General features: G+C 40.0%; 2 protein-coding genes across 2 annotated transcripts; one reads left to right on the forward strand and one right to left on the reverse strand.

Moving 5' to 3' along the window:
* Positions 1-24,967: 24,967 nt before the first annotated feature.
* Positions 24,968-47,042, reverse strand: LOC125254014. Its single transcript, XM_048168365.1, has 2 exons — positions 46,716-47,042; positions 24,968-29,141 (listed from the first exon to the last, which is right to left on the reverse strand). Exons 1-2 carry the CDS (start codon positions 46,747-46,749, stop codon positions 27,658-27,660), a joined length of 1,518 nt encoding a protein of 505 aa, XP_048024322.1. The 5' UTR covers positions 46,750-47,042; the 3' UTR covers positions 24,968-27,657.
* A 602-nt stretch (positions 47,043-47,644) lies between these two features.
* On the forward strand, positions 47,645-56,379 carry LOC125254693 (predicted GPI-anchored protein 58). Its single transcript, XM_048169430.1, has 3 exons — positions 47,645-49,038; positions 49,122-49,255; positions 56,007-56,379. The coding sequence occupies exon 1, from the start codon at positions 48,196-48,198 to the stop codon at positions 48,820-48,822; it is 627 nt and encodes a 208-aa protein (XP_048025387.1). The 5' UTR covers positions 47,645-48,195; the 3' UTR covers positions 48,823-49,038; positions 49,122-49,255; positions 56,007-56,379.
* The last annotated feature ends 15,710 nt before the right edge of the window (positions 56,380-72,089 follow it).

The following is a 72,089-nucleotide window of genomic DNA, read 5'->3' on the forward strand; positions in this document are numbered from 1 at the left end:
GGTGAAGGACCACCACCTTCAACTCAACCTTGCAAAAACAGAACTGCTTGTGGTCGGTGCCAACCCAACACTTCGTCATAACCTTTCAATTCAACTTGGGTCATCAACCATTACTCCTTCCAGGACGGCTAGGAACCTTGGAGTGGTGATGGATGATTGTTTAAGCTTCACAGATCATGTTGCGACAACGGCCCGGTCCTGCAGATTTGCCTTGTACAACATCAGGAAGATTAGACCATTAGAGCATTCCACACAAATTCTTGTCTAAGCTCTTGTTCTATCCAGACTGGACTACTGTAATGCTCTCTTGACTGGCCTTCCAGCATGCACTGTCAAGCCTCTACAACTGATCCAGAATGCTGCAGCAAGAACCGAAGAAGCGCATGTCACTCTTCTCTTCATCCGTCTGCATTGTCTGCCAGTAGCTGCTTGCATCCAATTCAAGGCTCTGATGATTGCCTACAGAACGACCGCTGGCTCTGCACCGCTATATATTAACTCACTCCTTCAGACTTATGCACCCTCTAGAACCTTGCATTCTGCAAGTGAACGGCACCTTGTGGTGCCATCACAAAGGGCCACAAAATTGCTCTCACGGACCTTCTCCGGGTCTGTTCCTGGCTGGTGGAATGACCTGCCACGTTCTATCCGAGCAGCTGAATCTTTAGCCATTTTCAAAAAAATCAGCACTTGACCCAGTAATAGTAGCACTTACCTTGATTTCTATTTTCCTTCCATCTACTTGTGTATTATTAAAAAAACAAAAAAACAACAACAACAAAAAAAAAAAAAATTCTTGCTACGAGCACTTTACTGTCATAATTGTGACTTCACTCAGCACTTATGTACTGTTGTTCTCATGTTGATTTGATTCTACTATTCTCATTTGTAAGTCACTTTGGATAAAAGCGTCTGCTAAATGACTAAATGTAAATGTAAATGTAGTGGTGCTTGCCAAAGGCAAAGCATCACTGTTGTTATTCTAAATACTTATTAATGGCGCTTTCCAAAGGCGAAGCATCATTATTGTAATGCTGCATACTTATTATTATTCTTCTTTCGGACAAAACTTCGGCGAGTAACTCATCCCGCAGCTTTTGTCATAGACCCACGAATGAGCTGTCAAATCGTGCTGATTATTGAGGAATGGTGTGCTATGACTTTTATAAGTAATTGGGTGTACGATGTTCGCCCGGCGGGCAAAAAAGTAGTCGAAAAAATCCCATTGACTTTGCATTGCGACAAACTTTGACGAGTCATAGCTCCTAACGAGAATTTCGTAGAAACATGTGGGTTACCACGTTTGAAGAGGCTGGCAGGCTCTGTCAGACCATACCTCAAAATGGGGTGTAAGTTGTACCCCTGGAGCACAAGAGCTGCCCAAATTTCCCCATAGACATACTATGGTGAAGCCGTGCCCATGAAACAGTGTGTTTTTCCTACTATGGGAAATTACATAGGGATTTTGTATTGAACGTAACTCTGGATCACAATGTCATATGGTGCGTTCAAGTCCTCCTGGGAAGTTCGAATTTACAAGGTGGGAAGTCGTGTGTATGACGGTAGGTGCGTTCAAGTCACTTTCGTCGGAGTATGATGGCGGTGTGCCTTCTCTAAATTAATTACACAAAATAATAACACTTCTGCTTCTAGAAAATGTAGAGCGAAGAATGTGCATTAGATGTATGTTGCTTTTTTATGTTTTTTAATTAATTTATGAAGCCATTGTAAACTTTATTGTTACTTATTACATATTTATATTGTGATGCTATGGTATTTTTTGCTGGTAATCAGCTTACTTCGTTGTAAATAGAAAAGCCTGACAATGTCACTGCTAAATACCTGTAAGTATTGTGGTATTTCACTATGTTTCTGACTGACACGCCCCCCAACTCGTACAGATCGGAGCTTAAAGAAAATTACGAGCTTCCCACTGGTATTTACGACATTGTGGTGGCGTTCATGTCGGTTCTGCTCGTAAATACGATCTTTCCGACATGACTTGAATGCACCAATAGAGACAAGGGGGTGGGCTCATTTTACTCAGATGGCCAATCAGTCTCTCAGGATCATTGTGAAGCTATCAAGCCATGCCCTAGCAACCATGTAAAGCACCATAGCAACAAGAAAAAGATCAAATGAATATATTTGGATAGAAGTGTCATAGAAACATGAGGGTGGGCTCATTTGACTCGGGGTAGCAAACGGCTAATCACAAATCACCTTCAAGACTTCATAGCCACGCCCTAGCAACCATTTAGAGCACCCTAGCAACCCAAAGCATAGAGGGATATCTTCAAATCTGAATATAATAGAGGCAGGGGGGTTGGTTTTTCATTCATAATGGCAAGCAGCCTTTGGAGTATCATCATTGGCAGCTGCCAAGCCACTCCCTAGCAACCAAACAGAGTACCCTAGCAACCGTTTTGCAAGACCTATATCTCTGCATCAGAACATCGTAGAGACATGGCAATTGGCTTATATTGGCAAGCAACCTTTGGTGTATCATCACTGGCAGATGCCAAGCTACTCCCTAGCAACCAAACAAAATACCCTAGCTGCTACAGCTGACTGTAAATCTGACTGAAGTGGGCTGCCTGAACTAACATGGTGATTGATTTATACTGACTCAAATATGATGAAATTTGGAAGTATTTTTTTTGTTTGTTTGTTTTTTCAAGTATGCGGATCAGAAAAAATGTTTTACATTCCTTCATTAATGAATAGCTACACACAAACAATTGTGTAATGTAGTACTAAAATTATAGTAACTGCTTATAACTAACAAGAAACTGTGAATTGCGACTAAGTAATAGCGCTCAGTTTAATGAAGTACTTCACAATTATCTATTTCTTTACTATTTTCTATAACCTCCCAGAGGACTACCAAGAACTACTATATGCAGGGTTATAATTAAAGTTAATAATGCACAATGAATAATTAATTACAAAGTAAAGATCATGGTAAACATACCAGTAATGACTTAAATATTACCAAATTAATTACCAATTATTTGTATCAGTATTCTAAAGTGAAAACCATGATAGCTCCCTAATAATGACTAAAATCACTGGAAGCATTTGAGGGTTTTTAAAGGTTTTGGATAGTAATTCCTACTGAAGGATGTAGCAACGTTTGAATCATTACAATCCAAAACCTCACAATAACCTCAGTTCCTTGCATGTTACCATGATCTTCACTTCAGAATAAATTATACAGCATGCATTGTTCACATTAATTATGAACCTGTATACAGCAGTTCTTAGTAGTTCTCTAAGAGGTATGAAAAATAGTAGTTAATTAATGATTAGCTAATAGTAAAGTACTTCATTTAACTGAGCACTATTACTTACTAATTCATTAATCGGAGTGTCTTGTTAGTTATTAATAATTATCATAATGAGTAATTATTAATTACAGTCAGAATTTTTTTCAGAAAATCCTATGAGCAGATTGCATGTTATTGGCCGGGAAATTTTGTTGTGTATCGTGAGACAAAGTTTGTGCCTCATGCCAAATGTATGAGAGTAAAAAAAAAAAAAAAATATGCAAATTATGCAAAACAGGTATCTTTGAATTCCACTGAACTTGCGCTAAATAGGTGTCTCTGAATACATTGTGGAAAAAATGCAGGTCTGTAAAAAATGTTGTTAAGAAAAATGTAATTTGACACGCACGCAGGCACAACACACACACACACACACACACACACACACACACACACACACACACACTTGTATATGTGGTTTAATTCCATAGGCGTAATGTTTTTTTAACTGTACAAACTGTATATATCCCCCTACACTACCCCTACCCCTAAACCTACCCATCACAGAAAACATTCAACATTTTTTTAATGTTAAACCCCCCCCCCCCCCCTGCCCCCCCCCCTGCCCCCCCCCTCCCCTCCCCCACAAACTACGCCCCTGGCTAAACCGAAACTCGACACGCAAAACTGATGCAGGTAACCGTTTCTATATTAGATAATGAAACTTGTCTTGTCTTGTGGCTTGATTTGCATAATGTATGGAGGCATCAGATAGGAGTGTATTTTCTTCACAGTACCATTAAAAATAGAACAGTGCATTTTGCAGTTATGTGACATACCTCAGTGAATGAGACGTGGAAAATGCTTTAAAAAGAGTCTACACTCGTCACATCAGAAAAGCATATAGAAGAAGTTATAGTTTACAGGCAAATTCCATCATTAAAAGTCATTTAAACTAAGTTTACACACTAGGAATACATACATGCACTTGACATACATGACAGGTACATTTTGGCACAGTCATATTTCGAGAATAACTGTACATACCATCTCTAAGCATGTTTGTGGGTGCGTGTATGTGTATTTGTGGTGTGTGTTGGAATTTGGCTGGTCTCTCTGGGCCCACAAAAGGGGGGTGATCCTTTTGAAGTCTCCAGAGCTAGGAAGTGGAGTTTTCCATTTAATTTCTGACAGAGTAACAAAAGTGCCAAAGTGTCTGTTTTTCTGGCCCGGCCGGTGCCGGTCCGTGATTTACAAACACAGTTCAGCAGGCTAAAAGCATTCTGAAAATTCAAAGCTGGTTGACCATTGACAGATCTATCCAGACGCTACACAATTACAGGACTGACAACTGTATTCTGCTGCTGTGTGAACATGACCTATGACATTTTGATCCAGAGTTATGTTCAATACAAAATCCCTATATAATTTACCATAGTAGGAAAAACACAGTCACTTCCTGGTTCATGGGCACGGCTTCACCATAGTAGGTATATGGAGCAACCTTGGGCAGGTCTTGTGCCCCAGGGGTACAACTTACACCACATTTTTAAGTATGGTCTGACAGAGCCTGCCAGCCTCTTCAAACGTGGTAACCCACATGTTTCTACGAAATTCTTGTTAGGAGCTATGACTCGTCAAAGTTTGTCTCAAAGTTAAGTCTATGGGATTTTTCGGACGTAAAGATGAAAGGCATCATGGTAGACGCTGGAGCGACATCTCACATTGTAAGTGATAAAGCTTTGACAGGTCATTTCAACCTAAGACTCATTCAGTGGAACATTGTAGCTATGAAGATGTACAAAAGTTACAAGGTGTAGTCAGAGGCATGGAGATAAGAGGAAGCACAGTCAAACAAAATTATGTGAATTAGTTATGTGAAGTGTGTACACAGGGAAAATTCCCTCAGACAAGAAACGGAGCCAGACAGAAAGGCAAAGAAACCCATAGAGCTAATTCACACTGATTTGGCCGGCCCCATGCAAACACAGAGCAAAGAAGGACACAGATATTTATTATTATGCAGGTATTATTAATGGTGCTTGCCTCTGGCAAAGCATCAATATGGTTCTCCTGCATATTTATTAATGGTGCTTGCCAAAGGCGAAGCATCATTATTGTTATCTTGCATACTTATTATTATTCTTCTGGACAAAATTTCGGTGCGTAACTCGTCCCGCAGCTTTTCTCCTAGACCCATGAATGAGGCATTAAATCGTGTGGATTATTGAGGAATGATGTGCTATGACTTTTGTCAGCGATTGGGTGTACGATGTTCGCCCCACGGGCAAAAAATCGCCCGAAAAATCCCATACACTTAACATTGTGACGAACTTTGACGAGTCATAGCTCCTAACGAGGACTTCATAGAAACGTGGATTACCACGATTTGAAGAGGCTGGCAGGCTCTGTAAAACCATACCTCAAAATGGGGTGTAAGTTTTACCCCTGGGGCTGGTTGCACCAGTTTTGCGTAAGTTACAACGTAGCCTAGTTTTGACGTAAATGGGCACAAAGTTACAACTTACGCACTACTAAATATTTTTGTGTTGCACCATTAAACTTTGTTGAAGCGTAACTCTACGTATACACTAAATATTTACGGAAGCCTCCTATCAGGAGTAACGGTTGGAATAAAATAGCAGACTGACTGAACTGCATCAATAAGCTCTTGTTTTATATGACAGACTTCATTATTTACACACATGATGCTGCTGACATTTACACTCTCTTACATTTTAAGAAAGAGAACATTATGTGAAAAGATTACTTTGTTAGCCACTCTTCAATATAAACTCGTTAAACAGCGCGCCGCTGTGTGCATCTGTCCCATCACTCCGTGCTGTGCATGTCAAATAAAATCAGTCATAATCATTAAGTCATTTATGTTTTGTTTTTTTTGTTTTTTTGTATCAATGTTTATTTATTGATCCTTATTAATTTTGTTTCAAATACAGTTTCTGATTTACATATAAAAACATTTATGATTAAGTAGTAGGCTATAATATTTAATGGAAACTTATTTTTACTGTCCGCTACTTGAGGCAAAATAAGTCAGAATGAAGGATAAACTGAAATTCATGGAATTTCAACAACTTCTGCTCATGTATTCGAAGGATCACTGAGGGTAAACGTCATATTATGCGACTACGCATTACTTTACGGAGACCTCACAAGCTATTAGCTACGTTCTGCCTTAAAAACAAATGGTGCAACCGAATAAAGTTCAGAGTTAGTTACAAACTAGCTAGTAGTTACTAAGCCACTAGTGTGGACTTTACGTTCCAATTTAAGAAAGAACTTACGAATGGCTGGTGCAACCCTACCCTGGGGCGCAAGAGCTGCCCAAATTTGCCCCATAGACATACTATGGTGAAACCGTGCCCATGAACCAGGAAGTACTGTGTTTTTCCTACTATGGAAAATTACATAGGGATTTTGTATTGAACATAACTCTGGATCACAATGATATAGAGACAAGGGGGTGGGCTCATTTCACTCAGGCAAACCAATCAGTCTCTCAGGATCATTGTGAAGCTATCAAGCCATGCCCTAGCAACCATATAGAGAACCATAGCAACAAGTTCCACAGACTTCCATTGAAAAAATCAAAGGAATATCTTTGGATAGAAGTGTCATAGAAACATGAGGGTGGGCTCATTTGACTCGGGGCAGCAAACGGCCAATCACGAATCACCTTAAACACTTCACAGCCACGCCCTAGCAACCATTTAGAGCACCCTAGCAACCCAAAGCATAGAGGGATATCTTCAAATCTGAATATCATAGAGACATGGGGGTTGGTTTATATCATTCATACTGGCAAGCAGGCTTTGGAGTAGCATCATTGGCAGCTGCCAAGCCACTCTCTAGCAAACAAACAGAGTACCCTAGAAACTGTTTTGCAAGACCTATCGCTGCGTCCCTATTCACCTACTTATACTACGTCCTAAAAGTATGTACTGTTTTTGTAAAGAAAAAGTACATACTTTTGAGTGTGTAGCAGAAGAGTATGCAAGCTTTGGAACATACTACCTCACCATAACTGCGTCTTTAACGGACGTTCTGTCACTTAGCTATGCAACCTGTAACTGTTTAAACTGCCCTGTCAATCATCTTGTCACAATTAAAATCCTCCACATTAAATTTATTTTCCTACTGTTTCGGAGAGAAATGTAGTCGCACGTTTATCTGCCAGTCATGGGTCTTTCATGCAGAGAACTCTCCTCATCTTTGCATAATGATGTATTCTGAGAATCGGAGCTGATCTTCTGTCAGAGAACATCTCCAAGACGCTTCACACCGTATGACTAGTAAGTCAAACCTCAAATCACAGTCTGTGTTCTGCCCACTTAATTGATAGAAATGTGAGTGTAGTACAGTCTATAGAAACTGTGTCTATTCCCTGAATAGTGAGGTTTAACAATAAAAATAAAGGATCTAGAAAAAATCTGATCTTGATCAAACCAGAAATTCGCAAATTTACTGAAAAAAAAACAATTTCTAAAGCTAGGGCTACTAAACATTAGATCACTGAAATTATAAATATTATAAATGAAATGATTACAGATAATAATCTTGATGTAATTTGCCTTACTGAAACATGGCTTAAACCAACTGATTATTTCGGTCTTAATGAGTCTTGTCCACCTGGCTACTGTTATAAAAATAAATGCCGTCCGATTGGCCGTGGCGGTGGTGTAGCAACAATCTATAGAGATATTCTTAATGTTACTCAGAAAACAAACTACAGATTTAATTAATTTGAAATTCTTATGCTAAATGTTACACTCTCAGATATAAGTAAAAAGTCGCTACTATCTCTTGCTTTATCTACCGCTTATAGACCTCCAGGGCCTTATGCTGATTTCCTAAAAGAGTTTTCAGACTTTCTCTCAGACCTATTGGTCAACGTCGATAAAGCACTGATTGTTGGAGATTTTAACATTCATGTAGACAATACAAATGATGCGTTAGGGGCTGCGTTTACAAATTTACTAAACTCATTTGGCGTCAAACAAAACGTCACTGGACCCACTCACCGTTTTAATCATACACTAGATTTAATTATATAACATGGAATCAATCCAACCGATACAGAAAAAAGTGATGATGTCACTGATCACTACCTTGTAACTTGCGTACTGCATACTGATGATAGTTTGTCAAATTGCGCCGCGATATCGACTAGGCAGAACAATTCTCCCGACAACTATAGATAAATTCACAAATAAACTGCCTGATCTGTCTCAGCTGTTCATTGTACCTAAACACACAAATGATCTTGAGAAAATGACTAGCAGTATGTGCACCATTTTCACTAGTACATTAGATACTGTTGCACCGATGATATTTAAAAAGTTTAGAGAGAAAAATACTGTACCATGATACAACAGTATTACTCGCGCTATCAAAAGAGAAACTCAAAAATCTAGAACGCAAATGGAGACAACCTCGTTTAGAGGTCTTCAGAATCGCGTGGAAAGACAGCTCGCCCCGTTATAGAATGACTCTAAAAGCAGCCAGGGCTGAGCATCTCTGCAAACTTATAGAAAATAACCAAAACAATCCAAGGTTCTTGTTTAGTACAGTGGCTAGATTAACAAATAAACAGACATCACCAGAACAAAACATTTCATTACAATTTAGTAGTGATGACTTTATGAATTTCTTTACTGAGAAAATCGAAAGTATCAGAAATACAATTGTAAATGTACAACCTTTAACAGAGTTTTATGATTCAGCCTCAATTATCACCCCTCAAGAACAGTTGCAGTGCTTTACAACTATAGGACAGGAAGAGCTAAATAAACTTATCACTGCGTCTAAACCAACAACATGTTTATTAGATCCAATACCCACTAAACTACTGAAAGAATTGTTATCTGTAGCAGAAGAGCCTCTTCTCAATATTATCAACTCGTCTTTATCTCTAGGTCACGTCCCAAGACCGTTCAAGCTAGCAGTTATTAAGCCTCTCATTAAGAAACCACAATTAGATCCAAATGTATTAGCAAATTACAGACCCATTTCAAATCTTCCATTTATGTCTAAAATACTAGAAAAAGTGGTGTCGGCCCAATTGTGCTCCTTCTTGCAAAAAAATGCTATCTATGAAAAATTTCAGTCAGGATTCAGATCTCATCATAGCACAGAAACTGCGCTCGTTAAAATTACAAACGACTTACTTCTAGCTTCTGACCAAGGCTGTATCTCAATACAGTGTTACTTGATCTCAGTGCTGCGTTCGACACTATAGATCATAAAATACTCCTAGATCGACTACAATATTACACTGGTATTCAGGGCCAGGCATTAAGGTGGTTTAGGTCGTACCTATCAGACCGTCACAATTTTGTTTATATAAATGGGGAAAAATCTAAGATCACGATAGTAAACTATGGAGTGCCACAAGGATCTGTGTTAGGCCCTCTGCTATTTTCAATATACATGCTGCCACTCGGCAATATTATAAGAAAACATGGAATTAGTTTCCACTGCTATGCCGATGATACTCCGTTATATATTTCAACACAACCAGATGAAATCTCTAAATTATCCAATCTGACAGAGTGTGTTAAAGAAGTAAAACATTGGATGACTAGTAATTTTCTTCTATTAAATTCAGATAAGACTGAAGTATTACTTATTGGGCCAAAAACCTGTACACAAAATCTCTCAGACTACAATCTGCATTTAGAAGGATGTACTGTTACTCCATCATCGACAGTTAAAGACCTGGGTGTTATATTAGACAGCAACATATCCTTTGAAAATCATATTTTATATGTTACAAAAACAGCCTTCTTCCACCTCAGAAACATTGCTAAGATACGAAATATGTTATCTATTTCTGATGCAGAAAAGTTAGTTCATGCTTTCATGACGTCTAGACTAGATTACTGTAACACTTTATTAGCTGGTTGTACTGCTTCCTCAATAAACAAGCTACAATTAGTACAAATTCAGCTGCTAGAGTTCTTACCAGGTCAAGAAAATATGATCATATATCACCAATTTTATCATCTCTACACTGGTTACCCATTAAGTTCCGTATCGATTATAAAGTATCGCTAATGACCTATAAGGCTCTAAATGGTTTAGCTCCTGTGTACTTAACCGATCTTCTACTGTCCTACAATCCTTCACGCTCTTTACGATCACAAAACTCTGGACTTCTGGTTGTACCTAGGATATCTAAGTCCACTAAAGGAGGGAGAGCGTTTTCACATTTGGCTCCAAAACTCTGGAATAGCCTTCGTGATAATGTTAGGGGCTCAGACTCACTCATCCAGTTTAAATCTAGATTAAAGACGCATCTCTTTAGCCAAGCATTCACATAATGCATCTCATATCAGATCAATTTCACATGACTATATTTGCTTAATGTTATGAACAGCAGGTACGCTAATTATTCTCCATTTTCTTTTCTGTTTTACCTTGGGACACCCGTCCCGAGCTTCCTAAAGGATATCAGCTTCAGTTTGGATCCAGCCTCTTAAGAAGACCTCAGATGACCAACACCTATGAAGAGACGGCGCCAACTCCTGCGAGGACTTCAGAAGACGCAATCATCTGGATCAACATGCACATTGCCCATTTTCTATATATCCTAATTATTATGTAATTCATTTTCCAGGAGCTCATTGCTTCTATGTTCAGTTAAACTGCTAACAGTGATTGTAAATTAATTGCCTAAATTATTACATTATTTGCTAACTGCATTCTTTAAATTGTGATGTTGACATGCATTCTCTGTAAAGCTGCTTTGAAATATGTATCGTGAAAAGCGCTATACAAATAAATGTGAATTGAATTGAATTCACAATGCTGTTGCAGATGAAATATAATGTGGATAACATTTAATAAATATCATTTCGTCAGGTTGGATACTGATTATTAATCATTCAAGCCCCTTTATCTTAACCACTCTGCTTAACCGTCGGTCTCGCACATCGGTCATGTTTGTAGTTTTTTAACACTTTTTATACGTATTTGTAGTTCTAATCTATTCCTCGTCCACAGCGCAGTGTGTTATGGGCAATATTAGCCGTTAGAAGTGTGCACGGATCTGCACTTCAAATTCTAACCAGAAAAAGTACACCATCCAGGTATCTTTGGAATACTCATTTCAACATACTACGATTTGGGAAATACTAATTCTTTTTTCGAATACTATTTAGGATGGATAGTATGCGAATTGGGACGCAGCATATATCTCTGCATCAGAACATCGTAGAGACATGGGGGTTGGCTTATATTGTCAAGCAGCCTTTGGAGTATCATCATTGGCAGCTGGCAAGCCACTCCCTAGCAACCAAACAGAGTACCCTAGCAACCGTTTTGAAAGACCTATATCTCTACATCAGAGCATCGTAGAGACATGGGGGTTGGCTTTTTTGACTTATGTTAGCAAACTGAACTTGCAACATGTTACACATGCTAGAAGTGAACAGCTACATGATAATACTGAACAGCTACATGATAATACTGATTAGCTAAGTGGTAAAGTGGGCTGAGAACATGTAGGGCTGTCGCGGTTAAGAAATTTCCCTTGCGGTTATTATGGGTGGCTCAATAGCGCGATAGGAGGTACTACCGCCGTTTTTTTTTTTTTTTTTAAAACAAACCTAATTTTACGGCATACAAAGCTCTATTGTTGAGTTATTATGTGTCATTGTTGCTTTTTAACTGACAGAGACACATTTTAAAACATTTTGTTTTATTGTTAAATCCAAAACAGCAACAAGAACTTGCCTTTTCCCATTTAAAAAATAAAAAATAAAAGAAACCAAAGAACTCTAAAGTATCACATGAAAACAAGCAATAAGAAAATGCCTTTTCCAATTTGAAAAACGAAAGAAATCTAAAGTATCACATTAAAACAATGTGTAGGCCTATGTGAAAATACAGAGAATAAACGAAACATTACTTAAGTGTTAACTAATGTGATTTAGACCTCGGTTATCATGTCCTTGTTTCGCGCTAGGAAAACCATCATATTAACCTTATGTGGTTTCAGGGAGGATCGGATGGGGGTAACAATATTCCCAGCGGCACTGAAAACTCTTTCCGACGGTGTGCTCGTTGCACAAATACACATGTATTTGCGCACGACTTTGGACAGCAGTGGAAATCTAGACTGATTATCGCGCCACCAGGACAGTGGATTCACGTTGGAGTCGATGCACTCTTCTTGCAGATAGCGCATGAGCTCGTTATCTGCTCGCGCTCTCTTGGGTATGGGCGCTGACGCGGAGGTTGCCCGTGACTTCAGTAGGTCTCCAAGAGTCTTTTTCTTTACTGGTGGTGGCACCATCATTTGCCCTTCTTCTCCAACCACTGACGCACTGGTCTCCTCGTCCTCCACTCCCATCATCTCTTCAATGAGTGCGGATTTTGTCTCAGTGTCATTTATATGATCGCCCTTATAGCGAGGATCTAAACAACAGGCCTTTTCCAAAAGTTTTTGTAAGGCAGCTGGTTCGTACTTCCCCTGTAGAACACTACACATTTTGTGCTTTATGTTTGATGTTAAGGTGGTATCCTCGTTTGATGGTTTAAGAATATCTTCAGTGAGGAGTTTCAGGACAGGTTTCACTGAAGATACTGTAACGTAGCTCTCGCCAGACAGCAGATCCGTAAACTCAGCCGCGGGTTTAAGCGCTGCATTCACAGACTCAAGGACAGCGATGTCCTGCCAGCTTGGATTTGTCACGGAAAGAATGATGGATGCAATAGCAAGTTAATCTCTTTTATTAAGAGCTTCACACACAGATGGTCAGTCACAGATAACACAACGAACACAGCAGGAGAGTGGTGACGCAGGGACCTCGATGGGCGATGAGAGTCCAGATGAATGGTGACTGGTGAAGTGCGTCCGTGAAACAGTGCCGTGTAATCCGTGGGTGAAATCCAGAGAACAATCCAAACGAGGAAACAGGAAACAACGATGAGAACTCCAGTCCAAGGAACAAACAACACGAGCAAACACGAGACAACAACACCAGGACTCCAAACAACGATCTGACAAACATGAGACAAAAGACAAGGCGTTATATAGGCAGGTGTAATTGCAAACAGCTGCCGCTGATCAGATAATCAGCGGCGACGCCCACACGAACAATCAGGTGACACACTACAGAACACACAGACACCAGAATGAGACAGCGGATTCATGAACCGTGACAGTACCCTCCCTCCTAGGAACGCCTCACGGCGTTCCCAGAGCTCCTTACCTGTCGATTGTAATCATCGATGAGGGAGTGATCCAGGATGTCCCTGGCAGGAACCCAACTTCTCTCCTCCGGACCGTAACCTTCCCAGTCCACCAAGTACTGGAATCCGCGTCCCCTCCGCCTAGAGTTCAGAATGCGATTGACCGAATAAGTAGGTTCCCCATCTACGAGTCGCGGCGGTGGAGGAACCGGAGTAGGCGGATTAAGATGAGAGTGAAAAACGGGTTTAATTTTGGAAACATGAAAGGCGGGATGAATGCTCCTGTACGCTGGAGGTAATTTGAGTCGGACTGCCACCGGACTAATGATTTTGGTGACAGGGAACGGGCCGATGAATTTAGGAGCTAATTTATTGGCAACGGAGCGGAGCGGAATGTTCTTAGTAGAAAGCCACACTTTTTGACCAACGACGTATACGGGAGGCTTCGACCGGTGGCGATCAGTATTAGCCTTGGTGCGCGCCCTCACCTGCAGCAGAGTCTCACGGGCTCTGCTCCAAGTGCGGTGGCACCTCTGGACAAAGGCGTGAGCGGAGGGGACCGCGACTTCAGATTCCAGACTGGGAAACACAGGTGGCTGGTAACCTATACTACATTCAAACGGAGAGAGGCCCGTAGAAGACACTGGTAATGAATTATGTGCGTACTCAATCATAGAGAGTTGTTGGCTCCAGGAGGAAGGATTCTTGGACGCCAAACATCACAACATTCGCTCCAAATCCTGGTTGGCTCTCTCGGTCTGCCCATTGGTCTGGGGATGGAACCCAGAGGAAAGACTGACAGTCGCCCCCAGCAGTCTACAAAACTCTTGCCAAAATTTGGACACAAATTGGGGACCCCTGTCGGACACCACATCTATCGGGAGGCCATGTAACCGAAAAATGTGGTCTACGACGGTAACCGCTGTCTCCTTAGCAGAGGGTAATTTGGTTAAGGGAACAAAATGAGTCGCCTTCGAGAACCGGTCCACCACGGTCAAAACGACCGTGTACCCCTGGGAGGGTGGGAGGGCGGTAACGAAATCTAGCGCAACGTGGGACCAAGGTCTCGAAGAGACAGACAGCGGTTGGAGTAACCCATCTGGAGGTCGATTGGAAGTCTTACCAGTGCAAACCGAGCAAGCCAAAACAAAACTGCGAATGTCACGAGCCATAGCTGGCCACCAGAACCGTTGCTTAACCAAAAACCTGGTCCGATTAACCCCTGGATGACAAGCCACGTTGGAACAATGACCCCATTTGATAACGCAGGACCTTAACTTCTCCGGCACAAACAAACGGTTCGGTGGGCATCCGGGCGGAGGCGTTACCCCTTCTAAAGCCGCGCTCACACTAGACTTTGAACGTGCTAAATTTTTTCGGACGCCGCTGCGAATATGGGCGGGAGCAGGATATGACATCACGCGCCAAGGTTTCCCCTCAGTTATTATCACAACATGGATTCCAATGTGCTTGTACTGTGTCTTTTGCGACGGCGTCGAAAGCGTTTAGAAAGGAAAAGGTTGTGGGTTTATCCTATTCTGCGGACTCGTAATGAGCGGGGAGAGTTCCATTCATTAATTCAGGAGCTTCGGCTGGATGAGGATCGCCACCAGGAGTACTTTCGACTCTGTCCCGCCGATTTTGATCGGTTGCTGCTTATGGTCGCTCCGTTGATTGAGAGGCAGGACACCACACTGCGTCAGGCAATAGGTCCCGCAGAACGCCTGGCGATCTGTTTACGGTGAGTACATTAACATCAAAATATTATGTTATGATGTCTGCAAATGCAATAATAATAATAATAATAATAAATTACCCACTTTGATAGAAACTAGTTTGGGGCTAGATTAATTTACCAGGCCACCTGCTTTTCACCATTTATCAAATATTTAATACAATTATGTATAGTATTGTGAAGTTTATGATGAAACATACAAAGTTATGGGATATTCATTTTAAATAACAATATTATTCATAAAATATTCATTAAAAATAATCTTCAATTTCAGGTTTTTGGCAACTGGTGACTCTTACCACACTATTTCCAAAAGCTTCAGGGTGGGAAAATCCACTGTAGTTGGAATAGTGCCATCTGTGGCCACAGCCATTTGGGAGAGTTTGGTAGGAGAGTATATGCCAGTGCCTCAGGAATCCGATTGGAGGGCGATTGCTGAGGGATTTTCCAGTAAATGGTCTTTTCCACACTGCCTGGGTGCCATTGATGGAAAGCACATCACTATCAAAGCTCCTGTTGATTCTGGGTCCCTTTATTATAACTACAAGGGACAATTCTCTATTGTTCTTCTGGCAGTGGTAGATGCCAATTACCTCTTCAGAGTAGTAGACATCGGTGCCTTTGGCAAGAGTAGCGATGGTGGTACGTTGTCTGTGTCTGCTTTTGGAAGAGCTCTGAGAGACGGAACACTGAATCTCCCAGATGATGAGCCTCTCCCTAATGCTGAACACCTTGGTAAGGTACCATTTGTGTTTGTTGGAGATGAAGCATTTCCCCTCCGAAAACATCTTCTGCGTCCTTACCCAGGAAGAGCAATCCCTGCTGACCAGAGGATCTTCAACTTCCGTCTGTCACATGCAAGGAGGATTGTAGAGAATGCATTTGGCATCATGGCAGCTCAGTTTCGTGTGTACCACAGAGTGATGGAGTTGAGCCCATGTAATGCAGAAAAGATTGTGCAAGCAACCACCATTCTCTACAATTTTATTAGATGGGGTCATCAGAATTCTCCTTCCACCACTGGTTCTGCTGACCCAGGTACTGCACTGAATGCAGCTGGACGGATGGGAAGCAACACTGCGTCGCGGGAGGCCCTAGCTGTGAGGGAGAAATATAGGGAATACTTCAACTCCCCGTGTGGTGAAGTTCCTTGGCAGTATAACCAGATTTGAGGAAGTCTGGCTCAGCATAAAAAGGCTCTTTTCAGAGCCACCTAAATATCAAAGAGTCAATTTTTCCCATATTAATGCCCATGTTAAATTTTTGATAGAATTCAAGTTATGTCTTGGGTACATGGATGCAAAATGTATATTATCCTGCTTGTTTACAGTGAAAAAAAAATCCTGGTGTTTACCGCAGATGTTACTCATGATGGATATTACCAGCTGTGTCCAACAACCAAGACATCAAGAACATCTCCACTACAATGGTATGTCTCCAAAAAGACTGTCAAACCATTTGAACTGTATTGTCAGTGATGCTAAAGCTTAGTGATAGTTTTAAGAAAATGTTAAGGTACTAAACGAACACGACAACGTAATGAATTAGGAAAATGTTTTTATTGTTCTTATCAAATGTATTGCCTACCAAAAACAACAATTCCTACATAACAGCAGGAGAAGAGAGCAACTTATTAGAAACTGTTTTTGATAACATATCTTTGAAAGAATATTTTTTTTAGTATTAATTATGACAGTATTTACTTTGGAGTAAACTACTCCTTAATTGCACTTAAAAACAACTTAATGCACTCAAAACGCATGAGAACTTCTAAGAAATAAGTAATGGGTCACCCAAAAATGAAAGTATACTGAAATTAAACTTGCCCTCAGGCCATCCAAGATGAGTTTCTTTCTTCATTGGAACAGATTTGGAGAAATTAAGCATCACATCACTTTCTAAGCAATGGAGAGAATGAGAGTCCAAACAGCTGATAAAAACATTAGTTATCTACAAGTCAGCTGCTTGAAGAGGAGCAAGTTTTTTTCATTGCTGAGCAAGTTATGTGACGTATAATTTTTCCAAATCTGTTCAGATGAAGAAACAAACTCATCTTGGATGGCCTGAGGGAGAGTTAAATTGCAGTAGATTTTCATTTTTGAGTGACCCATTACTTTAAAGATCATGTTCATGAACTGATATTGTACTCAGCCTCGTGTATCAACTGCAGTATCTTTATTTGTAGTGAACTCCTGGTTTCCCTGGGTAGACGGGAAAGAGCTGGGTGAATGCAGCTGAGGAAGCTGCTTACATCATCCTCTTTTTTCTTTTCTCTCACAATGGACAATATTTCACTTTCAAATTCATCCATGGCATCTGATTTTCTTTTTTTCTTTTTAGATGCAGTGGTCCCCTGGCTGCTGGGGACCTGGGTGCTGGGGACCTGGGCGCTGGTGCCAGATATAGGGACCTGGGTGCTGGGGACCTGGGCGCTGGTGCCAGATATAGGGACCTGGGCGCTGTGGACCTGGACGCTGGTGCCAGATATAGGGACCTGGGCGCTGTGGATCTGGGCGCTGGGGACAGATATGGGGACCTGGACGCTGGGGACCTGAGTGCTTATGATGGGAACCTGGGACTCAGGGACCTGTCAAGTCAAATTTATATGTCTACTTTTCATAGTACACTTTTGTGAAAGCAGCTTTAAAAAATGTCATCCTGTGTCTTGGGCAAACACCTGAGATCTTAAATATAATAAAATATTAAATGAAAGTACATGGTAGTCCAAGTCTATTTTCATACAGAATTGCTATATTCTGATGTCTACCTGACTGCTGGTTCTTGGAGTCTGGCTGCTGGGGACCTGACTGCTGATGCTGAGGATCTGACTGGTGGGAAACCTGGAAATTTCATTTTAGAAAAATGATTTCCAGTCTTGGAAAAGTAAAAGGTTTTTTTTTTTTTTTTTTTTTTTTTTTTTATAGAAATTATCTTTTTTTTTTTATTGTAATACATGTATATTTTTTCATAAGTCACAATAGGGAACTATTCTGCAATTGTTCCTGCACCTGTTTGCTTGTGCCTGCATTTTCTGATGATTCCTGTCTGATGGTCAGTTGGTCTTTTGGAAGTATTTGTGGATAATTCCCTATTGTGTATCTTTCTGCCACAAATACTTCAAGAAAACGCATCACATCAAAAAACATCCATCTTCTTCTCTGCCCTCCTTCACTGCCACTTCTCTTACTCTCTCTTTCTATCCTTCTCTCTCTCATGTAGGTGTCTCTGAGCCCACGCCATTTTTTCTTGCAAGTTTCAACTGAAAAATAAAAGAATATTGCCAAGTTCATGCAGCAGAGTTTGCTTTTGGAAGTTGACACACATTCAGTCAAAACAAAAATTAGTCATTTTTTCCATATTTTTACTTGTGCGTGCAGGACATTATAGTTCATTTATGTAAGTGAGGATAGCAAAATAAACTATTTATATAAACTATTTAAACTATAAACCAAAATAAAATATTATACCCAAAAATCTTGAAATCAGAAATTCTGACATTTTGATCTGACCAGGTTTTACTTGTGTTATCTGAATTAAGTTTTTTATTCTGACACAGTTTAACTTTGAGATCTTGACATATTTTACATATATATGTCATATTTTTTACCATTTTAAACTATAGTGAATATTAATGAATGAAATGTTCAAGGTGTATATACACACACACACACACACACACACACACAAATAAATAAAAAATGATAAAAATGTGTCCGCATTCAAATGTACCATCTATTCCTGTTTCCATGGACACCGCGAACCATGCAGCTTCTTTTTTAATTTGATTTTTATAATCTTTCAATGATGTATTATACAAGATAGGATGCTGCCCTACGGCTAAAATTAGCGCTTCCTCCATTTTTGAATTTCTGTACAGAGAGGTCATGCAGTGACGTATCGATCTTCTACTGGTCGCGCGTCTTCACGTGATGCGAATTCGCAGGTCAGAGTTCACCAAACTTGAACTTTGGAACGCAACGAAATGCGAATTTTTTCACACGAGCTTGCGTTTCCGGTCTGACGCATTCGCATGCGTTTGAATGGAAGTCAATGGAACGAAAAGTGCAGTGTGACCGCCCCTTAAGGCCGACAGGACCTTCGATTCAACCTCCCATGTAAGAGTGGAGACCACTAATGTCTCGGGAAGAATACACTCGGGAGTAGACGGGCGTTAGGAAGGATCAAAAATGCGAGATAAAGAAACAGGCTTGATGTTTTTGGAGCCCGGGCGGTACGATAGAGAAAAATCAAAACGTCCAAAAAAAAGTGCCCACCAAGCCTGCCTGGAGTTAAGTCTTTTAGCCGATCGAATATATTCAAGGTTCTTATGATCTGTCCATACGATAAAGGGTACCCCCGAACCCTCCAACCAATGACACCACTCTTCCAACGCTAATTTGACTGCCAACAACTCTCTATTACCAATGTCATAGTTGCGTTCGGCTGGAGATAAACGATGGGAAAAATACGCGCAAGGATGCATCTTATCGTCCGTGGGAGAACGCTGGGATAGTACTGCGCCTACCCCCACCTCTGACGCGTCGACCTCCACCACGAACTGATGCAAAGGATCAGGGGCAATGAGAATGGGAGCCGAAACGAAGCGGCTCTTCAGTTTGGCAAATGCAGCTTCCGCTGCATCTGACCACCTGAAGGTCGTTCTGGGGGAGGTCAAGGCGGTCAGAGGTGCGGCTAGTTGGCTGAAATTGCGAATAAAACGCCGGTAAAAATTGGCGAATCCCAGAAACCTCTGTAGGGCCTTACGGGAATCTGGACTTGGCCAATCCACCACAGCCTTAACCTTGTCAGGATCCATGCGAACTCCCTCAGATGAGACGATGTACCCTAGAAAAGAAACAGACTGTGCATGAAACTCACATTTCTCCGCCTTGACAAAAAGCCCATTCTCTAACAGACGCTGAAGCACTCGTCTGACGTGTTGAACATGTTCCTGGAGAGACGAGGAAAATATCAATATGTCATCCAGGTAGACATAAATGAACTGATCGACCATGTCTCTCAACACATCATTGACGAGTGCCTGGAAGACCGCTGGACTGTTGGAAAGCCTGAAGGGCATGACCAAGTATTCAAAGTGTCCTCTGGGGGTGTTAAACGCGGTCTTCCATTCATCCCCCTCCCTGATGGGAACCAAATGATAAGCGTTCCTTAAGTCCAATTTAGTGAAAACGGATGCTCCCTGCAACCTCTCGAAGGCTGAAGACATCAACGGCAAAGGATAAGTATTCTTTACCGTGATGTTGTTCAGCCCTCGGTAATCAATGCAAGGTCGCAGAGACCCATCCTTCTTCCCCACAAAAAAGAACCCCGCCCCCGCTGAAGAAGAGGAAGGGCGGATGAATTTCACTGCCAGAGAATCAGAAATATATTTCTCCATGGCCTCCCTCTCGGGAGCAGACAGAGAGTATAATTTGCCTTTAGGCGGAGACTTACCGGGTACTAAATCTATGGCACAGTCATAGGGACGATGCGGAGGGAGAGAAGCAGCCCGGGACTTACTGAACACTTCCCTCAGGTCTTGATACTCTGTGGGCACGTTAGACAAATCCACCGCCTCCTCCTGTAGCACAGAAACAGACACAGTGGGACAAGCAGACAACAGACAAGACCTGTGACAAAGAGTGCTCCACTTGGTGATGGTGTGCTGCTGCCAGGTTGTGTTTGGTGAGTCAGGGGTGTCCGAGAACAATGGGTGCCAGCGGTGAGTCCATGAGCAGAAACTGAGTGTCCTCGTTGTGATTGCCAGAAGTGACGAGAGTGACGAAATCCGTGGAGTGAGAGATGTCAGGGAGTCGCTGGCCATTGAGTGCGTCGACGGTGATCCGGTGGTTGAGTGGGATGATGGGTAAGTTGTTATGACGAGCAAACTTGGTGTCCATGAAATTCCCCTCAGCCCCGGAGTCGATCAGTGCCTGGCAGGTGATGTTGTGAGTGGCCCATCTCAGTCTTACCGGCAGGAGAGTGGATGGTGAGGACTTCTCGGCGGAGATCCCACCCGATAGTAGCCTCTGATTTACTACCGGGCTTGGTCTTTTACTGGACACGATCTGAGGAAATGACCCGACACTCCACAGTATAAACATAGGCCCTGGGATCTCCGCCTTTCTCTCTCTTCCCGGGAAAGCCAAGCTCTCCCTACCTGCATGGGTTCTGGATCGGATGAAGGGCCAACCGTGTCCACAGAACTGGCCAACCGGCCCTCCGCTCCTTGTGACTTCGTGCTGGGAAGCTCCAAACGCTCCAGTCGTTGAAGCCGAGCGTCAACTCGTAAGGCGAGGTCGATGAGTCCATTGAGTGACTGAGGAAGATCCAGGACGTAAATCTCTTTATGGACACGGTCGGCCAACCCATGCAGGAACACATCCCACTGCGCCTCCTCGTTCCAACGGCACTCCGCCGCCAGAGTGCGGAACTCTATTGAGTATTCGGCGACCGTGCGGTTTCCTTGCTTGAGTTTGGTGAGCAGTCGAGCGGCGTCCTTGCCTGCTACCGCACGGTCGAATACTCTCTTCATCTCGGCGGCGAGCGCCTGGAACGAGGCGCAGCATGGATCCTGATTCTCCCACATCGATGATTACAATCGACAGGTAAGGAGCTCTGGGAACGCCGTGAGGCGTTCCTAGGAGGGAGGGTACTGTCACGGTTCATGAATCTGCTGTCTCATTCTGGTGTCTGTGTGTTCTGTAGTGTGTCACCTGATTGTTTGTGTGGGCGTCGCCGTGGGAGCGCGGAGTTGTTGAAGCTGCTGGGAGAGCTCGGACACCTGCGTCACCAGCGTTCGAACCGCGCGTTCGGTGGAAGATATACTTTCCTGCTGCTGGTCCATAGCTGGTCAGATCATTCTGTCACGGAAAGAATGACGGATGCAATAGCAAGTTAATCTCTTTTATTAAGAGCTTCACACACAGATGGTCAGTCACAGATAACACAACGAACACAGCAGGAGAGTGGTGACGCAGGGACCTCGATGGGCGATGAGAGTCCAGATGAATGGTGACTGGTGAAGTGCGTCCATGAAACAGTGCCGTGTAATCCGTGGGTGAAATCCAGAGAACAATCCAAACGAGGAAACAGGAAACAACGACGAGAACTCCAGTCCAAGGAACAAACAACACGAGCAAACACGAGCAAACACGAGACAACAACACCAGGACTCCAAACAACGATCTGACAAACATGAGACGAAAGACAAGGCGTTATATAGGCAGGTGTAATTGCAAACAGCTGCCGCTGATCAGATAATCAGCGGCGACGCCCACACGAACAATCAGGTGACACACTACAGAACACACAGACACCAGAATGAGACAGCGGATTCATGAACCGTGACAGGATTTAGATGGTGGTGTCTCCGATCATCCAGAACTCTTCTGATAGCCGGGATTTGTTCCAAAACCCTTTCCACCATTTTCTGTTTGGTGCCCCATCTTGTAGCGCAGTCCTGAACAGAATTGGCCGTTAAATCATTGAATAGAAATTAGCCAATGACAACAAATCTATAATTATCCTACCAAAATAAATTATAGGCTACATTTTAAATTAGGCTATTTATTCGTTTCAATATATATATTTTTTTATCCCAACTGCAAAAGAATAAGAATTCTTTAAATGTGCACAGACAGATATGGGTGTTAAATTGATCTGAAATTAGCCTAAATATGTTTTTTTTTTTTTTTCAATATACCCTTTGAAATAATTTTCCTCAAAATATTTATTTTAATTTGTTTAATTTTTATTTATTGCCTAATAACATGATCGTTTAACCTCCGCTTGTGCTTTCGCTAGAGCTCTTCTCTTCAACCAGCTCTGAGAAAATGTACTGACCAATGTGTGGCACAGGCCCATTGCTCGGGTTGTGCGGTCCTTTACGCTTGCCATTGCATTTGTGACTGCCAAATGTAAATTGTGACAAAAAAAGTTCAGCCATGGCCACTTCAACTTTTTGACTGCTGCAACAATGTTGGCTCCGTTGTTTGTAGTAACGCATGACAGCTTCTTCTCATCCAGGGACCACTCTTCAAATGCGTGCCGGAGAGCATCCGAAATATTGTCGGACGTGTGGTTTTCGGGCATAAACATGGTTTCGAGGCAGCATGATTTCAGAGTCCATTCCATGCTGAGATAATGAACCGTTAGACTCATATAAGGAGTCATATTGACACTTGACCACATATCCGTTGTGGCAGAAAAGTAGTCGACATTCATGAGCTCGCTTTTGATAGCTGACTTTACCGTGCTGTACATTTTCGGCACAGCTGTTTCTGAAAAGTAGGTTTTACCCGGCAACTCGTACTGCTTGTCAAATTTTTGAAGCATTGATTTGAATGCTGGTTTCTCCACCGTGTTGAATGGAACCATCTCCTGAACAAGATACAGCGTAACAGCGGCTGTAAGGCATTTATGCATGTTACTTTCACGGCTGTATTTTACAGATTTCGCAAAGGCTTCAGCTACTCCTAACTGTCGGCTGGTACCGTTACCGGCCTCAGCTGTTCTTTTTGATGTTGCTCCGCGACCTGATGCTTGAGGGGGCAGCTGCGCTTCAATGGCTGGATGACAGTTAGCGAGATGACACCTCAAATTAGATGTTTTGCATATTGGCTCATCTAAATTCGCTGGCTCGCCTTTTTCATTGGGTTGAAAGCCGAAATGTTCCCAAACTGGCGACGTGACATTAGGTTTTGGGACGAGAGCGCCTGCCATGGTTTCAGTAGGCCTATTCAAAATAGGAAACGAAACACCAGATACAAACAGTTCGCGGGAAAATGACAATCGTAACACACTTGAATCATTATTCATTTATTCAACATTAAATGCACAGTGACAATTTGTAAATCAAGAAGGCCAGTCTCCAAAAAAAAAAAAAAAAAAAAAAAACTGAACACTGCGGTTGCCGCGGTTTCTGCGGTTTCTTTCCTTCCTCTGCGGTTGGCTTGTCAATAGCGCGGTATTACAATATTGCGGTTACCGCGACAGCCCTAAGAACATGCTAAGAACTCAATAGAAACTCCATAGTAACTATCTGTGACAACTACTAACCACCTAGTAACACCATAGCAACCACCCAGGTTACCATAGCAACCACCTAGCAACCGGCCAGAACACGCTAGCAACTGCCTAGCAACACCATAGTGACCACCCCAAGTACCTTAGCAACCGCCTAGCAACCACCCAGGTTACCATAGCAACCACCTAGCAACACCTTAGCAACCACCCCAAGTACCTTAGCAACTGCCTAGCAACACCATAGCAACCACCCAGAACACCCTAGCAACCGCATAGCAACACCTTAGCAACCACCCCAAGTACCTTAGCAACTGCCTAGCAACACCCTAGAAACCACCCAGGTTACCATAGCAACCGCCTAGCAACACCATAGCAACCACCCAATTACCTTAGCAACTGCATAGCAACACTCTAGCAACCTATTTTTTTCTGTGGCTGAAGAGTTGATAAACTTGTTTGTTGCCTCTCAGATTGACTACTGAAATGCCCTTTTTAATATTTAAGTCTACACTTAAGTTGCAATGTGCGCGAAAACTCAGCTGCCAGGATCCTGACTGGGACAAGGACATTGAATATCCCTCCTATTTTGTAGCCCTTGCGCTGGCTCCCGGTCAGGTTCAGTATTGATTTTTAAAATCATGATGCTGACATGTGGGTTTGTGTAAATGGTGGTGATAAATAAGTTTAGCTAAAGACATAACACAACACATAATTGTACTTTGGGTGCAAAACGTTTTTATTTCCTCAACAATTGGTTTAACACACAAGGCTTAAGCCTAGTCCCAACTTGCCATTACACCAGTAATGTTTTTTTTTTTTTTCCTTTTCTTTTTTCTAAATCACATTTATAAAAGCTACTTAAATGTCATAATCAAACTAAGGTCTAAACCTGGTTTACTCTAAGCCCTGTCTGTGAAACCGGGCCTTAGTATACTATATCCTAAAAAAGGATATTCTTTGAATAATACATCAACAAGAGAAAATAAAACAATTTTCAAGAAAATATTTGTTCATTTATCAAAACAATGTAATATAAACAGTTTGAACCATGTTCCCTTAAAGTAATCAAATTGACCCCTGTACCCTTAACCAACCCTTAAACCTACCCATACAGCCAAACCCGTCCCTAAGCTTACCTGAATCATACCTCAATAGCAGCAAGAGTGTTTTGTAATAGAACATGAACACAATAAGTACATTGTACCTAACAATTACTATTATTATTATTGTTATTATTATTATTATTATTATTATTATTATTTTGACACCAGAACATAGTTTAAGACATCTAATAGAAAGTAAGACCAGTCATTCTTATGTTGTAAAATTTTCTGTTGAACATCTGGATCACTCATAGCTACCAAACACCTTTTTTTTTTTTTTTGCATTTGTAAATGTAAAAAAAAAAAGTGCATTAGGTAAAATATGAACTGAAGTTTAAAGGCATTTGTATATTTTCAAGAAGTGTATGATAATATGAATTTAAAGTTTAATAATATGTATAAGCATTTTAATTTACATTAAATAATGATCGGTTAATCATTATGTAGTGTTTAATAAGTTCATTAATAAACATTAACAAGCATTTTATCTTTTACTATTTCAAGCTATGAATATTAACTAATGATTTGTTAGGGGCGGCACATTGGTTCAGCGGTTATAGCAGTTGCCTCACAGTAGGACGTTCCATGGTTTGAGTCCCAGCTAAGCCAGGAGTCTTGTCTGTGTGGAGTTTGCATGTTCTCCCCATGTCAGCATGGGATTCCTCCACAGTTCAAAGACATGCAGGTTAGGTGAAACGGACAGTCAAAATTGCCTGTGTGTGTGAGAGAGCCCTGTGATGGACTGGCCATCTTTCCAGGGTGCTCCCTAGGAAACTGGGATAGGCTCCATCCCTATGACTTAGATGTAGTGGTGTCAAACTTAGTTCCTGGAGGGCCACAGCTCTGCAGAGTTAAGCTTCAACACTAATTAAACATACCTGATCCAAGTAATCAAGTCCTTCAGGCTTATTTGAAAACTGCAGGTAAGTGTGTTGGATCAGGGTAGAAACTAAACTCCGCAGGACTGTGGCCCTCCAGGAACTGAGTTTGACAACTGTGACTTAGAAGGTTGTATAAGAAAGAAGAATGATCCGTTAAGCATTACATAACAATTGTTAATGATTTATTAATGGAAGTTATTATAAAATGTCTAGTGTCTCATTGTGAGATATAAAGTTGCAATTATGAAAAATAAAGCAACAATTGTGAGATATACCCCTGTAGGCTACAGTTTTTGCATACTTATAAAAAGATAACTTATAAAAGTTGCTTTTTTTTTTTTTTTTTTTACCTTTTATTAGTCTTTATTTCATTACTATAGGCCTAATATATTATCTGCAAGCAGTTTTTTTTTTTTTTTTTAAATATACTTTTAAGATTCAAAGTGCACTACAAATTAGGTTTACCTTGCATCCACATTAAATGCAATTAAGTACACTTCTTTTTCACAAATGCAATTAAGTACACTTTTTCACAAGAGTAGTCATACTAATCACACTAGTAATTAAGTCACAATTTTAGCAAACAAAGTTGCCATTATGAGATATATATTCACTTTGTGAGATATGACACTGTGAGATGTAAAGTTGTGTTTTTACTCTAAGGATATACAATCCTCAGTAGCCTATTTTAAAGTTTTTTGGCTATTTAATTGGGTAAATGTCCAAGGTATAACATATAACCTGTATCTTCAGTAATTGACTGTATTTCTTCCCAAAATGAATTTATAAGCAGGCAAACCCCAGAAAATATGCTAATGATGAGCCCTTATTATTGTTTCACATTATCTCCAACAATGTTCTTGACTTGTTATTTGTTTGGCTTTCACTGAATGATATAAAAAAGTCAATACTTTTCCCAACATAATTCCTTAAAGCCCTGAGCTGTCAGGTGATTTTTTTATGAATGGCATATGTTTAGATATGAATCGTTTGTATGCATTGAAATAGTCATTTATCTCTCCTTTGAATTCAGTATCATAGTAATGTGTAACTTGTAGGAATGTATAAAGGCCAATTTTCTCGCACACAGTTGAGCTTGCAAAGCTTTCAATTGCATTCGGTGTGTGCACACTATCTAGTGGACCATTCTTTTTTAAGCTCAGATCACTCACACATGCACTGTTGTGATTTGAACGCTTGAAAAGAATGGTCCAATAGGTAGTGTGCACACAAAATTTACCTCACGCAGACTGTTCGCTAGCCAGAGTGGAACACGGACAAGGGAAGTATACTTCCAATTTCTCCAGACGGCATCTGTTCACTTGTTTTGTTTTTCAGACTTAGTTTATTATTATTGTTATTTTTCTTATTATTATTGTTATTTGACTTGAAACCAGTGACAGACAGTACATCACGACAATCATTTAGGCCTCAATGAATCCACAGTCCTGTAGAACTTTAGAAACAGCAGGTATAAGATCTTTGACATAGTCCCACAGATGATCATCTCTTATAAGGTTTGTGTTTTGGGGGAATTCAAAGTATTTTGAGTGGTACATGCGAGCGATGGAGTTGCTCACCCTTACTGTGGAGGGTCCAGGATTCACAGTTTCCAGCAGGCCATGTACAGTAGCCTTCAGAGCTAGCAGAGGACTTACTATAACCTTGTAATTGTTGAAACTATTGGGGATATTAGGTACTTTGTCTATGTAATTTAAAATATTCGTCCCCGGTACATTTTTCCATTTGTCTTGCTCATAATCCATATGAGCTTTTGCATTGAAAGGGAAAGCATTATTCTCAAACTCAAAGCCCACAGTAGTGCCGTACATCTTCTCAAGCTCAGGCAACAGCTCCAGCCAGGTTTTCACCTTGAGAGGCAGAATGAGCTCATCTAGGTCTTGTAGAGCCACATAGTGACTTTGGTACATGTAACGATAAATACAGTCATTAAGCGCAGGAATTTGCCCATAGTAATGCAGTTCACCTGAAGATAAATCTTTCCAGCCACTTGACACTTTGATGTGATTTTTAATGGTCCATGGGATGATCTCTACAAAACCTCTTTTCACATAGTAGTCCAGAACCTTCTGTGTGTTTGAATCACAGTTGGTTTTATATATCGCCACCCTTTGAGCACCAAGCAGTCTGAACATCTCCATTGACTCGACTAAATTCAACACATTCTTGTAGTCATACATGACAGAGATGCAGATTGTAAATTCATATGGGAAGACTGCTGGAATGTCTCTGTTTCTGACAGGTTGGAAGGATGTTATTCTCTCCGAGATCTCTCTGGCTGTTATTGCAACATGCGTTGGTATCGAACACGGGCTATTGATGTGACACGTGATGGTAGCAGTGCCGTACTCAAAACCAAAGTGGTCAGAATGAATTGTGTATTCCGCTGGTGAGGTCACGTTCCTCCCATCACAGCACATCACACAGCTGTATTCCACCTGCTCTTCACGGAGAACGATGGCAATCGTCTTTATCTGTTTTTTTCTGAAGCGATAATCCATATAAGAGCCAGTCACATATGTGTTAAGGTTCCCAACTTTGATCACAGGACCGTCCTTCACTTGAACACCACACGCTTTTGGAGCCGGAGGACTAGTGGATGTGTGGTCGACGTGTGGTGTTTGGACGGATGGTAAATGTGTGCTTGGAGGAGGATTTGGCAGGTCAGAGCCTTTACTCTGGTAGTTTTTTATGATAGGTTTGGCATTATGTGCTTTAAATTTGGCATTAGATGTTTTAAAGTAATCTTGCATATAAAAAAAGATGATAAAGACAAACACAAATAAAATGGCAGAAAAATAAAAGATCTTCAGTCCACAGATCCTCTTGTTAAAAGCCTTTGCTTCTGATTCACTCTTCAGTCGGTTATATTTCACATCACATTTCCCTAGGGAAAAGAAAGAAAACACATTTTATGGTTGTCTCTAATAAAGCTTTTGGCTTTAATGAACAAATGCACTTGTGACTGGGATGGGAACTCTGGTATCCTGCACATCCACAACACAACAAGTCAGACTCAAACAAACACATTTTGACAGTTTGTTTTACTTTACAAAAAAAAAAAAAAAAAATCAACTGAAGCAACACAATTAGTAAACAAGTTCTCACAATTTAATTTCAATCCACTTTCATAAGTAAATTAGTCCATTTGTGTTGGTACTTCATGAATATGTTTTCTTGCATTAACTAAAACTGAGCAGTGCATTTGCATAGGATTGAACCGGGAGAGTAAATGTTGAAATTGGGTGTTATTTTATGTGTTTTTAAGTGAAGAGAAAGACCTGTTAGTATTTATTGTTCAGTTATGTGTTTTATGTTGACATTTAAGAGTACAAGATTTTGTGATTGGGTTGTGGGATGACTAATAGATAATTTTTATGTTTGTTGCTTTGTGGAAAGTCAACATGAAACTGAAATGGAGAATTCTTTTTTTTTTTTTTTTTGGCAAACCATAGCAAACCACAACCATCCAATCCAATCAATTCCCAGTGGACAAAATCTAGCCCCACCCTGCATTTCTTCTTGTTCCAGAAGCTGTTTCACTCACTGATGTTACACTGATGAATTTTTCTTTTTTTTTCTTTTTCTTTTTTCACTTCCGGGTCGAGAACGCTGTGCTGCCGCTTTGCACCTGAACTGTTTGTATGTTTTTGCTACATGTTTTTCCACTGTTCTGTTCGGATTATTTTTCTCAGTATTGGATTACTCAATTTCTCACTGCTGATCTTTAAACTGGACTATTGTCATTATCAAACTCCTGTTGTCCGTGAGCTTGCCGCCGGGCTGCTGCGAGCCCTCTACCCGCTAACGTCCCCACCACGTTCGGCTCTTCTGTTTGGTGAGTCATCGCTCTCTCAGTCAGTTGCGCTGTTCATTTAATCGCTTGCTATCTGGGTGTGTTATCTCCTATTTAGTGTGCTGTTTTTGGTGAAGTGGTGTTCAGGGTCTGGTTAACGTGGTTTTTGCCTGTGATCGGCTCGCATTTGCTTAGAACTAACATGCCTCGGGCAAAACTTTTTCTTTTTCTTCTCTTATCTGCCTCATTTTTTTCACTTCCAAAATGGATATTGGATATTTATCATCGCAGCTAAGGGCCTTGAATTGCCACCCGCGTCTCAATTCTGTGACTTATGAGTGCTGCCGGAGTCTAGGGATTCTCAGGTGCCCACGATACATACACCGCTCGCGGCGTATCTTCAGGAGTACCTATTGCTCTAAGCCTGATACCCCTCCCTGCATTTGGACTAATCATAGATCGTCGTCCATGCCCAGACAAGTACCCGCCGGCAATACTACACATCGTTCTTTAATTTATCTCACTGATGCCCAACAACGTACTGCTAACTTGAATTCCCTGCATCGTCATTTTGCGCTTCTGAACTGTCGATCAATATCGGACAAAGCCCCTTATCTCAATGAAATTATCACTGACAATAAGCTTGACATTTTTCTTCTCATTGAAACTTGGCAAGTTCCGGATGATTTTCTGCAGCTGAATCTTCTCGCACCTGAAGGATATAAATATCTGTCCAGACCTCGTCTGCATAGTAAAGGGGGTGGTCTCGCTGTCATTTACCGGGACAATCTCCGACTCACGCAACTTCATTTTCATGATACCAATACATTTGAATATATGGTACTGAAGGCTGACTCTCTTATAATTATCCTGCTGTATCGTCCTCCTAAAGCCCTGTCCAACTTTTTTTCTGAACTCAGTGAACTGTTAACCCTTGCCTGTTTATTGTCATTTCCTATTCTCCTGCTTGGTGACTTCAATATTCATGTCGATAATGTTTGCTCTAACACTAATCAATTAATGTCTGTTTTTGAATGTTTTAATCTGACTCAGCATGTTCATTTTCCTACCCATACTCGTGGTCATACCCTTGATCTGATATGTACATTAAGGGTTGATATCTGTTCCATCTCTTCTTCTGACACTGGTATCTCTGATCATAAACTTCTTGATTTTAGCTTAAAGGATTAGTTCACTTTTAAATAAACTTTTGCTTATAATTTACTCACCCCCATGTCATCCAAGATGTCCATGTCCTTCTTTCTTCAGTTGAAAAGAAATTAAGGTTTTTAATGAAAACATTCCAGGATTTTTCTCCATACAATGGGCTTCAATGGGCACCAGACGGTTCAAGGTCCTAAAGACAGTTTCAGTGCAGCTTCAAAGGGCTTTAAACGATACCAGACGATGAATAAGGGTCTTATCTAGCGAAACGATCAGTCATTTAAAAAAAAAAAAAAAAAAAAATTAAGTTTTATAAGCACAAATGTTCTCCTTGCTCTGTTCTCGGATGCGCGTTCGTGACGTCACGTAATACGCAATTACGTTGAAAAGGTCACGCTTGACATAGGCGGAAGTACAGATTCGGTGTTTACAACTTAAACGTGCAAATACTAAGTCAAACGCCGTTTACAAAAAAAGGTAAAACAACAATGTCGGACGAGGAGAAGATGAGTTTTTCGCCTGCCCTACCTTTTGAACCGGAATACACAGAGGAAGAAATTAGGAAACTGCACATGTGGCAAATGCCAACCATTGCCAACAGAGGAAGAATCTAGATGCTGCCACGACTGGACCATTTCAATCCCGCCATTAGAATCAGTCGGTGAGTCCCTGTTTCCATCTCGCTGCATTACCGGACAAAATTTCCACCGTTACTGAGCAACAGCGTTTTAAGGGGGTCGCACACCGGACGCGAAGCTCAGCGCAGAGCCACATCTTTAAAATTCGAACGCATTGTTTTCTATGAGTTGTCCGCACACCGGCGGCGACATTCGGTGCCTGTCCGCGGCTCCCAGGAAGTTGTTCAAAATCCTGCTGCGCCACAGAGCGCCATGTACATTGTTTACATTAAATGTATATTATATTTCTCTCAAATTGTCGTTAATGTACATACTGACTTCACCCTGTGCTGCAAGATACATCAGTTTTACATTCTTAGTTTAACAGCTTGAATAAAGTCTAAAAATGTATAATAAACGTAGCCTTTTCTTTCCTTTTGCTTTGTTGTGCCATTTTTCCATGTACACTAACCTCAGTGCGAAATATTAAAGCATATGTAACGTTTCCCTGTTGACGTAAAACACTCCCATTGTGCAGCTCTTCTATCAGGAGTCGATTCAAAATTGAGCTTGCGCGTATATAATGTGCGCGGCCGGTGTGCGACCCCCTTTAGAGGTGTTTTTGTTCTGATGGAGAAGGTTATGACTGTCTGGTGGTACGGACACAGGAAGAACCATTAGTTGTTTTACCTTTTTTTTTTGGAAATGGCGTGTGTCTCAATCAGCTGCCTAGTTCAGTAGTCAGGGCACTGATCAGGGAATCAGCCACATTCACTTTCATACTGATTCACGACCTAGGGAACTAGGGAGCTGATCGAGACGCAGGGTTAGTATTTGCACGTTCAAGTTGTAAACACTGAATCTGTACTTCCGCCTATGTCAAGCGTGACCTTTTCAACGTAATTGCGTATTACGTGACGTCACGAACGCTCATCCGAGAACAGAGCAAGGAGAACATTTGTGCTTATAAAACTTAAACTTTTAAAAAAAAAAATAAAATGACTGATCGTTTCACTAGATAAGACCCTTATTCATCGTCTGGTATCGTCTGGTATCGTTTAAAGCCCTTTGAAGCTACACTGAAACTGTCTTTAGGACATTGAACCGTCTGGTGCCCATTCAAGCCCATTGTATGGAGAAAAATCCTGAAATGTTTTCATCAAAAACCTTAATTTCTTTTCGACTGAAGAAAGAAGGACATGGACATCTTGGATGACATGGGGGTGAGTAAATTATAAGCAAAAGTTTATTTAAAAGTGAACTAATCCTTTAAGTCTGCCTATGCGTAAGAAATGCCTTAAAACTGTTTTTTCATATCGCAATCTGAAAGCTAATGATACTGCATCATTCTGTACCTCTATTGTTTCTTCAAACCTCTCAGATGTCTTTGATATTTCTTCTCCCTCCATGATATTATCTAACTATCACTCCATAATTTCTGAAATCTTACAGCAGCATGCTCCTATTAAGACCAGATGTGTCCCTTCCACACACACTTCTCCTTGGTATACCCCTGAGCTCCGTATTCTCAAAGCTACTGGTAGACGGCTTGAGCGTCTCTACAGAAAAACCGGTCTTACTGTACATTATTTAGCCTTTCTCGATCATCTCAAAATATACAAATCTGCTCTTATCTCAGCTCGCTCTAGTTTTGTCTCTGCCACAATTTAATAAATCAAGTAACAGGCCAAAAGCATTATTCAATACAATAATTATAATTTTCTTTGACAATCCCATCTTCTGTCTCTAAGTTAATCTTGAAATCCAACTCTTCTTCCTGTCAACTTGATCCTGCTCCTACTTCTCTCCTGAAACTTTGCCATTCTTCCATCTCTGCACCTATCTCTCACTTCACAATACGTCTCTTACCTCTGCTTCATTTCCTCTGCCACTCAAAACTGATGCAGTTACCCCTGTTCTCAAGAAACCCAACCTTGACCCCTCAGTTCTATCTAATTACCGTCCTATTTCCAATTTACCATTCATAGCTAAATTACTGGAAAGCACTGTTGCCTCCCAACTCCAGTCTTTTCTAGTTGAAAACAATCTCTTCGATCCCTTTCAATCTGGTTTTCGCCCCCTCCATAGTACCGAAACTACACTTGTAAAGGTTGTGAATGATCTACTGCTTTCTGCTGATTCTGGTTCTCTGTCTATACTTCTGCTACTTGATCTCAGCTCTGCATTCAACACTCCCATGAATTACTTGCTTCTCATCTCTCTGATTTGGGTATTTCTGGTTCTGCTCTTTCTTGGTTTTCTTCCTATCTCTCTGACAGACAATTTTACATCTCAGTTAAGGATTTTCGTTCACCTACTGTCCCCCTGAAGCGAGGTGTTCCCCAGGGATCTGTTCTCGGGCCTTTATTATTCATAATTGACATCATACCATTTGGTCAGATTTTACAACGTCACGGTCTTAACTATCAATTTTACGCTGATGACATTCAATTATACTCAATCTGCACACCTACTCTACCTCCCCAAACAGACAAAATCTCTGCTTGTGTTAAATAAATAAATAATTGGCTTAATTCAAATTTTCTAAAACTCAACATGGACAAAACTGAGATTATTTTCATTGGAACTCCCTCACTTACTAGCCATATTTCTACAAATCTCACCTGTGAAATAGATGGTTCTCATATCAAAACATCCAATACTGTTAAAAATTTAGGTGTAATCATTGACTCCACCCTTTCCTTTCAGTCTCATATTTCCTCTGTAACCAAATCTGCATTCTTTCACCTACGTCGCATTGCCCAACTCCGTCCCTTCATCAGTACCAAAGACGCTGAAACTGTCATCCATGCATTTGTCTCATCACGCCTTGACTACTGTAATGCTCTTTTCATTGGTCTACCTGCCAGCTCCATTTCCAGATTACAATACATTCAAAACTCTGCTGCTAGAATACTCACCCATAACAAGCGTTCTGCTCACATCACCCCAATTTTGTATGATCTCCACTGGCTTCCAGTTGCCTACCGTATTAAATTCAAAATTCTTCTGCTCACTTTTAAATCTTTGCATGGTTTGGCTCCCCCTTATCTCTGTAATATGCTAGTCCCCTACACTCTGACTCGCTCACTACGTTCCTCCGACTCTGGCCTTCTCGTTGTCCCTCACCATCGCCACTGCATGAAAAGTGGGATTTTCGTCCCCGTAAACGGCTGGAAATCTCCCTAATTTTCGACAATTAAGGACAATTTACAGCCTGTGAACATCGCGTTCATCTGTGCCACATATTGACGGAAACGAACCATGACGTATGTGGAGCTAATGGCTCTAATTAGCATATGAATAGCAGTGCCCGCGCCTTGCCAGAAAATGGCTTGAATTTCCTCACTCAGTATTGGTTGAAACTACTACATTTAAACAAGAAAAATCACTCGTGATTGGTTGGCAGATCTGTTACTATTGGTCACCCTGGGTCATTATAAATTTAAACCCCAAAATATATATATATATATATATATATATATATATATATATATATATATATATATATATATATATATTCATATGCTATGCTATTATGTTGTATATTCATGTCATTGTTATCCTATGGACTACACTATTATTACCATCAAGGACATGAATTTATTGAGGAAAGGAAAATTTGCCAGGGACGTGCTGTTTATTCAAAGAAAGAGCTTTATTAGCACAAACACACAACCATGTACAAAACGTAGGAGATCTGCCCACACAACAAACGGGAAGCTCACAAGAAGCCCAAAATCCTACAGCACCATGATGTCTGTTTTCCGCTTCGGAGCTGTAGGTAACTAGACGTTGCATAATCCATCCAGACACCCCGCCAACGATGCCGTCTTCCTCATCAGACATCAGGTCTATGGTAGCGCACTTCCAAAGGCCCACCTCATCCTCAGCTAGCACACTCTGTCTTGCTTCTAGCAGCTGTAAAAAACAACCAATAAAGACAATCAGTATTGACCACATTGACAAAAAACGGATCTAATCTAATAAATCTTACCCTCTTTCTTCTCGCTCGACTCCGAGCTGAACGCTTCACAGCTTCCGCCTGCGATGCAAGATCTGAATGTTTCTAAGTTACGTGAAGCTTCTGCGTACTGTCTCGTAATATGTCTTACAGGCAGCTGGGAAACAATTAAATGAGAGTGATATGAATAAAAAACAACGTGTAAAAGAACTTAAACAATAAAAACAATAAAGGAGAAAATAGTAAAAGTTACTTAAACTTGTGCTACTTAAAAAAGCTTTGCTTTTAGGCTACTTTTAGCTTAGATAGCAGTCTTACCGCAATCTTAGGATTGTGCACCCATCTTCTCTTCTTAGAGTTAGTATCTTCCACACAGTTTTTCGACTCCAGAGCAGCCAACCTATCTTCTATGGACAGCAACCTGGAGTTTACTAAAGTGAACTGCTCATTTACATCGGCAGCAAACTGATAGCATTCAGCAGTTTCTTCTCGCCGGTGTTACGGATCAACTAGGGATCATGTTAACTGGGGGTGCGCGCGAGCACGCAGATAGTTTTACCTGGATTTCCAGCAGATGTTAGACGGCGACAGATTCGTCACATGCGATATTCCACGGATTATAGATTTAAAAACGAATATTTCACCAGTTGTATACATTGCGATGCGTAATAAAGTGCCTCGATTTCGCGGTGTTTGTTCCTGCGTTTTTGGAGCAGTTTTAAGGAAGTTTATCATGCTCTCACGTCACGCTCACAAACCACGCCCACGTTAACATGGGACACTAGTTTCAATGAATGTCAAACTTGTCAACGATATTAAGTAAAGTATAAATATTTATTTTCAACAATAGTGTATCATATTGTGTCTGTAGTGTGCTGCCATGTTTTCTAAACACAAATTACAACAGACAGATTAAGCTAAAATTAGCAGTAGGCTACCTAAAGCAAACATGAATGGCAAAGTCCTTAATGTTTTTATTAACAAGTCTTGTTAATTTATATGTTGCTTACTATTGTTCATAAGCAAATTATTTATTTTATGAGCGATTGCATATATTAAAGGGGAAAAAAACAGACACTTTGGCTTGTGTTTGTTCTAGGTGATTTTACTGATTTTACTGATTTTGTTGATTTTATTTTCTGAGATCACTTGCTTAGGTTTCAAGTACACTCTGTATCCTAAAACAACCATGTTTCATTCTGGATTCATGATTGATTTAAACTCAACATTTGCTTTGGCTTAGGCATTATAAAAACTTGACTTTGTGCAGGCTTGTATCATACTCTGCTCCAGAGTCATATCCATCAATAGACTGGAAGTAGCAGATGGATACCTGCAGACATTTCTCTCAAAATGAGTCGATTTTGAGAGCATTTGCATTTGTATAGCTCACAGCATTTTCATTTACATGTTAAAGCCTCCCCTGGAATTAGAGGAAGGGGAGTCACGGGGGGACAACTGCCAAGCAAGGCCCACGTCAATTTCTGACAATTCACGGCAGTTTTCGGTGTTGCCTGCAAATTGCCGTATGCAGTTGTAAACCTGAGCTTCCACGACAATCTACAGCGCCGCTTACTGACGAAAATCCCACTTTTCATGCAGTGGCCTCTCTTCAATGGGGGCAGATCATTCAGTGTTATTGCACCCAAACTCTGGAATTCTCTCCCACGCTCACTCTGTTGTGTCAATAATATCTCTGAATTTAAATCATTACTCAAAACTCACCTGTTTTCTGAATGTTCAAACGAAATCGAAGAACGAACTGATGTGACGTCATTTCGAACAAAATCAGGCCAAAACAAAGTTTGTTTTGTGTTCTTTTTAGAAGTTCGAAACGGCTTGCCAAAGTGAACTTTCAGGAAAAGTTCGCTTCAGCTGCAAAACACCTTCATGCCACCATTGGTCTATGACGATAACGTAATAGGAGGTGTGTGCTGAGGCTCCGCCTTCATTCGCGTGGAAGTCTACTCTGACTCATTTGATCTGTTGAGTTTTTTGAGGTAAGATCTCCACAGGTGAAAGCATTAACACACTAGATAGGCACTGACAATATTTTCCGGGTTTGATATAGTAAAGCTGCTTGCTTTTAAGCAATCTATTGAATAAACATCTATTCTATATGCTATATGAATAAACGTGACGTGACTGGAGAGCTAATTTGCAGAGCTCCTGCTAACATACCCATGTTATGATCAGACGGTTTTCTTATGCTTTCTGTAAAAATGCTTGCTGTTTTCTCATTTTTGTTGTTTATTTTGTTACTGAGAAGAAAGTGTACAGCACATATTTACATATTCACATTCCTTCACATATTCAACACTAAAACTACACCCCTCCTGGTCATCTCTCATTTCCTTCCAACAGTCATAAATCTGCTGAGCTTCTTTGTCTGAGAACAACCACAACAGCACACGTCCACCCACACCTATATAAGATTCAGGGGAGGGGAGGGGATTAGGAAGAGGTAACAACATTGATTATAATTTAATCTAACTACAGTATATTTAACATATTGTTATATTGTACCTAGCTTTTGCCTCTGGTCCCTAGTGAGCCATGATATCCCAGTCCTTTTCTAGTGTGGTGGAGTTTAGTTAGGGTTGGAGGGGTGTGGTGTGGGGCTTGGGCCTTCCTGTCATCCTCCTGTGCTCTCTTGTCTGGGATTTTCTGCCTTGGCTGGTTCTGTTTTGAATGCCTTGCTTTTTTAATGCATCACACATTAGTTGTGATACATACACATTTGTTGAATGATTAAGAAAGTTCACATCCACAAAAATAAAAAAAAAATAGGGTAAGTGTGGCATGTGATTTAGGCCTGGCCCCTGTCTGGGGGTGGTTCTGCACTGCATTTCCCTCTTTTTTTAATCCATCACAAACTAGTAAAGCGTTTCCACTGAAATTACCTGGAACAATTTGTCCCAGGAACTATTTCTAGCTGCATTTCCATAGCAGTCTTAAGTACCATGAAGATAGTCCGGTGACGTAGGACTGCATGCGACTTTCCAGTTTGTGCTGGATTTTGTCCTCCACATATAAGCTTAATAAAGCCTGAACCTCATCATCAGTCCATTGGTCGTATTTTTTAAACTCCATTGTTGATTCGAATAGCAAACAACTCTTACTACACATACCACAACAGACTTTAAAAAACGATGGTTGTAATAAAATGCTGAGTGAACTCAACCAATCAGCATGTTCAGTGCCCAAGTCTCATCCCCGAAAGTTCCGGAACTTTCGGAGAGGGAATTTTTTACCCAGAACTTAATTTAGACCCTGGTTCCTGTGGTCGAAATACACAGAGTACCACCCCAAAGGGTTGCAGGCCACCGAAACGGGTTTGGCTACCTGCCTATATATGTGGGCAAACCCGTTGTTGGCTTCAGAGTCTTTCGACTGAAGCAGCAAGCTCAGTAGCGTGGTAGCACAGCTAGCTAAACAACACTCGTTCCCATTATCTCAGGCACCAAGGTTACGTTAGTAACCCAGTACGTTCCCCATTGATTCTGTTCATTCGTATTGCTTCATAATTGACACAATGCAGATGCAATCCAATAGCGCCGTGCTACAATCGCAGAACTTTGATCGTTCTATGGCTCTGGCCTAAGGCATTTAAGGATAAGGGCCCTGAAGATAGCAAGGCTAAGACAGGGTGAAGATATTCGCCCAAGACTAAGGGGCTTGGACCACAAAGTAGGAGCCCTGAGGGATGACGCTCTGAGTGGGTTGAGCTCGCATAGAGATCAAAGCCCAACTAAACAGACAAGACCCATGCTTGCAGCGCAGGGATGCCCAAGTTGTAAAATCTGGCGATGGTGGACCAGCCGGCCACCGTACAGATGTTGCCAATGGAAACTCCGCTGGACCATGGCCAGGAGAAGGCCATACCTCTGGTGGAGTGGGCTCTCACTCTGATGGGGCACTGAAGGTCTACAGACGCTTAAGTTAGTGCAATTACATACATTATCCAGTGGGATGATCTCTGCTTTGTGACTGGATGCCATTTGGTGCAGCCTCCAAAACACACGAAAAGCTGCTCTGACTGCCTGAACTGGGCAGAGTGCTCTATATACATCCTCAAGGCCCAAACCGGGCAGGGTAAATGCGACTCTCGCTCATCCTCTGAACAGAGTGGAGAGCACCCTAGGTGCATAACCATGTCTTGGTTTGAGGACAACGTTTGGCTCAAACTCAAAGCAAGACGCGCTCACCAAGACAGCTTGCAGGTCACCCACTCGCTTGACTGATGTCAGGGCTAGCAGAAAGGCAGCCTTCAGCAAAAGGGGTTGTAACGCAGCCGAATAAAACATGAGGGCCCTAAGGACCGTAGACAGGTCGCATGTTGGAATAGTAAGGGGGTGAGGATGGTTCAGCCTTCTGGCCCCCTTTAAGAAATGAATCACTAAGATATTCCAGATTGTGTGAACCAACTGGTGATGGAGCATCCATTCCCCTGAGTGCCCCCTAGTTCAGTCAGCCCAGCATGTGCACTGCTCTGAGCGAGCGTAGGTTGTGCTGTGCCCAAAAGAGGAGGCGTCTCAGCAGTTCGTACAGAGGCCTTGTTGTCTGAGCGGACTAAGACATGGTGCCCCTTCAGGTCTGGTAGGAACATTTTGAGAGCCAGAAAAGCCTTCAGCATTTCCAGGCAGTTGATGTGCCGCTGCCTCTGGAGGTTGGCCAGCCCTCGCACAGAGCTCCCCAACCCATGTTGGAGGCATTTGTCGAGACTACCTTCCTTCTGGAGACCACCTTCCCTCTGGAGAGGTGTGTACTGCCCTGGTACAGACAAGGGTCCTTCCAATGGGCCAGGGCCATGACACAGCCGTGGTCTACCTTGATACGGAGGTGCTCCCAGGAAAGAGATTTGCTTGCTGGGAGACAGTGAGCTCTTGGCTAGATTGATCCTGAGCCCCAGGCAAATGGCTGAGGAGCAGGGACCTGTGAGTGTTCAACACTGCCATGTTACTTTTCACCAGTAGCGAACAGTGAATTCCAAACCTGACCCTCTCACCCTTTTCCCTTGTCAGGAAAAAAGTAAACTTAGCCTAAAATCAGCCTAGCTTTACTGTGTCCTCATCTATAATACTGCAAGTTACCTTTAAAGGGTCATGAAACCCCAAAACACTTTTTTTGAGATGTAAACAGATATGTATAGGCTGCACATCATTGAAAACACTAAAGGTACTCATTAATGTTATTTATAAGTGAAAAATAGTTATTTTTTGCATTTTTCAGAGCGATTTCTGTCTTCCTGTTTGAAAAGCTGAGTCGGAGCAACGTCACAAAATCTGACGTCATCGTGTACTTTTGAACACACTGACGTAGATTCTTGACATATATATTCATGACATAAAGCTCATTTAATCCAATCACTGCACTGTCGTATGCATACGATTATAATTGCAGTATTATGCATAAGGAAGTATCACTTCTCTCGCCTCGGTCTCTTGTCATTCAGAGACATATCGTTGATGTTCGTTTCCTCAGTGCTACAACACAATGTGTTTTCCTGCGACCAGAGCAGAGGTTTGTGTGCATGTGGATTGTTTTGCTGTAATCTACCAACACAAATGGAAAATATGTTCGCGTGAGATCGCATTACAGTGGAGAATTCAAATGTCCCAAAAGTGCGGCTCATTCTCCTCTGCCTGCTCTAGCTGCGTTCAAACACGCGAGCCATAGGCTGTTTCCCTCAGCACAGCACGTGTGTTGTTTGTATTTTGCTCGCGATGCAGTCAGAACTGGAGTTTGAATATGAACACATGAAAAATACGATTATTTTTATGATATACAGGCGGAGCGCGCATATGCTCGGTTTCAGCGCGGAGCTCCACGATGAGTTTAATAACACTAGCCACGTGACACATAGCTCATACAGAATAAAGTATCTGTGTTTAAAGTTTTTATTTCACACATTCTCCTGCACCAAACATTAACCAGCACGGTGTAGTTATGCACACATATTTCATCAAGTCTTCTTCAAATGAATTATATGTGCAAACTGTACACTGATACAGTGGTGTAGCCTCTCTGAACGTGACGACACGATTATTCTAATAGACAAAAGACTGATTTTGAGACTGCAGTGCTCGTAAATGTAATTAAAGTAGCCTATTATTAGCCCTATTAAATATTCTTTCACATTTCTCCCTTGTGCTTGGGAGTTTGTTGTCATTCTCTCCGTGCTCATATATTAATATTCATTATTCTGTATAATGAGTGTGTTGTATGTCTGTGCTTCATTGGTTGTTCTCTCCCCTCTTCCCCCCATCTACACTCCCACTTTTCCAGAGCTTTACACGCCCATTTTACCAGACTTTTTGAAACTCAGAGGTGTGAACGACCAGGGTAAAACAGGGGGGTTTCATGACCCTTTAACAAGAAATGCCACAAGCAAACAGAGTGAGCGTGAGAGTTACCACAAAAATTAAACGAAAAGTAATAAAGCAAATCCTCATGAAAAATAATTGCATCATCACACAATTGGGAGATAAAAACTGCGAGATAGCACTTTTTTTGGTCACGTTGCAACTTTTCTCAATGCCAAAAAAAAAAAAAAAAAACCCTTGTTAGAGTGTGTGGGCTTTTTTGGTCTACACACCTCATTTGGTAATTAGTAATTATTTTAAAATATTCTCAATTTTATAGCCAAAAATTAAAAAACTAATCATATTTTTGATTATTGATTTGATGTTGATGAGAACTTGTGGCCAAATGCAAGAGAGAGAGCCGACTAGAACCATCACTGTAATTTACTATAATGAACAACTACACATGTTGTTACAGTAATGTGTAGAATGTATTTTATTTATTCTTTATTATCATTGCAGCCCTGGAGTTTTTTCCCTCTTTTTTCACCTTTTGGTTATAATTTTCAAGTACTATATTCATATAAAAAAAAAAGAAAGAAATTTTGATTAATTTCTGATTCATTCGTGTTACAAATGCTTTCAATAAAGTGAAATTGTGTTACAGTATTCTATATGAAGAACTGATTTATGTGGAAAATCATTGAAACTTTAAAAAAGAAAAGTTCATCAATTATGTAATGCTTCCTGTTGTTAGTGTTTTTTAGGTCAGTGTGTTGTGAATAAAATGTGTGTTTTCTGAATGAGAATTGTTGCCAGTGTTATGTTGGTCTGAGTGAGTTTTGTAGGTGAGATTAACTGTTTGGTTAACATTCATGCTGGTAAAGCAGACTGTGTGAAGAGTTTTGAAAATGTGGTTTCAGTATTGAACAATGCTTGTTAGCAACTGAAAAAAACTGTAAAGTTGAACCTAAGGTTGGACCTAACAATGACTAACAACAGGCAATATTATACAATGTTTTCTTTTGTAAAGCTTCTTTAGAAGACAAGAATGACACTCTACCAGGCCAAGTTCTACTGTGCTAAGCACCCTCAAACGTAAGCAAGATCACCCTCAGTTGATACTGTAATAATATATTGGCGAAACAGATTTGGAAAACGCTGCAGTGCATATAATTTTGTAAGAACGTCAAATGTATCTATTTACAATGTGTTTTTGCAGAAGGTGAGCAATTTAGCCAATCACAGACATAGTTGTTGACTTCTTGAACACAATGGCCAATCAGGGGTCTTTAGGTTGGTCAGAATCCACTCATCACTCAAAACTATTGTTTTTCATGCTGCTAAGAGGACCGACGGCCAGTTGCATGCTGCAAAGTTTTGGAAGTGACATCTATAAATGCTGAATTCAATCTGCACAGGACAAACATGTGACATGTTAAAATAGCAACACATTAAAGCAACGTAAAGGCACACTAGTTGATTAATAGAAAAATATTTGTAGCAAAATATTTTTGAAGTTCTAAATAATCTTAAATGTCTCACAAAAAAACACAAGACTCAGAAACTTGATGATATAACTAAAAACATTACGTTTTTATGGGTATAAGTAACAACGCCTCTACCATATATGGCAGCTGCCTATAATAGCAGACAGAGCACAGTACCTTGCTAACCGCTTAGCCATTTTTAGACTTTGGGCATCCCAAGCTGTTGAAGCCCCTTTACTACCAGCCTGTGTGAATGTCCTAAGGTGCCAAATATGAAAACAAGTAACCAGGCCCGATAACCTATCTCTGAAATGTTGTTTAGAAGTTGTTGGTATATAACTATGTAAGGAACCCTGCATCGGCCCAAAAACGGAATCCGACGCGCCCGGGCGAAGGTTAACGCGTGTATGCCTTTTCAGCGTCTCTATTAATTTCACTTAATTTCACTCGTTTAATCTGACTCCAATTTCAAATGATTATTACACTTAGGTTGTGTTTCCAATTAGAAATTCATCATTAGTTATGCATTAATTTAGATATTTGATGATTCTGGATATCCCATATTTCAATTGTTCAGTCATTAGGTACCCGATGCCGCACAGAGATACTCGCCCTGGGATTTTGCGGTAAACTCACGGACATAAACTCGCCAGTCTGATAGATGTGTGCATACTGTAGATGTGTGAGGGCAAGGCGTTGTCCTATGCTATTCCTTTAAGACCTTCTCTCCAGATAAGCTTTATTGCAGGATGCTTGATCTCAGTTTTCATTTAGCAGGAAAATCAAGCCTTACAAAAGTGCAAGTAACCTCCAAAACGAACACTTCTCTAGACTCCTCATTACAGTTTTTTTCGATTGCTAAACGACAGTGAGCACAACTGGAGCTACATGTGCAAAACTCTAACTACAGTCTGCACTACCAACAGTCACCTGAGCTAAACAGTTCACATCACCTGATAAACTCATTCCAAGCAACACAACTCTTAACACATGGCTCAAAACAGGCTCAGTGCAGCCAAACACTATGCACAACCCTCACTGAGATAACACACACTGTCACTCAGAACGCACTAAGAGTAAAAACACTAGCATCAAACACCAACACAGAAAATACAAACTTTTCATCTTTACAGTTTGAACAATTTCAGTGACTTCATACAAAGTAATATTTTCTTCAAAGAAAAGAGTGACATTCTTTCATATGATTTATTAAAATTTTTAGAACATAATTCTTTAAGGTAAATGAAAATTAGCAGTTTGCTTCAATAGTCTGTAGTAATTTACGGAATTACAGTAATGAGAAAAAAAAGGTAGAAACTAAAAGTACATACTGTAATTTGAACAAATAATTGAGGGGCTAATCCTGCCTCTCTCTAGCATCAGACCACAGGTTTTCATCAACATCACATCTAATGTTCTCTCTTGCCATGCACCTGGGGAAGAACCTTCTGGAGTGCCTTATCCATCCCTGGCAGTCTTTCTGAGCTCTACCTATATGAAATTGCAATCAGCAGTGTTTGAAAGGCACAAGGCTGAAATCTATTCTGTATTGAATGTGTGGTACACAGTTTTGACAGCAGTATGTTAGCATTTGAACAAAGTGCTGTAAATCCACAGTGTTGTGCAGGTTGTGGTTAAAGTCATGGGATAAGTGTGTAGAGTTTTGAAAACTGTGTTCAAGCAATGAAAGACGAACTAGAGTTTGGTCCACATGAACTGCTGCTGTGCAGACTGTAGTTAGAGTTTTGCACATGTGACTCCAGTTGTGCCCACTGTCGTTTACTAATCGAAAAAAAAAAAAAAAACTGTAATCACAACAACATCAGGTGTATTAGCAAACAGATGTGAAAAGGTTTCAAAGTTACTATTGCAATACTGGAACATGGATGATTTTACATATGAATGTTTATACATTCTTACTGAAGGTGAGAAATGATTTGATTTGTCAGACACACACACAGACACCTGTTGGGTTTTCAAATTTGATGGGGACTTTCCATAGACATAATGATTTTACTGTACAAACTGTATATTCTGTCCCCTAAACCTACCCATCACAGAAAACTTGCATTTTTACATTTAAAAAAAAAAAAAAAAAAAAAAAAGAAAAAATCACTTAGTATGATTTATATTTCCTCATGCTTAGGGACCAAACAATGTCCCCACAAGGACAAGGATTTTGAATATTGCCATCTTTGTATTGCCATTTATTTTGTCCCCTAACTTTATTCAAAGCATTTGTTAATCTTTGTTAATGTCAGTTAATAAAAATATAATTGATTGTTTGTTCATGTTAGTTAACAGTCCATTATTAGTAAATGTTGAAATTACTTTAGAGTTAGACTAATACATGCTGTAGAGTTATTGTTAGTTCATATTAATCAACTGATGTTAACAAATTAAACCTTATTATAAAACCACCAAGCCTTTTCTTCAGTATCTACATGCATGAAATGTGTTTTAAAAAATACAGGCCCAGATACAGTCGATGATTCTCACAGTGTAGCTATATGTTAATTTTTAAACTCTTAAAATGGCAAAATGTGTACTAAACCTTTTATTTAGCCTACTTCTTTTACTATGAGATGTTTAATCTAATCTTGCACTACAAGAAAATGTCACTGAACTTTCACCCAGTTCAACCAAACTCAACGTTGTAAACCCATTTGCATGGTAAAACGGTAAGTGTGTGTTCCGTGCCTAAAATATACATAAAATATACTTATATATACTTGTAAATAAAATATGCTCAGGCTATATTAGGCCTATATTATGTGCGACACGCACGCGCCTATCTAACGGTCCTCCTCCCTGCGCCTCCTCCAGTTCAGCGATCTCTTTTTAAAGAAACATTTAGAAACATTTTAGTTTAGTTACATGAGACTTTCACTGCTACCATAATGCAGCATTGTTTTTTCGTTTGTTTTTTTAATATATCCTGCATGCACTGACATTGATATTTATTCATGTTTTAAAACAACAAGCGAATAAACTGAAATCAGCTCAAAGTGAAAGTAAATTCGGAGGCTACTTGATGATATGCTATGTAGAATATAATAGCCTACAATAAGACATTTAGGCTAAAAGGTAAATGTCAGACAAAATATAAGAAAAGTTTAGCATACCTCTCGAAAACATCTCGACAGAATTGATGAGCATTCATCAAAAATCACGTTCATAATCCTTTAAGCTCTTCAGATATGACTGTCTGAAACAGATGCATTTCACCAAACATGTCCGATACGAGTTTACAAACGGTCTCATGTCCCATGATAAGTTACTATTTTCGTCTTTTATGGCTGGTTTATAATTCTTGGAAATGTCTCTCCAGTGTGTCTGGTGTTGTTTTCATCTGTTAAAAGATGGGTTGCGCTGCGCAACATAAGACAGCATGACTTAACAACTATTTGTCAAAGAAGAAAAAAAGAAAAAAGGAGGCTACAATTCAGGACTATGCTACTTGTCCTCATCTAACCTATGCAATAATTTATTGATTTGAACAGTAATTCATTGTTAAGTGTGTTATTTATTATTATTTCTGCACCTATTATTGTGGAAAAAATAAATAGGCCTACTGACTAAGATTTTTCTTTTCAGAAAAGTGATCCTTATCCAGTATGTTTTCATATTTGGGGTCAATCAATCAATCAATAGCAGTAATTCACCCCAAGTGAAAAAGACGTAGGCCTAGTATTAAATGTATTAAAAAAATACACTTGAAATGCAAGTATTATGTTAATAATACATTTGTATTCCCAACATGCTTATTTGAAGTGCATTAAAAATATATTGAATTGCATTTTAATATATTTCTAAAAAATATATACTAGAAGTACTATGGTAATAAATATATGCTTAATTATACTTTTAAGAAATATGCTAAACACAATCTACTTTTAATATATTTCTAGACAGTATACTTGTCACAAACACACCAGGGGCACGTTCAAGCTCACACCGGTGCGCAACGTTATGCTACGGTTTCCGGGTTGAACGACGTGTTTCCTGGAAACGGTGTGCAACGGTGTGCAACGGGTTTGAGATATGCTTTCTCTTGTTTGGTGGGTGTGTCAAAAATGTCGGCCCAATCAGCGGCAGCATGTATATAAACCACACGGTATTAAAGAGACAGCTCACACAATGGGTCCTAGGAAAGTAGTTTACAAATGTGTCCGCTGCAGCTCGGTATATGCAACAATTGAAGATATTAGAAGACATGTTTGCCGTAAGAGTTTTATAGTAAAATATAGCATATCACCATGATGATGTAGTTGTTTATATTTTTAACTTCATTGCAAGGCAAGTTTATTTATATACCAAATTTCATACACAGTGGTAATTAAGTGCTTCACATAAAATGAGAATGATAATTAATACAAGGTATTAAAGAATTAAGAACTAGAAATAAAATAATTTAAATTAGAATTGATTACCAGGAGATAAAATAGATGTGTTTTCAGTCAGAATTTGCTAAGATGTGTGCTTTCATTTGTTTCAGCAATCCCTTTGGAACAGGCTAGTGCATCAAATGGACCTAGTCAACTTCCACTAGGCCTACACATTCCCGCTGCACCACTGCATTTTCCCCCAGCTCCTGCACCACAGATGTTGCCTCCTACACCACAGAAGTTGGCTCCTGCATCACAGAAGTTGGCTCCTGCACCACAGAAGTTGGCTCCTGCACCACAGAAGTTGGCTCCTGCACCACAGATGTTGCCTCCTACACCACAGAAGTTGGCTCCTGCATCACAGAAGTTGGCTCCTGCACCACAGAAGTTGGCTCCTGCACCACAGAAGTTGGTTCCTGCACCACAGAAGTTGGTTCCTGCACCACAGAAGTTGCCTCCTGCACCACAGAAGTTGGCTCCTGCACCACAGAAGTTGGCTCCTGCACCACAGAAGTTGGTTCCTGCACCACAGAAGTTGGTTCCTGCACCACAGAAGTTGGCTCCTGCATCACAGAAGTTGGCTCCTGCACCACAGAAGTTGGTTCCTGCACCACAGAAGTTGGCTCCTGCACCACAGAAGTTGGCTCCTGCACCACAGAAGTTGGTTCCTGCACCACAGAAGTTGGTTCCTGCACCACAGAAGTTGGCTCCTGCACCACAGAAGTTGCCTCCTGCACCACAGAAGTTGGTTCCTGCACCACAGAAGTTGCCTCCTGCACCACAGAAGTTGCCTCCTGCACCACAGAAGTTGTGCACAATTTTTCTGTTTATATATTTTCTGTGACTTATCTATTTAAATGTGTGCTATAGATACTAAGCCATGGACGCACAATGCAACATTGCTTCTAATTTCTCTGACAAAGCAAATGGCTGAAGACTTTCAATCTCCTGTATTAAAGAAAGTAGAAGTGTGGAAAAAGGTAGCTGCACAAATGCTGGCAAAAGGATATGACTTTGGAGCAGAGGCATGTGACAATAAGTTCAGGCAGTTAAAACACAGGTTTGTTTTGATGCTTGCATTTGCATAATTTTGGGAGTAGGGCCACTTGAAGACATTTGCTATTTCTGGGTTTCTATTATTAGATACAAAACAATAGTGGACAGTAAGAAGAAGACTGGGAGTGGTGCCAGCAGCTGGGTCTTTTTCTCATCAATGGAGGACCTCCTGGCTGATGATCCCAGTGTGGAACCAGTCTTGATCGTGTCATCTTTTGCTGGTGATAATCTTTTCTATGTCAATGTTTTTTTGTTTTTTTTTCTTCACATCAACATGAATTAGCACATCAGATGAGTTGAGTGCATGTTATATTCATGCTTTTATAAAAATCTTATAGATTTCTGCCATAGACACTTCACTAATATAATTGCAGATGTTGCTTATGTAAGAGAATTTTCTTAGTAAGGGTGACCAGCTTCCAGCTACTGTACATCTTTTGACTTCATTTCTCATGGGCCTTCTGCCAATTGATGGTCAACCCTTTTCCCATTGGCCAAATGAAACATTGTATCAAAACAGTCAACACTCCCCAGAGGCAAGAAGCCTTCACGTGACACCCTTAATAATGGTCTTGTTCATTTCACAGCCACCTGTTGTCTGGTGGCAAATTACCAACAAAATATGCTTAAGTAAACTTGTTTGACCCTTACAGTTACAAAGGCCAAGAGGGCCTCACAACACTTCTAGCCTTTATAGTAAGCAAACAAATTCTACAATTGTTTTCTATTGGATGGATAAAATACTCCATCAAATCCCCCCCCCTGGGAATCTCTTAATTCCCACTTCCATTTCCCTTTTCCCAGAGTGCAACCTCACAAGTCAGCCCTCTCATCTTCTGTCTCAGGACCAATAGTGGTCCTCCTTTTCACTACCAAATGACTGCCTCATGTGAGAAGAGGTCAGAGTCAAACATCACCCGCCATTTTTACTAGGGAAGTGTAAAAGGCTCTGCCTCCCTAACTAAACACTCTAGGGGGTCAACAAAATAAAAAAACAATCAACAATTTGTGTTAAGGCATGTGCATGGAATGTCTTGTCACGTATATAGAATATATCAGTGATTAAACTCATTATGGATAATATAACATTATTTAAAGATATTAATTTTGGTCCACTGGTTTGCATGATAACAGAATGTTTTCTCAGTCATTACCGCATTGACTCTGTCTTTGTCCATATCAGCCCCTCAGAAGTTTTCAGATTCCTCTCTCAGGGGGTGTGAAGGCCCATCAACCAATGCCTCTTCTCCTCTCTGCAGCCATGTCCTTGTGCTTCTTGATCTCACTTGTTGCACAGTCCAGTTGCTTTCAGTTAGTATGTCAAGGCAGCCGTCCCAGAAGTCATCTGAGGTCATCTGGAGATTGAACACTCAGAGAACTGCATTAATCAAATTTATCCTTTATAAATTCTACAAAGTCTCATCTGGTTGATAACCGCAGTTTCCCCATGCCATTTTAATAAAGCAAGTTCTTTTTTGCAGAAAACAGCAAGCATTTTTCTTCTTTGCAGAATGCAGAAAATAGCAGCATTTCCGTCTAACTGAGTAGCCTTATTTTCAGCCACATGTATACCATAGTATTTTAATAACTCTTATGATTGATACCTATTCTCTCAAACCTTTTAGGGTTAAACCAATGAGTCTAATTTTTGTATAATCTGTATAACATGTCTGTTAAAAATGTTTGTTTAGCTTGGTCACTCAATCTTGCTTATTCAACACAATGTCCAAAGTTATTTTAATTAACACAATTCAAACATCTTAGAATCTCTGCAGTGGATCAAATTTCAAACTGTCTCCCAGGGATAACAAGATACAAATTTCAGGTGTCTACATATGACATGTCAGTGTCAGTAATACAGTTGTAAAATCCACATCTAGCATCTCTATTTTTATTTTTTTTATTTTATTCCAAGTATTTCTATAATCCTTTTTGTCAGTTATTTGGATTTCCTCAGGGAACTGCAAAAACCACTTATACTAAGGAGAAAACTCCAATGTTTTTGGTGGCCACCAGTTTGTGCAATCCTCCAGATCAATCCCTGTTAGCAGGCCTGCTTATTAATTTAATTCCCTATGGACCGGTCAACTAACATTTATGCAGTATTATTATTTTCTTTCAGGGTAATTTCTTATATTTTTGTATATTTTCTCTTAATACTTCAGCTGTTTTGGATACAGTTTTTGAGAGGTTTGTCCATGGCTTCCCATTTACTTTTTTTAATGCTCGTTTCATCATTGTACCTAAATATTTTAAGTGGCATCCTCTACATACAAAGTGTCATGTGGAATTGAATTTGGAATTCGAAACTTTAGTTTTTTCAACCTGCATTCCTGCCCCTCGTGGGCCTATTGCTATATTATGGAATTAACAGGACCTTCTGCCCCTTTTGTGTCATTTAGCCTCTTCTTTTTGAGTTCTGGGTCCTTTCCTAAATTTTCACAGCTCAATGTTCTCATCCAAAATCAAAAATGTAAACCCTCACCAAACACCTCCAACTGTCCACAGTCAATCCATCAAGCCGAAGTGAAAAATCAGTGTTGGCTAAACAAGTCTAAAACACAAAAGACTGACATTGTTCGCCTGGACAGCAAGAAAGATAAAATTTTCACCACTGTTCAAAACATCCAACCAGACCGACAACACGGCCTAGCAAACCAAAACTTTCCATCAGCTCAATATACCACCTCTAACAACAGACGGCTGCCACAATTGGCAAAAATCAACTTACCGAAACTCAACCAGGCCAACCAAAAAACAGAAATCCCTAACTTAGAGAGGTCCCAAACATTGTGAACTGAATGAAACTCAGTTTTTGTCATACAGGGCTCAAGGAGTTACTCTTTTATGTACTCATTTGATAATTGTTTTCTCTACATCTTTTCCCTAAATCTCCTAACCATTAGCTCACAATCATTTATTTAACTCTTTGATTGTCTTTTGCTTTCTCTGAAATCAGTTTTTGCCAGTTCTTTTCTCAGGGCTTACTTCTCCTTTTTTTTTTTATTCATTTATCAGCCCTTCCTATGTCTCACTCTAACTCCGTTATATCGGACAGACTTGAATTAGATGTCTCTCTTTTCTTTAGGTTTTCTTTGTACGGCCTTGGTGTCTCTTTTCTTGACTCCCCCATGGCTTGATGCCTCCATTATCATTTCATCGTCATGTGTTCTATGTGTATCTGCTGTATCTTCTCCCTGTAACTTGAAGTGCTTATCTCTCTTTCTTCTTTACCCTACATTTTAGCTTGTGATATCTGAATGATTTTAATAGGCTACTTTAAAAAGTTGTAAAAGGTCAAAGTTTTAGGCCAATGCATATAGCAGGGAATAAACTGGGCACGCGATTGTTACTTAAGTGTGACTAGCTTGACATTAAAAAGAGTTATTAGGCACAATAAGACACAGAAAACAACCCATTGCAGTACTTGCGTCATCTGGCACCCCCCTTAAAAGTACGCACAGAAAAGCCGCCTCTTGGACAGTGTGCAATGCCATTTTATATACCTAGAAACCACATTAAATGCAAGTGAAATGTCTACTTTTAAGGTTTCAAATAAGTTTTGGAATAATAAAATGTCAAAATGTGGGTGAAATAATGTTCCATTGTCATTAAGTGTAACACTTATATTTATATAAAAATTTAAACAACATACTCTAACCTGTACGTATTAAAATATATAAAAGAATAATCGAGCATACTAAATTTTATTGAATTTTAAATGCTGATAAATGGGCAAAACCTAGGATAGTGGCAATGTTTAAAATGTAAATTACAAGTAATTAGCATTTGGGGTAAAAGTAATTAGTCTTTAATATGGCATAAATAGATTTTTTTGTTTTAAATATCCCTGACAAGATTGCTACACTGAATGACAATTTTAGCGTGTCTTCTGTAAATCATGGTAAAAACTAATTAATAATTTTTGCTCAGAAGAAACAAACAAATTAACCCTCTATGGTTTGCATGATAGTTCTAACTATGAATTAAACAGAGCCATTCTGATGTATTGGAAAACAACAACAACAATTCAAAGCTGTATTATACTTATTGTTTTGATGCTTGAAAACCCTTTTTCATCTTTGACCCTTAAATTAATATCGAATTGCATATTGCATTTTTTTTTTTCCCTTCAATATCGTACAGCCCTACCTCTTTCTTCTACTCTTCCTGTCTATCTTTTTCTCCGAAGGGCCATAAGGTAGTTCATGGGGAGGCAATCTTTCCATTTCCTTTTTGTCATTATATCTCCCTTTGACCTGTTTCCCTAATTTTAATTAGATTTTAAATTTTTAGAATCAGTTTCTCTGCACATAACCACATGTTTCCTCTACTTGCCTTATGCTTCTAAGCTTTTTGTCCTTTTTCCCTATTTTTTGGAGGCTATCCTATAGTAATCTCTATGTAACTGATGTCTATACCTTGGCATCTAGGTGTTGATGCTATTATAATATAAATTATGACTATATATTTCACACTTTTTTTAGTAGGCTATATGCCTCTCTAATCTCAGCTTGCATCTATTCTTAACTAGTTATCACCACAATGATGAGACAATATTTAAATATTTGATTATTCTTTCTTAGGTATTTTAAACAGGCAGTTCCTCTATTTCAGGTCCACTGGTGGGAATAATGTTGTTCAATAATCAAAATGTTGTTCAAAGTCTATGTTGGAATTTGTTCCCCACTTTCTGGTTCATAAAATAGTCACAACCAGAAAGGGTGAACTTTTTCTCTCTGTCTTCCTCCCTGTACACATACACTTCTCTACTCTCGCAGCCCCTCCTTTACTGCTCTCTCAAGTTTTCTCCTCCCTCTATCAGAGGAAGCTCCGCCCTCTACTTTCCACCTCTCTCTATCAGAGGCAGCTCTGCCCTTACTGCTCTCTCTAGTTTTGACTTATCAAGGGCTGTGTATCCCTGTCTGGATCACAGCAGTCTGGAAAGTGTCCAAATTAATGAAAAAAACATTTCTGGGAATGCTTTCATCAATTCTTATATAATTCTTTTACATTTTTTAATCACATTTATAATTTTGAATTTTAGTGTCCATTAACAATCTTGTTTTTCCATTTCACAAAACCTGCAGGAATATTCACATATGCTTCTGAACAACACTTTTCATATGCTTTTATCAATTTTAGACCAATCAATAAAAATTTTATATGCAACAATTTTTGCCAACATGGAAAAACAAAGTTTTCTCTAATACCTTTTTTCTTAATTGTTTTGACTTTTTAAGTGCTGTGTTTCCCTGTCTGGATCACAGCACTTACAGTTTGGTCAGTGTCCAACCAAACGACAGAGCCAATTTCTGAGAATGTTCTTAGTTTTTTCAACAGTTCTTTTAACAATATTTTACATTCCCTTTATTATGTTGGATTTCAGTGTCCATTTAAAAACTTGCCTCTTCCATTTCACAAAACCAACAGGAATATTTACATATGTTTTTAAACAACACACTCATACACTTTTATCAATTTTACATCAAGCAACAAAAAGCAGTTAGAAACAACCCAAGCAATTCTATTTTACTTTCTACCTAATTCTGCATTATACACAATAATATACATCTCAGTCACTTTTTTTATCAAATCACCCTCTCTTCTCAAGGCCTTCTTTATTTACAACTAACAGTTCTTGTCTATCTGGCAGCCAGCTCGGAGCCCCCGCTCAGCTCCGGGTCCTCCCGTCCGCTCTGGCTATCACACAGACAAGCGTGATCACACACTTCAGCGCTTTTCACCCATACAGACAGACACATTTCACATACAGACATATAACATTTATGTGCCCCACTCAGGCAGACAAAAAACGCACTTCTTGCATATAGACAAACACACTTCTTGCGTATAAAGACAAATGCACTTCTTGCGTTAAACACTTAGACGAACGCACTTCTTGCGTATAGACAAACGCACTTCTTGCGTATAAAGACAAACAACACTTAGACACACGCATGCGCTACCCCTGGGACCTGGAAGTTATTTCTCCTTTCATTTTAATCAATTCAATCAATTATTTCAAATTGTATTAATTTCAATTTAAATTATTAATTTCAATTTAAATTTGGTTCGTTTTGGTGAAGTCTTAGGCAGTCACTACGCAGGCATTAGCTCACAAGGGGCCACACAAAACAAATATAAGCAAAATTGCTTACCTTATTTGTATAGCGCCTTTGTTTTGTGAAGCCTCATGCCAGCACGCCCACCGCAGTTCCACCCCGACCTCTTCCTGGCTCCTGGCTCAAGGCTCGCCAATTATGTCGTGGCAGATTCAATGTGTCTTTGTCCCTTCAGATCTGGTCTCGAAGAAAAAACTTTCTCCCACACCTCCTTCCCATGTACTCCCCGACCTTTCTGCCATAGACACTTCACTAATATAATTGCAGGTGTTGCTTATGTAAGAGAATTTTCTTAGTAAGGGTGACCAGCTTCCAGCTACTGTACATCTTTTGACTTCATTTCTCATGGGCCTTCTGCCAATTGATGGTCAACCCTTTTCCCATTGGCCAAATGAAACATTGTATCAAAACAGTCAACACTCCCCAGAGGTAAGAAGCCTTCACGTGACACCCTTAATAATGGTCTTGTTTATTTCACAGCCACCTGTTGTCTGGTGGAAAATTACCAACAAAATATGCTCAAGTAAACTTGTTTGACCCTTACAGTTACAAAGGCCAAGAGGGCCTCACAACACTTCTAGCCTTTATAGTAAGCAAACAAATTCTACAATTGTTTTCTATTGGATGGATAAAATACTCCATCACTAACAGCTTTATTTGACGGATGTCTATTATGTGACTCGGGTAATTAGAAGCTGGGTTAACTGGATGTTTAATTTAGCCTCGTTGGCACATGACTCTAATTTACAGTAGAACTGCAAAATGTATTAGTTGGAGGAAAGTGATGTTTGCTGCCTTGATCATTACCATTTTTAGGCCACCAAGTTTAATCTTTCTTTCCACATAGGATCTTCATCAGATCCAGTTGGCCCAGGACCATCAACTTCAGGACCATCAACTTTACAACCTAAGCCATCAGCAGAACATGGCAAAAAGAGAAAGCACAAGAATGAAGCACCTGAGTGGTTTGAGCAGTATGTCACTGAGCAGAGGAGGCAGATGTCAGAGCTCATGGCCCTGCAAAAGCAAGCAGTGGAAGTGGCAAGTGAACGTAACAACCTCTTAAAAGAATTTGTTTCTGCTTTGACGAAGAAATAGAAACTTGTGTTTTCTCCTTTCGCCACATTCTGCTGATATTTAGGTTCTATTTTGTTTGCATGCATTTCCTTCAGTATACTGTACATCATGCCATTAAACAATGTTGATCACCTCACCTTTGTGATTTTTATTTTTTTATTTTTTTTATTCAATATTTTATTTCCATTCTTTTTTGCAGAAACTTTAATCACCCTCCACCAAAAATGAAGCAATATCATCCCTTTTTCTTTGACCTGAAGTATTTTCAGGGTGTCCTGCTTGACAGTCATTGTCATCGTTTCCATCCACCTCTTCACAATCCTCCATTTGGTGGCCTTCCTCCCTCAAGAGGAAATTGTGCAGAACACATGCAGCTGTGATAACTACTGGTACTTTTTCAAGGTCTTCCATGGGCAAGTACTTCAGACGTCTCCATTTCCCCTTTAGAAGGCCAAATGCCCTTTCAATCACAACTCTGGTTGAGCTGTGGAGTGTGTTAAAATTGTTTTGCCTTCTCGATAAGTGCCCATTATCTCTGTATGGTGTAATGAGAGATGTGCTGAGCGGGTATGCAGAGTCTCCAAGCAGGTGGTAGTCACTTCTCATTGCATCCTGGAGATGGCCATATAATGGGCAGTTCCGAAATACCTAGCATCATGCTGGCCAACCAGTGTACACATCCAGGAACATCATCTGTGATGTACACATTGCTTGGAGTTGAATACTTGCATGTCCCTTTCTGTTAATGTAACTGTTTCTGTGGAGTGTGGGTGCTGGGATGGGAATGTGTGTGCCATCGATTGCTCCAATGACTCCAGGGAAGCCAGTTTTGTCCTGAAAGCCATTTGCAGGCTTGCAAACTCCTCTCTGGGCCATGGAATGTATTCATTTCTTAGTGTACAAAGGACCTTGCAAATGTCAGAAAAAATATAATGAAGGGTTCCTTTTGACATGTCAAACTGGTCTACAACACCCCTGAAGCTCTCTTGGTTTGCCAACAACCAAATGGAGCACAGCAATTTTTTCGGGGTGTCCAAGGTTACATTTATCAGGAAAGATAAATGTAGGGGTGATTAATGTTTTTGATTAAAGATTATGAGGGCACATGAATTTAAAAATAAAATAAAATAATGAAGTGCACGGATAAATCATAATAAATACTACAATATTCCATAAACAATAAGAATTGCCAATTTTGATTTCATGGCGACTTTAAAATCTATGTAATGACATTTGTCTGTCTTATTACAACTATAAAACATTGTCCAATGCACTGACAAAGAAATAGTCATTATAACATGTACAACATTACATTCAACATTCTTTTTATTTGCAAATTTAAGTTGTGTATTTATTTCTGATTTCCTTAACAATTTGGCTCCATTCATCAATGAGATAATTTATCTTTGAAAAAACATGTTATGAACATACAATTACTTTGTTTGAGCTAACCAGCCAACTATGGTAGTGTTCATTGATTTGTGTTTATATTTGTTCATGCTTGAGCATTTTGCCTCTGTTTATTTTCTAATATACATTTCTAATTACAGATAAGTACAAAGATTAAATTGTAAAAAGGATGCTTATAAGAGAGCATACATCTGAAACTGCTGAGGCTGTGAAGGGTTTCGATTATATTACCCACCAGGTACATTGTACTCGGCGTACTGTCATTCTCAAAAGGAAAACAAATCATTAATCATTTGCCTGCCTTTTTTGTTGTTGTTTTTCAGATCAGCTGCTATAAAAGTGTTACGTCCCCCTTTTTGTCTAGGAGTGGCGAGTGGAGAGTAACATATAGAGATAAAGACTAATAAAAATGTATCCCTTCGAAAACACAGGGCCAAAACGAGAGAGAGAGAGAGAGTTGGTTCTGTCGGCACTCCCAGAACACACAAACACAGATTAACTCTTCAAGGGTTTATTTAAAGTAAAGTCTCTTATAACAATCAAGGATAATGCAAAACAATAGAACTCAAACAAGTAAAGATAAATAACGGGAAGAAGCTTCTAGCTTCAGGAGGGCGTTAAAGCCGAAAATAACAAACAAAAGAAGTAAGCTATCTGGGAGTAAGGGAGTCTACATAACCTATTAAACAACATAAACAAATCTCTTACCTGACTACCTTACTAACCAAAAACAGGAGAAAACAGGGGTTAGTAAAAACAAAAGGCACCCACCTCCCTACTGCATCTGCAAACAATGATAATGGGGCAATTACATACTGCCACAACAGCAGACACAACAGGTTTTCTTAAAGAAGCTTTCACTACAGCAGATACAAAATGTTCTCTTAAAGAAGCTTTCACTACAGCAGATACAACAGGTTTTCTTAAAGAAGCTTTCACAACAGCAGATACAACAAAAGTTCTGGGAGGGAAGACAAGCCATGCTCTCTCTAGGGAACAGCCAGCTCCCTCGGTGTAAATGCAAGCTCCTCTCCATACTCTAACGAGGAACAGGTGGCAAATTAGGCTCCTGCAAGAGGACAGGGAGGAACAGAGGAAAACAGGGGAAAAAAAACTACACTTCGAAGCAGGCAGTTGGCATCAAGAAGACACAGTCACATACACATTTACAAAATTAAACAACAATGAATGACATACGTCCTGGGACGTAACAAAAGATTCCAGGTGTCTAATTTGTGCTTCCTTCAAGTAATTCATGCAAAAATGTGTTTATTTTTTAATTGTTTCTGTCTTTTGGTAAAGCTGCAGAGTACTTGTCCTAGTTGTCCTGGCATACAATATTTTGTACAACTTCTAATTTCTTTAAATTTTTGAAACAGAGGTGTAGAGAGTGCATTAGTGATGGGAAGTTCGGTTCTTTTCCGTGAACCGGTTCTTTCGGACAGTTCGATTCAATAAACCGGTTGAAAAAACCGGTTCACCAGTTCTTTTACGCTCTGACGTAATGACATCATCCGCGATGACGCCGTCTATCGCGGGCCGGGATGAAAAAACTTAACACATTCAAAATATATAAAGTCAGTAATCATAACATCAGTCAACTAAAACATTATAATCTGAAGCGTTTCTCACAATTTAGTTTTGCATCTAAAGCATCCAAACACATGACATATACAGGCAGTGATGGACAAACAAAGTTTTACAGTTATAAAGTGAATAAATTAGTCTTCATCAGAGCAGAAACCATGATCCTCTTACATTACGATTTATTTGTAAATAAATAAACTTACATTTCGCCAGATTGGCCCCTCTCATAGCTCCTCTCATAGCATCAGTTGTCCTAGTTAGCCGGTGCTGTGATGTTACTGTTCTGTAGCTTTAGATCGCACACTGAATCACGCATGCGCAGTATCATCAGCTCATCGGTTCTCAAATCGGACACGTCCGAAAGAAGCGGTTCTCGGTCGTGTACTGATGATCCGAAAACCGTTGCAACCGGTTCTACTCGAGAACGAGAACGGTGACATTCGTTCGTGTATGCCGCGCATGCGCACTCATATCAGCTGCTCTGCTGCTCGTGCTCATCATCATCAGTTCTCTCTTCACAGCAGGTTAAGTCAGTGTACTGTTGGATTAACTGAATAACTCCGGGATGTTGGTTTATTTCCAGAGGTAGTGTCAGGCACGTCAAAAAGTAAGTAACTTTAGTAATTTGTGGATTCGTGTTTGCTAACTGGAGATGCGAACTGTTTGGAACGATTCAGACCGATTTGGTGAACTGGTTCGACCGGTTCACTGAAAAGAACCGGTTAAAAAGAACGATTCGTTCGCGAACCGGACATCACTAGAGTGCATGTTAGCACGACCACAATAGACACATTCATGGGTAATACCTAAGGTTAAAATAAACCACAAATATCTACATACCCTGTAATATTGACAGGTTGCTTTATTACTTCAAATATCAATATCAGCGACTTTGTGATTGAACTCTGCTCACTGTAAGCGTTGTTGTTAGGCTTCTTCTAATCTTATGTTCAGTGTAACTCATAGAGTGCTGTATTATGAAAACAGAAAAGAGGATAAAAATGGACACTCTCATATGTCAAGCTTGATGAGGATATTGTCAAAAGTTAAATTGAGAAGTCAACAAAATTCTAATGAATATTCTAATGAATAATTTTCTGTAATACAGGTATAATTGAAATTATTATTATTATTATTCATTTATTAGAATGTATTTTGATTTCAAAGTGTGTGTATGTGTGTATATACTAAAAAAAAAAAAACGGCTTTATAATAAACTAGTAGTGTAATGCTAATACATTTGTAATGATCTGAAATTTTATTGGAAATGTACATGAGGAACATTAAAAGAATGCTTCAAATATACTCTAACTGTAATTCAATAAGTATTAAAAGTACATTTTAAATGTATTTAAAGAAATACATTTAAATTGCACTAAATGTATTTAAAGTAGTTCCATTTTAACACAATTTCAATATATTTAATATATTGCAAATAGCTTAAAATTGAACTTAAGTACATCTTGAAATACACGTATACTTAAAGTTTTTTCAAAATAATACATTTAATATGCACTTAGTATAGTATAATTTTAATATATTAATTATATTACTAATTACTATATTACTAATAAGTAATTAGTAATTATTACTAATTACTATATTACTATAGTACTATTTATTAATATGTTACGTTAATCTCAGTCTTTGCATTAATCTATAGTAAGCAGAGTAACTATGCAATAGCAATGCACTACTGCATATTTTACAGCTTTTAATATGAAATTTCATTAAGAGATTACAGAAGTGTGGCCATTTATGATAGATATATCCAGACCAGAAACATATTTGTGTCCAGGGTGCAAGTGGTCCTGCTTCTCATTATGATTTTATTGGTGATTTTAAATATGAAATTTAATCGTAAGCTTGGTGAACAGTTTTGGAGAATTTGATTTTTATATGCAAGATTTGATTTTTCCTCATTCAAAGAGGATTTACACTTGCATGAATAAAATAGCTGCCTGAGAGGCATTTCAAAGATGGTCGTCAAGTAAAATTATTTTGCATTCCATCAGCATCTGTTGGGCCTCAATAAGATGTGACAACTTGCCCCAACCTGAAAAAGAACACTTCAGCATACTTTTAAAAAGAGCAGTTATTACTGAAATATTATACTTTAAAATAATAATAATAATAATAATAATAATAATAATAATAATAATAATAATAATAAATGAACTGAATGTAATGTCTTAGGACACTTGATTGTATGTTATTTACAAAAAATTAAAATGTATCATAGTTTAAACTTACATAAATATTGAATTTAAGAGTGCTTTTTTGACCCACTTAAGTAAGACTTAAGTATGTAACTTTATTATTTGTTTGAAATATCATTAAAGTGTACTGCTGAATGTACTGATAAGCATTTATGGCAAAGTAAAATATATTTTAATGTCATTTCTATTGAAACTTGTCATGTATTCAAATATATTTATAGTCACACATTTGTAATGATGATGTTGCAATTCAGTACATTTCAAATGTATTAACATTAAATGTATTATCAAATTACAGTTCAAATTAAAGCTGCAAGCAGCGGTGAAAGGGCCCTTGCACTCGTGCCACCACCACCCCATGGCTTTAGGAAAACAGAGCACGGTGGGCAATATGAAGCAGATTGGACATTGTATGCTTGAGTTACAACAACTTCCTGTTTCATGACGATAATAACATGTTTAGTGCTCAGCTAAGTGTTGCTAGCATGTTTTAGAATGTTTGTAGCATGTTTAGCACTCAATTGCATATTTTAGTACGTTGCTAGTAGTGCATCACAATGTTAAACGTCACTTCCTGTTCTCATCAGACTTTGTCAGGCTGCCATGGACACGCCCTTCAGCAAAAACTCAAGATCTTTGCAATGTAACATCACTAAGGCCTTAAGATTAAACTGACCAAATATGATGTTGATCTGGTTAAATCTCAATGAGGAGTTAATCACAGTGTAAAACATGTAATTTCCTGTTGCCCGCAGGTGGCGCTATGACTGTAACTGAATATTGGGATGTAGATTTATTCAGGCCAGGACTGTAATAAAACATGAAGTTTGGGGCAGATCAGACACTGTATGCCCGAGTTACAACAACTTTCTGTGTCATGGCGAAGCAACAAATTTTGTCACGCCCTTCAGCAAAAATTCAAGATATTTGATATTTAGTGTTGCAAAGGCCTTTAGATTAGACTGACCAAATATGATGTTGATCTGATTAAAGCTCCAGGAGGAGTTTCTTACAACGCCTGGAAATGGCAAAAACTGCAAAAAATTCCCTTTCGTGGGAACTATCGACGCTGCGTGGTAATGCATTGGGAACCTTCTGCGTGATGTCGTCACTGAAGCACTCATGTATCTAGCCAATCGCGTAGCGAGACGTCAGAGACGGGTGACGTCACTGACCAGGAACTATAAAGCACACTCGGATGCAGAGCACGCCAACTTTTGTGTCTTCAGCAAGCGCTCTATGTTATCTTGTGTGTCTTATTTGGTTTTGTTTGTCCTGCTATTTGCACAAATACGTTATCTCTTCGTCTGAGGACAAGAGCTCTGCGGTACACCACACATATATATATATATATATATATATATATATATATATATATATATATATATATATATATATATAGTTAAAATGGCGGAAGGCAGACAATTTAAGAAATGTGTTCACCCATGTACACGTTACATTCCGGATGGGGACACCCATGAAATGTGTGTTGTCTGCCTGGGGGTTGAGCATGCGCAGGCAGCTCTCGAGGGGGCTGTCTGTGTCCATTGCGAGAAGCTCACCCTCAGAGTTTTAAGATCACGCCGGGCACTCTTTAACAATAAAGAGGGTGCTCCGGTTGGCATTCCCCGCGGATCGGGTCCCGCTGTTGCTGAGGCGCAGCGGCGGCTTCATTCGTGGGGTTCGCAAATGGAGCTGGCAGAGGGGGTTGAGACGGGCCCAGCCTTATCTCGCCCTTTACCTGCCAGCCCCAGTGCCTCTCCTCAGGCGGCGGAAGCACGTGCAGTGGTTTCTTCCCCCCAGAGAGAGGCACGGGGAGTGGAGACTCCACCCAGAAGTGGTGGATCTCCTATGGAAAAATTTCGGTCGAGCGGAAGTCGACCTGTTTGCTTCGGGAGAGTCAACCCAGTGTCCGCTCTGGTACTCCCTAACACATCCAGCACCTCTGGGTCTGGATGCTATGGTACAGACGTGGCCGAGGGGGCGCCTGTACGCATTTTCCCCGATCGCCCTGCTCCCGGGAGTTCTGGAAAAAGTACGCCGAGAAGGGGCCAGTGTAATACTGGTAGCTCCTTTCTGGCCAACCAGGATATGGTTCTCAGACCTAGTGTCATTACTCAACGGCTCCCCCATGGAGCTTCCTCTCAGACAGGACCTCCTGTCTCAAGCGGGCGGCATGATTATACATCCCCGCCCAGAATGACTGTGATAGATTTTATGTTGGTCTCAGCATTGAAAGTATGTGGACTGAGGCTCCTTTTTTTCCTCTGTCAAAGTTGTATACTATGTTTTAACATATGGTTTTCTATGTACCAGAACCATTTCCATATAAGGCTCTACTAAGAGTGAATGTGAAACAGGGAATGGTCCCTGCTTTTCTGTATTACCAGAATAGGAGAAGGTCCTTGGGATGCTAAGGGACCTCATGGGTACCTGACCAATAGATGACCATATTTAGACTTGTTTTTCTATATGTATCACATTCCTATACCATGATCTATATGATGTATTCTCTTTCTCATTGGCTGAAACTATACTACACCCCTTGTACTCTTTCTATATATTCTCTCTTTTCTTATCAATAAAATGAGACTATATTCTCCCTCAGCGCTGACTGATTGCTCATTCAATTGCCAAATAAGAGGTCTGGGATGAGGCACGAATTAGGAGCAAAAAACCTAACAATGTGGGGGCTCGTCGGGATTTCTCCAGACAGGTAAGAAATAAAATGCTTAAGTGCATCTTACTGTCTGTTGAGAAATTGATCCTTGTATTTTTGTGCCGCACTTTTTTCATATTTGTTAAAAGTGGATATCCTCGTATTTAGATAAATGCGGGAAGAGTGAAAGAGGATTGATCACCCTTTCATTTTTTGGTGTTATCCTCACGGATTTTATGCGTGGGAAGGGAATAGATGAGTTTGAGTTGAAGATTTTCTCTCTCTCTTAGTCCATTTCATGATGATATCCTCAGGTCCTTGTTGGCAGTTGAATGAATAATACTGAATTTAAAATGTTTCTTTTTGCCAAAAATACTAAAAAGTTAATATAAAGCTGCAGACTTTAATTTGTATTTTGTTTGGCCATTTTCTGAAATTGTAAGGCTTTTTTTTTAAGCAAAGGAGAGATCTTTGTTGGCTGTTTTAAATGGGTGAAACGATTAGTCGACCGTTGATGGGGGAAACCCCGAGGGATTTCATGAATCGCAATAATAAAGCGTTTTTTACTGAACCCTATCTCTCTAATCTCGCGGGATGGTCAGAAGGGAAAATACAATTAGATCCGTTTCCCCGCGATGGTTCTTTTAAAGATGAAGATATGCGTGCTGCAAAAGATATGATCTTTGGTTCTTGGGGTGACCCAGGATGGCCAATTGATTATATGAAAGATGCGTATAAAGTTTGGATGAAGATGAAAACTTATTGGGATAAGGGTCCAGAGTTGAAAAAACAAGACAGCTCTCTCTCTCTGTCTCAGCTGAAACCTGATGCGTCTCTTCCCCATATGAATGTGTTGTTTCTGCTGAAATTCCAAAGCCCTTGACCAATCGATTGTATCCGCAGTTGCCGTCCACAACTGAAGTTTTTCCGTTTGTACAGCTTCCAGATGGTTACAAAATTACTCCTCTGAGTGTTACGGAGGCAGTGGCTATTTGCAAAGATCTGCCTGATCCGGCTAGGTCACCACATCAATTTGTGGCAGTGCTGCAACGGTTAACTGCCTACAGTCAATTGACGGGACGAGATTATCGTTTTATTTTGACTAAAACACTGCCTGCGGAAATCACAGAGGAGGAAATGATTGAAGAAGTTTATTACTTAAACCCCATCTACGATACACCGCCTGTTCGTCGTGTTGTATCTCAGAAAGCTGGAGATTCGAAGCCCCTTGATTTGTCTAAACCTTCACGAGTGCTTCTAATTACTGACTCTGACGACGAGGACGAAGCAGGTGATTGGATTTGGGCCAGCTCAGGTAAACTTAAAGATTTTTTCAAGCAATTGACTGCTTTTTTGTTAAAAGTGTCTTCTGCTAAACAAGACATCTCGCATGCAGCCAATACCAAACAGAGAACTGGTGAAAGCCCTGTTGCATTCTTTAACAGATTTAAACATGCATGGGTTGAGGAATCTGCGATTCCTATTGAACAAAATTGTCCATTGTTCTTAAATACGTTCCTAAATAATATGAACAAAGACACTGCGCAGTTAATTCATATAACAACTCCGAATATTACTACCATTTCTGTTGATGAATTGGGACGACGCTTGCGTGAGCTTTCCTCTGCTGGAGCTTTTGATGTCTCCAGGGGCAAAACTCCTGCAATGCTTCAAGTGAATGCTGCTGTGAATCCTCGTCCACAACAATTTGGAAATGTGAGACGCTGTTTTTATTGTGGCAAGCCAGGACATCTGGAACGTGACTGTAGGAAAAAGGCTTGGGATTTGAGGCAGAGGTCAGAAAAGCAGAAGAAGAAGGGCTCTGGTGGTGGCTTGAAGCAAAAGCCCCCACTTGTGCTCCCTTCTGCAAAGACTGACAGACAAAATCCAGCGTATCCCATTTCCTGGCAACAATGACTGAGTTCGACTGAGCCCTCTTCTGATAATTTTTCATTGATTTCTTTGAGTTATCCGAATGTGTCAACTGTTTTGCCATTTATTGAATTAAATGTTGACCATAAACCCTATGTTTTTCTCATAGATACGGGGGCAACAATCTCATCGTTATCCTCTCTTGTCTATGAGGGCTCGATTACAGGAAAACATGTAAACTCTGTGGGAATCAATGGTGTACCTGTGAGATGTGAAATGACACCAACATTTCCAGTTACTTCTAATGATATCCCATCATTGTTTAAAATGCATGCTTTTTCGATAATACCGAATTCCCCACTTTCTCTTCTGGGACGGGATCTCTTACATAAATTAGGTATTCAACTTAATTTTAATGCTGACTCTCTACAACTTATTTTTCCTGCAGCCTTTTCTCTCACTGTTGATACAGGAAATGCTCTCCTTGAGGATGATTCTGCAACTGAGCTCAAACAGGAAATTGAGGGCGTCAACCCCAAGTTGTGGGCGGCCCATAAGGATGACACAGGATTCATTGATGTCCAGCCCTATGTTGCTAAACTAATAACAGACAAGCCTGTGTATCAGAAACAGTACCCCCTCTCAAAAGAAAAGGTGGAGGGTATTCTTCCTGTTATTGATAAATTACTGGCTCAAGGCATCCTGGTGCACACTCGTTCACCTTATAATACACCAATTAATCCAATTAAGAAAGCAAATGGTTCTTGGCGTTTAACTCAAGATTTGAGAAAGGTTAATGAGTTGGTAACACCATTGTCTCCTATTGTACCTGATGTGCAAACTATAATTAATTCTATTCCTTCTGAACATTCATTTTTTACTGTTTTAGATATTTCCAGTGCTTTCTTCAGCATTCCTGTTGATCGCCAAACACAGCCATTGTTTGCTTTTACCTTGGAAAATTCACAATTAACGTGGACAAGACTCCCACAAGGGTTCAGGGATTCTCCGGCTGTTTTCTCTGCTGTAGTGCACGCAACGCTGAAAAATGCCAAACTTCCTCCAAACACCTGTCTGCTTCAATACGCAGATGACATCCTCATCACAGGAGCAACTGAGGACATGTGTGCTGCTGCCTCTAAAATTGTCTGCAATATTTTGGCAGAGGCTGGTTTCAAGGCATCAAGAGAGAAACTACAGTGGGTACAGAGGAGGGTCGAGTACCTTGGACATAAACTGTCACAGGGCAAAGTGCAATTGTCTGCTGACAGAGTGAAAGCTATTGCTACTTTCAAGCACCCATCGACACGGAAGCAGATGCAAAGCTTCCTGGGACTGGTTAATTATTGCCGAATATGGGTGCCCAACTGTTCCATGTATGATAAAATCCTACGAACTGCTACTCTGGGGGACACAGAGGACATTACATGGACAGCTAAGATGGATCAAGCATTCAGACATTTGAAATCCTCCCTCATGAAACCTCCTGCACTCGGCCTCCCAAATTACTCTCAAGACTTTCACTTATACGTGCATGAAAGTGGGGGTACAGCCGCCGCAATCCTGACCCAGGAACATGGGGGTACTTTTTGTCCCATAGCTTATTTGTCTAAAACTCTTGATTCAGTAGCCAGGGGACTTCCTGCTTGTTTGCGTGCAGTGGCTGCCACGGCGATCATGGTTCAAGATGCTGAAAAAATTGTGTTATCACATAAATTGATAGTGCATACCTCTCATCAGGTAGGAGTCATTATGAGTAATATTTCTACTCAACATATGACTGCTCAACGCCGCTCTGGCTATGAGGCTATATTATTAGCTACTGCTAATTTGATTTTGAAGCCAACTTCTGTTATTCCTGGCCCTACTGTACATTTGCACAGGTTGCTGACGCAAGGTGAATTTGAGAGTGATGACCACGAGTGCCTGGACAGAATCCAGATTTCGACTGCCTGCAGGCCAGATGTTTCTACATCTGTCCTGGAGGAGGGGAAGAATTGGTATATTGATGGATCCTGTTTCAAGCCAAATGATAATGTATACTTGTGTGGGTATGCTATTGTTGAATTACCTGATCGTGTAATTGAGGCATACTCTTTGCCATACAAGTCAGCGCAAGTTGCAGAATTAATTGCTTTAACGAGAGCTTGTCAATTGGCAAAAGATCAGTGTGTTAATATATACACTGACTCTAAATATGCGTATAGCATAGTACATGATTTTGCTAAATTGTGGGAAGAAAGAAATTTTAAAACCTCAGATGGAAAGCCAATTGCTCACCATAGTATTGTAGCAGAGCTCATTAATGCAGCACAACAACCATCAAAACTCGCTGTTATTAAAGTAGCAGGACATACGTCAGGAGAAACAGATGAAGCCAAAGGAAATAGATTTGTAGATGAAGTAGCGAAATGGGCTGCTAAAGAAGTAATGTTAAGTCCACATGTAAGCGAAAGGGGCACAGATGTGCCTATGATGAATTCATTATTGACTAATGATTTGGACATTAAAATATTACAAGCTAACCCTACGCAAGCTGATTTGACTTACTGGTCAGACAATGAAGTAAAACCAGATCAAGTTGGAATCTTGAGAGACAAACAGGGTAGACTTGCATTACCTGCATCTGCGATTGTTATGCTATGTAGACATTATCATGGTGTATCACATGTGTCAAAAAAGAAAGTGATACAAATGTTGAATCGATCTTATTGCATAGCAAATATTCAAAGAAATACTCTGTTGATATTGGATGCTTGTCTGGTGTGTGCTCAAACTAACAAGCACAAGGCAACTAAACATGACGCTTTACCACATCCTGAGCTACCATTCCAACACTTGCAAATTGATTTTACGCATATGCCTCCTTGCGGAAATAATAAATATTTGCTTGTGATTGTTGACAGATTTTCTAAATGGCCTGAAGCTTTTCCGTGTGGAAAAGAAAATGCACAGACGATAGTTAAAGTTCTGGCTAAGGACATTATACCACGTTTTGGTATACCAATGGTTATTGATAGTGATAATGGAACACCGTTCACTTCCAAAGTCACACAATTGTTAGCCAAAGAGCCTAATATTACCTGGTCATTGCATATACCATTTCATGCTCCATCTAGTGGACAAGTTGAGAACATGAATAGGGTTATCAAAGATCGTCTTAATAAAGCGTGTCTTCATACAGGCAGAAATTGACAGAAATTAGAATGTCACCATCAGCAACAACAAAGATGTCTCCGTTTGAAATCCTTATGGGTAGACCTTTCCCAACCCCATGGGTCAGAGGTCGCGCTGGCAATTTTTCCACAGGTGACACGGAGGTGATCATCACGGATTATGTGGATTCCCTAATTAAAACTTTAAATAGCATCAATGGTGATGTGTCTCTCTCTCTCCCTCTTCCTGCAGAAAAACCCACTCATCCTTTCGTTCCAGGACAACAGGTGCTGATAAAGTGTCTGAAGCCCACAAAACTGGGTGAGCCGAAATATCTGGGGCCCGCCACGGTGATTGCTGTGACGAGAACAGGAGTGCTGACTGACTTCCAGCCGCAGTGGATCCATGCCAGTCGACTGAAAGCAGCTCCATCCCAGGGGAACGTTCTGGTCAATGAGGAGAAGGAAGCCAGTGAGCCAAGGAAAGATCCGAAGGAAGGTGAACCAAGACGTTCAATGAGGAGAAGAAGAAAGAGATTGCTAGAGATCTAAAACCAGCAATAATTAGCATTGAAGCTCTCTAGCCATGATTGCTAAATTGATATTTTACCTGGTTGTGCTGACAAATGTGTTTATTCACATACAAGCTGCTGTTAGCACTGGTAATGAAACTTGGGTACATTATGAAGAAGAACCACATGCCTTCGCAGCTAACATGTGGTGGAGATTAGCCAACTACACTGCCAAATCTGAAGGAAAAACAGGTGACTGTTATGTTTGCACCAAAATGCCACATAGTGCTTCTGGACCACATGTAGAGGTTAAATCACCAAGGACAGAAGAAGAATTAGAATGCCCTATTTTTGTTAGCATTACTGGAATGATGGCTCCAAATAGAAGTGCAATATGGAGTTGTGGAAAAAGTAGAATAATGATGCTTGCAACGCAAGTACATGCTAAAGTGACAACCATTGGCTCTATTCCAGACTCACTGTTATGTATGGAAAGAGAAACTGGAACAGTGAGACTGGGGGTAATTCCTAAAAGTAAATGTAATCGAACATACCATCATTGTAAGATAGAAAATATGTCTTGTTGTATGAGTTGTATTTTGCATTATCCAAAAGCTAATATGACTGAGTGTTCTAAAAGAACACCACATCCTATATCTACTATGATTGCTTATGGATGGGCTAATCCTTTTATTCAAGATGTGTGTTCTAAATATTGTGCACTTGTGCCAGGTCAAAATTGCTACAGATATGCTCCTTCTTCACGGGGAACTAGAGCTGTCAAAGATTGGTTTTGGCTGTGTGGACATAGAGTCTACACTACTCTTCCAGAAAATTGGAGTGGAAGATGTGCTCTAGTAACTTTGGAAGAATATTCCATGGTTATTAGACCACACAAATCTTACGTTATGACAAAACAAAAACAGAAAAAGAAACGCTCCCTCTCTGGTCGCAGTTCAACTAGTAGTTTGAGTAGAGATAATCCAGTACCAAAGCAACATCGACTCTGGACTGGTACTGAAAGATTCTTTGAAGCAGTGTTTCCAGGAATAGGTGTCTCTAGTCTTCAAATTGAAGTTGAGGTTACAAGATATGAGCTAATTTCATTTATCAATACTACAAGAGACACATTGGCTGGTGTTCAACAGGAACTCCGAGGGCTCTGTTTAACTGCCCTGCAAAACAGGCTAGTTTTAGATCAATTAACCGCGGCAGGAGGAGGAGTTTGTGTTATTGTTGGTACCTCTTGTTGTACTTATATCCCTGAAAATGATGCAGATGGTCATTTAATTTCAGAGGGTTTAAAAAATATGACTAGAATTGCTCAAGAATTACAAGAACGAGAAATTACTGACAATCAAAGTGGGTTCTTAGCATGGCTCACAGGATGGCAACAAATGCTTGTATCTGCTTTGATTAATAGGTGTGATCGTATTAATTATGGCATTTATTATCTGTTGTATTATTCCATTTATTAGAGCTTTGATTAATCGTGCCATGAACAACTTTGTATCCTCTCAATATGCTTTGATGAATAGACCTGTTAAATGTTAATAATTTTGAAGGAAAATGAAGGAAATGTTTGCTGAAGAATGTTATGATTTTGAAAGGAAAGAAAGTGATTATATTTGGATATGAGAAAAGTAATGCTGAGACTTGGGTGTGGCAATTTTATTGCCAAAAGGGGCAATTGATAGATTTTATGTTGGTCTCAGCATTGAAAGTATGTGGACTGAGGCTCCTTTTTTTCCTCTGTCAAAGTTGTATACTATGTTTTAACATATGGTTTTCTATGTACCAGAACCATTTCCATATAAGGCTCTACTAAGAGTGAATGTGAAACAGGGAATGGTCCCTGCTTTTCTGTATTACCAGAATAGGAGAAGGTCCTTGGGATGCTAAGGGACCTCATGGGTACCTGACCAATAGATGACCATATTTAGACTTGTTTTTCTATATGTATCACATTCCTATACCATGATCTATATGATGTATTCTCTTTCTCATTGGCTGAAACTATACTACACCCCTTGTACTCTTTCTACATATTCTCTCTTTTCTTATCAATAAAATGAGACTATATTCTCCCTCAGCGCTGAGTGATTGCTCATTCAATTGCCAAATAAGAGGTCTGGGATGAGGCACGAATTAGGAGCAAAAAACCTAACAGACTGAAACTATGGGCTTGGCCTCTGAGGGGGCCAGACTCGTAGATGCTGGTCTCCCAATCGAGGTTGTGGAGACCATTCTTAATTTCAGAGCTCCCGCCACGAGGAAGTTGTATGCTTACAAATGGAATTTGTTTTCTACCTGGTGTAGACACAATAATACGGACCCTGTCCTTTCTTCCATTAGCTGTGTGCTAAAATTCCTCCAGGAAAAATTCTTGGAGGGTCTATCTCACTCAACCTTAAAGGTTTATGTTGCAGCAATCTCAGC

Source organism: Megalobrama amblycephala, linkage group LG19 (genome assembly GCF_018812025.1).
Source record: "Megalobrama amblycephala isolate DHTTF-2021 linkage group LG19, ASM1881202v1, whole genome shotgun sequence".
Lineage (NCBI taxonomy): Eukaryota > Metazoa > Chordata > Actinopteri > Cypriniformes > Xenocyprididae > Megalobrama > Megalobrama amblycephala.

Excerpts from the sequence above, each read along its gene's own strand:
- LOC125254014 (XM_048168365.1), bottom strand. The coding sequence starts at position 46,749 with ATGCTCATCAATTCTGTCGAGATGTTTTCGAGAG. Across the intron at positions 29,142-46,715 it reads TGTCGAGATGTTTTCGAGAG|GGAAATGTGATGTGAAATAT; the intron begins GTATGCTAAACT and ends TCTTTTCCCTAG.
- LOC125254693 (XM_048169430.1), top strand. The coding sequence starts at position 48,196 with ATGTTGCCTCCTACACCACAGAAGTTGGCTCCTGCATCACAGAAGTTG.